This window comes from Leucoraja erinacea, unplaced genomic scaffold, assembly GCF_028641065.1.
Source record: "Leucoraja erinacea ecotype New England unplaced genomic scaffold, Leri_hhj_1 Leri_93S, whole genome shotgun sequence".
NCBI classification, from domain to species: Eukaryota; Metazoa; Chordata; class Chondrichthyes; order Rajiformes; family Rajidae; genus Leucoraja; species Leucoraja erinaceus.
This window is the reverse complement of record NW_026576883.1, coordinates 67,654-139,260: the sequence shown is the minus strand read 5'-3', so window position 1 is coordinate 139,260 and position 71,607 is coordinate 67,654. Positions and strand designations below refer to the sequence as shown.

At 46.5% G+C, this 71,607-nt stretch overlaps 3 protein-coding genes across 3 annotated transcripts in view; all 3 read right to left on the bottom strand.

The window, feature by feature from the left end:
• LOC129695094 (zinc-binding protein A33-like) overlaps nt 1-5,210 on the bottom strand; it is a 12,250-nt gene extending 7,040 nt beyond the window's left edge. Inside the window, exons 1-5 of the mRNA XM_055631844.1 lie at nt 4,514-5,210; nt 4,328-4,423; nt 3,783-4,016; nt 2,556-2,578; nt 1,113-1,231 (exon numbers count right to left, since the gene is read on the bottom strand). Coding sequence (XP_055487819.1) covers nt 1,113-1,231; nt 2,556-2,578; nt 3,783-4,016; nt 4,328-4,423; nt 4,514-4,924 — 883 coding nt within the window. The 5' untranslated portion in view covers nt 4,925-5,210. The remainder of the gene's footprint in view (nt 1-1,112; nt 1,232-2,555; nt 2,579-3,782; nt 4,017-4,327; nt 4,424-4,513) is intronic.
• An 11,896-nt stretch (nt 5,211-17,106) lies between these two features.
• LOC129695085 (uncharacterized) lies at nt 17,107-62,454 on the bottom strand. Its single transcript, XM_055631835.1, is given in 27 exon segments — nt 17,107-17,996; nt 22,666-22,784; nt 22,875-22,897; nt 24,641-24,874; nt 25,731-25,826; nt 25,918-26,189; nt 26,192-26,343; nt 37,159-37,375; nt 38,153-38,271; nt 38,361-38,383; nt 40,357-40,590; nt 40,792-40,887; nt 40,978-41,194; nt 43,562-43,696; nt 43,830-43,888; nt 45,981-46,501; nt 48,657-48,775; nt 49,425-49,447; nt 49,823-50,056; nt 50,682-50,777; nt 50,869-51,280; nt 53,986-54,514; nt 56,681-56,817; nt 56,910-56,932; nt 58,934-59,167; nt 61,736-61,831; nt 61,921-62,454. Coding segments are annotated over 27 exon segments (5,412 nt in total). The 5' UTR covers nt 62,332-62,454; the 3' UTR covers nt 17,107-17,415.
• Nucleotides 36,659-41,518, bottom strand: LOC129695087 (zinc-binding protein A33-like). The gene is made up of 6 exons (XM_055631836.1): nt 40,978-41,518; nt 40,792-40,887; nt 40,357-40,590; nt 38,361-38,383; nt 38,153-38,271; nt 36,659-37,375 (listed from the first exon to the last, which is right to left on the bottom strand). Exons 1-6 carry the CDS (start codon nt 41,386-41,388, stop codon nt 36,792-36,794), a joined length of 1,467 nt encoding a protein of 488 aa, XP_055487811.1. The 5' UTR covers nt 41,389-41,518; the 3' UTR covers nt 36,659-36,791.
• Nucleotides 62,455-71,607: the final 9,153 nt, after the last annotated feature.

Below are 71,607 nucleotides of genomic sequence, written 5' to 3'. Positions count from 1 at the left end.
CCTTTTTATTACTTGAGATATGAAAGTGAATTAGGTGTCAAATTAAACTTATTGTTATGCTTTATCTGATGGGATAAATTGCAGACTTGATTTTTTAAATCTCAAAATTTTGTAACATTGCTATGTAATGGAGATAGTTAGACATAGACATAGAAAATAGGTGTAGGAGGAGCCATTCAGCCCTTCGAGCCAGCACCGCCATTCATTGCGATCATGGCTAATCGTCCCCTATCAATAACCCGTGCCTGCCTTCTCCCCATATCCCTCGACTCCACTAGCCCCTAGAGTTCTATCTAACTCTCTCTTAAATCTATCCAGTGACTTGGCCTCCATTGCCCTCTGTGGCAGGGAATTCCATAAATTCATAACTCTCTGGGTTAAAAAGGTTTTTTCTCACCTCAGTCCTTTTAAAATTTTATATATTTCTATAAGAGCCCCCCTCGTCCTTCTAAACGCCAGTGAATACAAGCCTAGTCTTTTCAATTTTTCCTCATATGACAGTCCCGCCATCCCAGGTATCAATCTCGTGAACCTACGCTGCACTGCCTCAAACACAAGGATGTCCTTCCTCAAATTAGGAGACCAAAACTGTACGCAATACTTCAGATGTGGTCTCACCAGAGCCCTATACAACTGCAGAAGAACCTCTTTACACCTATACTGAGTTCGGGGATAGGGCCTTGGACTTGGAGGATTCAAAGGAGAACTTATTAAGAGTGAGAACCAGCTGAGTAGTGTTAGTAGAGGGAAATTGGATGATTTTGCGGTTGAGGACGAAATAGAGGGCTTTAAGTCCTTCTTGGTGGGAGATGGAGATGTAGCAACTGAACGCCCATAGTAAATATGATGAGGTGAGGGCTCTGAAAGCAAAGCCATTAAGGAGACGAAGGGCATGTGAGGTATCTTGGACATAGGTTGGTAAGGATTGGACCGGGGGAGGGGGAGATAGGATGGAGTCGAGGTATGTGGAAATCATTTCAGTGGGACAGGACAGTTGTGTTTTTGGATTTTTGGGAGAGGTCAAAACCAGGCTGTGCAGGAAATAATAAGGTGTCAGGTGTGAGGCTTAAAGATGTCCGAAACAGGAATAATGGAAAAGGTATAAGCGTTACCTTGCTTGAAGTCAACAGATATTTCTTTGAATGTCTTGTTCAACGAAACAGGGCAAAGAAACTTTTCAACCTGTAAGGCTTCATCTACCACCGACAGTGGTTTGGCTTCATCACGAATCCTGGAAATATTTAACAGCCGGTTTTAAACTGAGCATTAGAAATGTTTTGAGTGGTTCCACAAAAACTTACAATGTTTCCATCAGTACAATGTCCTGTTGAGGTTCATATCTTAAAGACAGACAACTTACAATGGGATAGGTAAACCAACTCAAGCTTTACAGATGTTTAAGAAGGAGCTGCAGATGCTGGCAAATCAAAGGTATCAAAAATGCTGGAGAAACTCAGCGGGTGAGGCAGCATCTAAGGAGCGAAGGAAATGGGTGACGTTTCGGGTCGAGACCCGTCTTCAGACTGATGTGGGGTTGGGGGGAGCGGGAAGAAGAAAGGAAGAGGCAGAGACAGTGGGCTGTGGGAAAAGGAGGGGAAAGAAGGAGAAAAGCTGGAAAAAGGAGGGGAAAGAAGGAGAAAGCAGGGACTACCTAAAATTGGAGAAGTCGATGTTCATACCGCTGGGGTGTAAACTACCCAAGCGAAATATGAGGTGCTGCTCCTCCAATTTACGGTGGGCCTCACTCTGCCCATGGAGGAGGCCCAGGACAGAAAGGACGGATTCAGAATGGGAGGAGAAGTTGAAGTGCTGAGCCACCGGGAGATCAGGTTGGTTATTGCAAACCTAGCGGAGGTGTTGGGCGAAGCGATCGCCAAGCCTGCGCTTGGTCTCACCGATGTAGAGCAGCTGACACCTAAAGCAGCGGGTGCAATAGATGAGTCTCACCAATGTAGAGCAGCTGAATTCCGATTCCAAATCCAACCTTTCTGTCCTGGGCCTAACTCCCTGAAACTCTCCTGAGCTATCACTCCCATACAGCAGTTTTTTTAATAGTATTTTGGAAATGTGGTCACATGTTTATACAGAGTTGCAGCAATGACATTTAACACAAATCAATCACAGGCTGTACCCATTCAAAGTATACTTGTCACTAATACAATACTTGCCATGCTGTTATATCAAATCACAAACTGTTGATCACAAAACTTCTAAACAACAGGAACTTAGGCAAATGCCCAACATTTGCCATTTCATCTTAAACATCATTACCAGTAACACCAAAGAAGTTACTGTTTACAGAGATTTCCAATTCCTCAGGAAACATATTCTCTCCCACTATCGTTAATGGTCTTTACCTTGGGCATAACAGGAAGCACTATCAGAAAAGATTGGTATGCAGGCCTCTAAATTTGTGATTCCCATAGTTCCTCTAATACGGCACAGAATTATAAAACTTCAGTTTATTCAGAATCCAAAAAAGTCAAGCTAATCTTTTACTTAATAAAATATTTTACACTTGAATTATTTCATAACCAGGATATTCTCAGTCCTACCTTCGCTTGCACCCAGTTTCCTCCTGAAAGAAATAAAACACAAATCTCAATTGACTGAGATGGATCGTCCTCATTCCGACAGCGGGAATTTCACCAAATTTCTGCAACCCTCTGATAATTCCAATCTCCCAACCCTTATCACCACTGCTGTGCAGTCAGAAAGCAGATATTGCCGCAGAGATGTAGAACGATGGAAAGCAGAAAAAAAGTTCATGAGAATGACGCCATAAATGAGAGAATGGAACTTAATGAAAAGACTGGGCAGGTCGTGGCATTTCATCTGGAGAAGATGTCAGGAATGATGAGAGGCAATTTAATATTATCGGTGGATTTAAATGGGCAGGGATGAAATAATATCTCAAATCGAAAGGGAGACCAATAAGTAAAGCTGAAATGTAACGTGGTCTTCAATAAATACCGAAAGGAATGTAGTCATGAGAACATGGACCTCACTCCACCGGAGGGACTGAAGCCAACAGCAGAGATAAATTTAAGTGCAAGCGGGATAAACACATTAGAGCTCCTGGGATTTAGGGTATTGTTACCGGGTGTGGAGAGTAGATGGGAGGGATGATGAGTGGAGCAGAAAACTTGACTGGATAGGATGGGCCAAATGGCCTGTCTGATGTAGAATGGGATGTCATTCTATGGTGAAACAAGATGGACAAAACAAACAGAGCAAATTCCCCCAAGGTGACCACCCACTGCTGATGCGAACCGGATATAGATGATCAATCTGATGTGTGCGCCACGTTCTAGATTTCAATGTTAATCCCCACTATGTGGTCATGGCTGATCTAGCCCAGGACTGAACTCCTCCTCTTTTCCCCATTCCTTTCGATTTTAATTGCCCAAATTTTCTAAAATGTATCTTCCTCGGGTTTAAATACGTCCAACATGTTAAACCTCTCAGAGACTCTAGGTTGGAGAATCCCAGAGATTCACTGCCCTCTGTCCCTTCGTGGTCCTTGGGATCAGATATAGGATCACCCGTCGTTGTTCCAAACGCTACAGAACACAAACACCTCTCTACATTCCGGCCAGGTATTCCTGAGATCCCATAGATTATACGGGAGGCCAATTAGTTTGGGAACAACAACAGCTGGAATAGAGGGAACATTTACCCAGTTCTCAATTACTGGTAAATGCAGCATTTATTTTGGAAATGTCACCTAACCATTTTGTGACTGCACTTTCACTTCACCAAACTGTAGTGTAACCCCTCACCTTCAGAAACACCACACTGTCTTTTTGATCTAAATGTTGCTGCAATGTAAAGAGATCCTGCTGAATAGATTTTAAATTCCCCTCAATCTCTCCAAGATTTTTCTCCATTGTATTGAGAATCTTCTTCTCTTTTTCTTGGATATCTGCCAGTACGCGCTGCTCTTTCTCAGTGAGAATCTGGTGCTGTTCAGCAAACTGGGATGTGATCTCGGACTGAAGGTTGTGTGATTGTTCCTGGGAAATGAAAGGTGAAGATCAATATAAAATGTCTCCGATTGTGTTTCCTCACAAACTTGACCGTAACATTTGTCCTGTGCATTTTTTTTATTTGCTTAGGCAATTCAATTCCAAATGTTTCTGAAATATCGTGACGGTAATCTTATAACCCATCAGTCGCCGATTGACCATTGAACCAGCGTGTATTGGGGTCGTGGAAGGAATGCGACACGGTCACAGGGAGAAGGCGTGAAGGCTGCCCTATTATTACACGCATCACAGGGATCAAATCTACACAAGTTCAGGAAATCAAAACTGGAAAGCCTCACCAGAACTCCAGAAATCTTCTGTTTCTGTTGCTGCTCCATTTGCTGGATCTCTGATTCCTTTTTTGTGAGAGACTGGAAGGAAGCTTTAACCTGATCCTGGGATTATGTTTGAAAATCAGAGAATAAAAGTGTTAGACAATAAAAATGGAATTAAACAATGATGCGATCAACATCGATTTGCTTTACCTTGTATAATTCAGCAGCTTCTGTTATCAACGTGAAGTTGTGAGCTTTGTGTTCCTGCCCGGCTGCACAAATCACACAGATTAGCTTCTTGTCTGTTTCACAAAACAGCTTCAGTTCTTCCTGATGATCCTCGCATTGAAGTTTTCTTGCCTTCTCTGTCCGAATGAGGCTCAATGTTCGAGCTTTCTCAGACAGTCTCGCCAAGGCCCGATTCACCCTGAGGGTGCGGTCTGTAAACTCCTCTTTACATTCCGGGCATGAGTTTCTCCTCTCCCTGTCCCAACTCTGTGTGATGCAGGAGCGGCAGAAGTTGTGCCCGCACTCCAGTGATACCGGATCGCTGAAGAAATTCAGGCAGATGGGACAAATTATCTCCGCGGTCCAACTCTCGACCTGGTCGTTCGCAGCCATTTTAACTCCTCCTCTTCCTGGTTCAAAAGAGGATTCCCTTTCCCTGAACTGCTGACCCCCCCGCCCCCTCCTGCAGTACCGCGCAATGATCCTAGAGGAGCGTACCCCGTGTGTTCACTGCTCACGCTGCCGTCTCGGGGAATGAATGTAATTCGGCTGCAAGTGTTCAGTGTGAAGATGCAGAAACGTGGAACTGCAGATGCTGCTTCACCACAAAAAGGCACAAAGTGCAGGATTAACTCAGCGGGTCAAGTAGCACCTCTGAAGAACGTGGACAGGTGATGTTTCGGGACTGGATCCTTCTTCAGTCTGATCGTAAGAGCGGTGGGTGGGAGATGGAAGAACGATGGAGGAATGGAGGAAGGTTGGCAGGACAAAGCCTGGCTGGTAATAGGTTGACACGCTTGAAGGAGGAGAGGGGGAGTTGATAGGCAGACGGTTTAGTTGTACAAAGCCCAGAGATGAAAATGCAGAAGATATGTGATACATTGATCGATGACTTGCGAATTGCGTCCTGATCGTGAGACACTCTTCTCCTCAGACGGCCAAATGTTGTGCGGGCACTGAAGGCGCTGGTGAATTTCACCATCAATTCAACCAGCCGGTCACAGGACCCGAGGTTCACCATCGTTACGACCAGTTTAAAGGAAGGAGACAAATCCACCCGCGGAAACTATGGAGGGTTCTTCCGCTCTATACCACAGGGACAGTGTTTCCTATCGTGAGTTGTTCATTATATTCGGCTGCACAATAATATTCGTTCTATAGCAAACACTGTTATTTTATTTAACAATCTCGTGTGCAAACTTGAATTCAACTCAATTCTTCAATTATACTCTATTGTCACGGATATCAAGGGACAGTGAAATTCTTTGTTTTTTCATACAATCCCGTAAAATACAGACATCACCCAGGCAGTACAGAGAGAATCGCCACGTTTCTCTTTACTCTTTAAGCTAAATTCTTTAGATTCTGGAGTAGTTCCTGAGGATTGGCGGGTAGCAAACGTAACCCCACTTTTTAAGAAGGGAGGGAGAGAGAAAACGGGGAATTACAGACCAGTTAGTCTAACATCGGTAGTGGGGAAACTGCTAGAGTCAGTTATTAAAGATGGGATAGCAGCACATTTGGAAAGTGGTGAAATCATTGGACAAAGTCAGCAGGGATTTACGAAAGGTAAATCATGTCTGACGAATCTTATAGAATTTTTCGAGGATGTAACTAGTAGCGTGGATAGGGGAGAACCAGTGGATGTGGTGTATCTGGACTTTCAGAAGGCTTTCGACAAGGTCCCACATAAGAGATTAGTATACAAACTAAAAGCACACGGCATTGGGGGTTCAGTATTGATGTGGATAGAGAACTGGCTGGCAAACAGGAAGCAAAGAGTAGGAGTAAACGGGTCCTTTTCACAATGGCAGGTAGTGACTAGTGGGGTACCGCAAGGCTCAGTGCTGGGACCCCAGCTATTTACAATATATAATGATCTGGATGAGGGAATTGAAGGCAATATCTCCAAGTTTGCGGATGACACTAAGCTGGGGGGCAGTGTTAGCTGTGAGGAGGATGCTAGGAAACTGCAAGGTGACTTGGATAGGCTGGGTGAGTGGGCAAATGTTTGGCAGATGCAGTATAATGTGGATAAATGTGAGGTTATCCATTTTTGGTGGCAAAAACGGGAAAGCAGACTATTATCTAAATGGTGGCCGATTGGGAAAGGGGGAGATGCAGCGAGACCTGGGTGTCATGGTACACCAGTCATTGAAGGTAGGCATGCAGGTGCAGCAGGCAGTAAAGAAAGCGAATGGTATGTTGGCTTTCATAACAAAAGGATTTGAGTATAGGAGCAGGGAGGTTGTACAGGGTCTTGGTGAGACCACACCTGGAGTATTGCGTACAGTTTTGGTCTCCAAATCTGAGGAAGGACATTATTGCCATAGAGGGAGTGCAGAGAAAGTTCACCAGACTGATTCCTGGGATGTCAGGACTGTCTTATGAAGAAAGACTAGACAGGCTTGGTTTATACTCTCTAAAATTTAGGAGATTGAGAGGGGATCTTATAGAAACTTACAAAATTCTTAAGGGGTTGGACAGGCTAGATGCAGGAAGATTGTTCCCGATGTTGGGGAAGTCCAGGACAAGGGGTCACAGCTTAAGGATAAGGGGGAAATCCTTTAAAACCGAGATGAGAAGAACTTTTTTTCACACAGAGAGTGGTGAATCTCTGAACTCTCTGCCACAGAGGGTAGTTGGGGCCAGTTCATTGGCTATATTGAAATGGGAGTTAGATGTGGCCCTTGTGGCTAAGGGGATCAGAGGGTATGGAGAGATGGCAGGTACGGGATACTGAGTTGGATGATCAGCCATGATCATATTGAATGGCGGTGCAGGCTCGAAGGGCCGAATGGCCTACTCCTGCACCTAATTTCTATGTTTCTGGCGACGACAACGTTGCGAGAAGTTCAGTGAATTAAGAGTTATTTCCTCTCTTTAATTATTTTTCCAATTTCAATCCCTGCTCAGTAAGACCTGTATGAATGAATGAAAACTTTATTGTCATTCAGATATACACCTAGACACAGTGCACCTTGAACGAAATATACTATCTTCATCCAACGGACTTTGCCCTGTGAAGGCGAAAGTGGAAGCAATAGTGAATGCTCCGAAACCCAACAATGTGTCAGAGCTACGATCATTCCTTGGGATGGTGCAGTTCTATGCACGATTCCTTCCAGATTTAGCAACTGTGCCTAAGCCACTACATCATCTGCTACAAAAAGATGCAAAATGGATGTGGGGAAAGGAACAGCAACGTGCATATGACATCTGCAAGGAAAACTTGACAAGTGACAAACTTCTTGTTGACTACAATACGACATGCGAGATGAAACTTGCTTGTCATGCTTCAAGTTATGGTGTAGGTGCAGTGATCTCCCACATAATGAATGACGGACAGGAAAAGCCTATTGCTTTTGCATCCCGCACCCTATCACCGAGTGAGCGTAATTATGCACAGATAGATAAAGGAAGCACTCAACATCGTGTTGGGAATCAAGATATTCCATCAGTTTCTTCTCAGCAGACCATTCACCCTAGTGACTGATCACAAGCCACTACTAGTGATACTTGGTCCCAAGTCAGCTATACCTTCCATGACGGCATCAAGGATGCAGCGCTGGGCAATTTTGCTGTCCCAGTATGACTACAAGGTTGAAGCTCCAAGTGCAACACAGTTGCAGATGTGTTGTCCCAGTTGCCCCATGAGAACTCTGACGTGGGAAGTGAGAACTCAATCTACACACTGCAAGTTGTAGATGAAGACTTTCCAGTGACTGCAACAGAAATTACAGCAGAAACAAAGAAAGATGCTGTGCTGAAGTGGGTCTATGAGCAGACATTGAACGGATGGACTGAAATCGATAGTGGATTGAACTCAGTTCTGAACTCAGAGCTGAAGCCTTTCCATAATCGACGCCATGAATTATCATGTGAACAGGGATGCATTAAGTGGAGTTACAGAGTGGTTGTACCAGAGTCTTTGAGAAACAAAATTATGAACAAACTTCATGCCAAACATCCTGGCATAGTATGCATGAAATTGGCCTAGTATTGACAGTGACACCAAGTCACTGGTGAGCAAATGTAGTGTCTGCCAAAATTGCTGGAGTAAACCACCAAAAACACCACTGCAACCTTGGTCATGGCCAAGTAGACCTTTTCAGAGAGTTCATGTAGATTTTTGTGAAAAGGATAATGATCACTTTCTGGTACTAGATAGTCATTGCAAATTAAATTGAAGTTAAGCCTATGGGGTCAAGCACTACTACTGAGTGTACCATAGATGAGTTGAGATCTGTTTTTGCATGCCATGGTTTACCGGAAGAACTTGTTTCTGATAACGGGCCTCAGTTTCTTTCAGAACGGTTCAGAGAGTTCATGCAGCGGAATGTTGTAAAACTTATTCCCCCATAACTTCCAGCCTCCAACAGGGCGGCGGAAAGGTCTGTTAGAATCAAAGATCTTAGAGCAGAGCAAGATTGGTTACTCTCACGCAAACGCGTAGTACGCTCATGGGCAGATTCATGGGTGATTCATGGACCCATTTTAGCAACCAGCCCCCGCCATCTTGCTTCCGGCCAATGATCGGATCTTTGTTTCCGCCTCCGCTCCCGTATCTTCGCTTTGGTCTTTGACTTGGGCGGGGAGAGGGAGTGTGCGGCCCGGGGGCAGCGGGAGAGGGGGTGAGCGGCCCGGGGCAGCGGGTAGAGGGAGTGTGGGGCCCGGGGCAGTGGGGAGAAGGAGTGTGGGGCCCAGGGCAGCGGGGAGAGGGAGTGTGGGGCCCGGGGCAGCGGGGAGAGGGAGTGTGGGGCGCAGGGCAGCTGGGGAGAGGGGGTGTGTGGCCCGGGGCAGCGGGGAGAGGGAGTGAGCGGCCCGGGGCAGCGGGGAGAGGGAGTGTGGGCCCGGGGCAGCGGGGAGAGGGAGTGTGGGGCCCGGGGGCAGCGGGGAGAGGGAGTGTGGGGCCCGGGGAGAGGCAGCGGGGGGAGGGGGGTGGGCGGCCCGGGGCAGCGGGGGTAGAGGGGGTGTGGGGCCCGGGGCAGCGGGGGGGTGTGGGGGGGGGGCAGGGGGAGAGGGAGGTGTGTGGGTGGTGGGGGCTGGGCAGCGGGGAGAGGGGAGTGTGAGGGCCCGGGGCAGCGGGGAGAGGCGAGGGATGGGGGGGGGGGGGAGAGGGAGGCCCGGGCCCGGGGCAGGGGAGAGGGAGTGTGCGGCCCGGGGAGTGGGAGAGGGAGTGCGCGGCCCGGGGAGAGGGAGTGTGCGGCCCGGGGAGAGGGAGTGAGTGGCCCGGGGCGCGGGGAGAGGCGAGGGGGGGGGGGGGGGGGGGGGGTGAGTTGAGGGGTGGGATAAAGCCTAGTGTGTGTGAAGTTGCTGCGGGGTTTACAATGTTTCTTATTTAATGTCCCTTGTCTAGTCTGAAATAAAGTTTATCATTGGATCAGAAGAAATATCATTGTGTGTGTTATATGATTATATACATTTATATCACATTCATGTATGTGTGTGCTTATAAACATTTTATTCTTTAACAAGAATTAACAGAATTATGAATCTAACCCTATATCACGCACAAAAACTTCCCCCGCAATGTTAATTACCCTGCGCGTCTGGTCGTGTCGGGTAGGTTCCGGTTACTACAAAATCATCTCAAACACTGCTTATGAGCCATTTAAAAAGAAATGATTTAAAAAACATTAAAAGAGACAATTACCAGAGTCAAATTTTATTCTCGACAAGAAGTATGAACTGACAGAATTATGAATCTAACCCTATAATCACACACACAAACTGTTGCCCCGCAACATTGATTACACAGCGAGTCAAGTCGGGTCGGGTAGGCTCCGGTTACTAAAATGGGCGGTGAAAAATGCCCAGGATCCCCTCCGTAGCGTAGTGCACGTCAGCCCATTGTATTTCGCAGGAGTGGCCTATCTTGCTCTGCTCTAAGATCTTTGGTTAGAATAGTCAAAGATGCTCTTAAGAAACAGGTTTTGCAGGGCAGTTCAAAGCACAGCATGAAACATCGTTTGGCTAGTTTCTTGCTGAAGTACAGAACCACACAACACACAACAACGGATTACTCACCTGCAGAACTGTTGATGAAGAGAAGGCTAAGAATACGCCTAAGTCTAGTTCAACCCAATTTGGCCTTGAGAGTTGAGCAAAAACAGTTAAGTCAAAAACGCCATTTTGACTCCCACAAAAAGGAGAGGTACTTCAAGCCAGATGAGCAGGTTCGGGTTCTCAGTTCTCCCAACAAGTCCAGTCGAGACAAATGGGTCGTTGGGAAATAGTGGAAGAGTGTGGAATAAAAAGATACTTAGTTGAAGTTGGAGATAGGATCAAACGTGTTCACGTTGATCAAATGATTCCAGCCAAAGATGAATAAAAAACTGAGCATGAAGTCCTTATCCCTGAGTTTGTATCTGAAAGTGAGTTGGAAGAGACCACTGTGATTGAAACACAAAATTCAGTTAGTACAAAGAAACAGATTCCTCTGGTCAAAGTCAGGGGACTAAAACAGAGCCAAACAAGCGTACAGTTGAGTCAACACCTAAACCTGTTACTGTTAGACGATCAGGCAGGATCCGTAAACCAGTAGTCAGATTAGGTTTGTAAGTTAAGTAACTCACTGTCTAGGTAAAATGAAAATGTGTAAATATGTAAAATATAGTATGTTTATCGTTTAAGATTTCATAAATATTGGTTTAAATCGAGTATCACAACAACAAAATTGTGACTGTATTTAGATTTAATACTTAAAAAAGGAGAGCAGTGTAATGTATTAATGCATATTCATGTATATGTTAATGAGTTGGTGTTGTGTATATAAGTAGGGAATGTTGGGTAATAAATCTCTCTCATGATCCAGGCAGCCTCCGGGTAAGTTGTTATTCATTCTGCCGTCCGGAATATAACAAACATTAACACCAATTCATTCACGCTGGTACAGCGGACTCGTAATTCTTCGAAGTTTGAGACATGCCAAACGTCTTCAGTTTTCTGAGGAAGTAGAGGTGTTTAGATGTAAAGGAGGCCACATCGAGAGAACCGAATGACATCTTGTCATGTGGTCCAATTTTTACAATAGCCCCGCATGTCTCAACCTGCCCGACCTCTTAACCAGTCCCAAGTGTAACGCGGCTTTTTAACCAGTCCCGGCAGACTCTGTAATCGAGACCCTTGTATCTCAACCCGGCAGACTCTCTAATCGAGACCCGTGTTCTCAACCCGGCAAACTCTCTGATTAAAAAAAAAACACAATTGGTCTTACCGTTGTCTAAGAACCTCGGCCAGGGAACCAGTTCAACTTCTAACGAAGGACTACAGATGTTCCCGGGAATTTCTACAGGAATCGGTCTTACAATGGGGCCGATAGAGCTCAGTTGTCTCCCTTCAAATCCCGGTAACATCTGCAACCTCTTGCACATTCAACTGTTGACAGTTTCCAGCGAGTTCTGCTGACAAAAGCCAATGAATCCTGCCGACTACGCCAATGAAAAAAGGTTAACTTATACTTAAACAAACAGGTTCACTTCTTAATTACAGACAAACTCACAATACGGTTGGTAGACCAGTTCAAAACTTTATTAATTATCGGCCGATGGGGAAGTGGCAAGGAAAACCCCAGCCAAGGGAGCAACACAGACCCTTGGCTGTCCTCTCTCCACTTCCCTGAACACAGAATTACATGGTATTATATCCTGTTCTTTTGTCACCTAAGCACATTCCAAAGACATTATGGTCAGAGGTACAGAGAATACACTGGATGCGTCTCGTCAATCATCAGTTGCATCAAAGGCATCTTGTCATGTGGTACAAGGATTTACATATCAAAAGCATCGGACATATGGTACAAGGTACTTGCATATCAAAGGCATCAGTCACTGCATACCTCAAAGGCATCGGACAATGTCTCCATACCCCTTACTGGGATTAATCTGGGCTTCCTCTCTCGTCAAATGGTAGACGCGTTTCAAAGTCATTGGTCATTCTCTCAATACACAGCAACCTGAGGCAAGCCTAGACTTGCCTTTCTGTATCAATCTACTGGAGAAAAGCATGCTTTGAGACTAAATATAAGTTATAAGCTGCCCCAGGAATCCATTTAATATTTTCTTATATTTTTAACATAATTCAGCCTTATCCGAACTGAGCCTCAATGTGTGGAAAGCAGACCTGTGGTTGCTCTGCTCAGAACACGGGCAGCTTGAGGCCCACGGCATTTTGCTGGGCGTCGGGGATGGCGGCGGCTTGCATGATGGACGTCCAATATTCCGTTGGACGCGTCGGGGTCACCAGTTTGGCGAGTCGAGACGGTGGGTAAGTAAAATTGTTTTATTTTGAGAACGAAAATAACAAAATTACCTGAGTCGCAAAAGACAGCTGATGTTGGTTCCACACTCGTGGACCTAGAATGAATCAATACAGTGAAAAGCCCGTGAATAAAACACCCGCGCTCATGTGACTTCTCCAGCCCATCGCGAGGGTTCGATTACACAGAGCCACCACCAGGTGTCGTCACAACACCTCTCGCTGCTCCCCCTCTGTGATCCCTAAACAGTCTGCAGAAAGTTCTCAACATCCCCCCTTCCTTCTCTCCATAGATGCTGTCTGTCCCATCACTCCAGCTTTTTGTGTCTATCCTCGGTTTAAACCAGCATCTGCATTTCCTTCCGACACACCTCACCTAGAGCAGTGAGGCGGCGGAGACAGAGGAACTGAGAGATGGGGATGGCATCCTCACAGGAGGCTGGGCTGGAGGAGGCACAGATTGGGTAGCTATTGGAGTCAGTACGTCTGTGGGCAATGTCCAGATGTCAAAGGAAAAATGGAGCCCACAATGGTCAATTGTTGACTGTTGGAAGAGATGATAATTATGGGACACGAATAGTAAAACTAGTGGGAAGGCTACGGTGGGTAGGGGGAGAAGGAGGGAGAGGGAATGAAAGGGTTACTTGAAATTGGAGACATCTATATTTATACCGCTGGGTTGCAAGCTGCCCAAGCAAGATATGAGGTGCTGTTCCTCCAATTTGCGTGTGGCCTCACTCTGACAGTGGTGGAGGCCCAGGGTAGAAATGTAAGTATGGGAATGGGAAGGGGAGTAAAATCGTTTGTCACCGTGAGATCGCGTAGGCCAAGGCGGACGATCGGTGCTCAGCGAAACGATCGCCCTGACTTGGTCTCGCCGATAGATAGGAGTCCAGTAGATGCAACACCTGTCCCTATACGGCCTCCCTAGACTCCATTCAGGGAAGCCGCCAGTCCTTTCACTTGCACCTCCTCCAACCACATGCACTGTATCCGTTGTTCTCGGCGTGGACTAAATTATTGTAAGGGTTGAACCCTGGTCTCTGGCCCCGTGAAGCAGCGGCTCTACCCGCTGCTCCACAATACCTCAGAAATATTAAGCCTTCCATTTCCAAATACTGTATACTGCCCGACCTACATGCCAAATGCTGCCAGCGTTTTCTGTCTGTATTTTTTGTTTGCTGTTTATGGTCAGACTCGCATTCCAATCGACCATTGAACTGCAAAAACTCAAAAAAAACCCGCAGATGCTGAAAATTTGAAAGAAAGACATAAGATCCAATAAATACTCAGCAGGTCGGTTAGCGGCTGTCGAGAAACAGAATTAATGACTCAGGTTGAACACCATTCATCATCAGTATTAGGTCTGAAATGTAAGGTCTTTTTCACCTTGCAGATGCTGCCTGACCTGCTGATTATTTGAGGGCAATTTCTGCTTTTATTCCACATTTTAAAGCCTCAACATTTTAGTCCATGCATTTAGTTTGAGGTGTGGTAATAAGTGATTTACTAAGATGGCCGCACCACGTGGCGTTGCTGCCATCTAGTGGCAGAACCAAGAAGTGACGAAGAAGGAACCCTCTCCAAGACATGCAGAAGACACAGAACCTTGAGAGCGCGTACTATCAGGAACAGCCTCCTCCCCTCTGTTATCAGGCTTCTGAACGGTCCTTCCATGAGCTAGACATTCTGGGTTGAAGGACCTGTTCCTGTGCTGCATTGATGACGATTGAAAAAATCTCTGGGATTGAAAAAATCTTTTAAGCGCTTGTGTCTCATAACTGCTCTTTAGCTCTGGCATTTTGTACGTGATTATATAGCTCGACAAACACCTCCACGACACCCCCACAACTTCCAAAGCATGATTTGGCACAGAATACATAAAGAACATTGCAATAGTCTAGGCGTGGTTCAGTCTGAGCCACAGCCCACTGTTCCAATGCACATTATAAGCAGATGGCAGTGTGCTAAATGTCGCAACTCTCCCTACACACAAAGAGCAATCTACAGAGGCTAATTAATTAACATGTCTTTTGGATGTGGGTGAAACCCGGAGCACCTGGAGGAAACCCTTGTGGTGATAATATCCTAGATAATAATGGAATACTTTATGTATTTTATTAAGTAAAGATTAATTTCGGTTTTGGGTTCTGAGTAAATGAAAGCTTTGAAATTGGGTTCTGTAGAAGGGCTGGGTAATCAGGAAATTGGAGGCCAGCATTCAAACCATCCAAGCTGCTTCCTGTTGTGCCCAAGCAAATTATATTGACAATGGTGAGAAGGTTCTGGCTTGCTTCTGTAAACACAAGCCTTGGGAGAAACTGAGAAATCTGTATTCTCTACTAGCAGAAACGTCTGTGGGCAACTGATAAGGATCCTTACATTGTTTAAGAAGGTACTGCAGATGATAGACCTTTGACTAACTTCCTGTTATTTGGGGTTTCATTACTAAACTAAGATCGATATAACCATAGCATGATTATATTGTATTAATGACAAGCATGCTTTGAATGGGTAGAGCTGTGATTGATATGTTAGACATCATTGCTGCCATTCTGTATGAACATGTGACTATGTTTCCACAAAACAGTATAAAAAGATGCTGTATGTCTTCATTCATTAGAGTGATGGCCTGGGAGGAGGTAAGCATATGCAATATGCTTGACTTTGTATCTCCTAGCACTCTCTAGCTAAATGATCATTAAAGCTTATATTGGTTTTACCCAACTTATTGTAAGTTGTCTGTTTTAAGAAAATGAACCTTAACAGTGGTCACATTTTAAGCCATGTATTTAGTTTGGGCCAAAACAGGTCAAAAAAGGCACATTAAATCAGATTCCCACTTATTAAATCAGCATCCATCATTGTTCCTGTTCCAAAGAAACCATTAATCTCCTGTTTAAATGACTACCGTCCTGTCGCACTGACATCCGTCATCATGAAGTGCTTCGAGCGGCTAGTCAAAACTCACAGCTGCTTCTCTCTCCCTGACACCGTGGACCCTCTTCAGTTTGCGTCTGGACCAAACAGGGCCACGGACGATGTATCGCCATGGCAACTCACATTGCGCTCACCCACCTGAACAAAGGGAATACATATGTGAGAACGCTCTTCATTGACTACAGCTCGGCATTCAACACTATCATTCCCCCAAAACTCGTCCGCAAGCTCCTTGATCTTGGACTGGAGACCTCCATCTGCGGCTGGATATTCGACTTCCTGACGGGCAGGCCCCAGTTGGTGAGAATTGGCAGCTACACCTCTTCCTCACTGATCCTCAACACAGGCGCACCACAGGGCTGTGTGCTCAGTCCTCTCCTGTACTCCCTGTTCACGCAAAATTGTAGTGCTAAGCACAGAACGACCATCCTGGGCCCCATCACAGACAATAATGAGACGGCCTATAGAGAGGAGGTAAAGGCACTAAACAGCTGGTGCCAGGAAAACAACCTCTCTCTCAATGTCAGCAAAACAAAAGAGATGATAGTGGACTACAGGAGACAGCAGGGGAATGGACACCTCCCCATCTACATCGGTGATGCTGAGGTTGAAAGGGTCAGCAGCGTCAAGTTCCTCGGTGTGACATCACTGAGGGCCTCTCCTGGACACTGCACACAGACACAATAACAAAGAAAGCCCGCCAGCGGCTCTTTTTCATGAGAAGACTGAGGAAGTTTGGCATGAACGCCAGCATCCTCACAAACCTCTACAGTTGCACCATCGAGAGTCTGCTGATGGGCTGCATCACAGTCTGGTACGGGAACTGTTCTGCCCACAGCCGCAAATCACTAGAGAGTGGTGAAGGCGGCACACAGCACATCACTGTCAACTGTCTCCTGGCCATTCAGGACATTTTCCACAGGCGGTGCCTGCGGAAGGCACACAGCATCATCTAGGACCACAGCAACCCAACACGCAGACTGTTCTCCTTGTTACCGTGAGGCAGGCGATACAGGAGCATGGCTGCACGTACCACCAGTCTTAAGAACAGTTTTTATCATCATGCCATCAGGCGTCTGAACTCATAAACGCATCATGGATGTTGATTATTTTATTTTTTTACCTTAATTTTATCCTTGTAATATCATTGCTGAAGTGACCCGTTGTCTTGTTAAACACATTTCATTGTACCATTGACCCTGTGTTAACCTACATATGACAAATAAAACAGAACTGTTTCTGCAATTGTCAAAGTTAATTCTCAAAGTTACAGCTGGTCTGTGGTCGCACCACGTGGCTTTGCTGCCATTTATTGGCGGAACTAAGAAGTAACGCGTTGAAATGAACGGATCGACAGACAGACAGACAGACAGCTCTGATTTCAGTTGCTGTTTATTTCACTCTTCCCACATTTACATTCCCCCTGGTTTTATTTCCACGCTCCCTGGGGTTTTACGACGCGGAATTTGGGGATTAAATGTGAGCCGTTCAGCGCCGACCTGTTGTCCACCGGGTTTCTGCCCCACAGGCGCTGAGCCCCGCTCCTGACGCTGGTCCCAGGACCCGACCCTCAGTAATTTGAACAACGTTGTAAAATTAATGGGGGATCATATTCTGTTTCCATACCAGATGCACAACCTTGTTATGGTAAACCTTGGTAAGCCAGGACTATTAATATATATTATCTAACCTAGAATATCAATATGACTCAGAAAAAAATGTACTGTGCTTAATATTTCACCTATTGGAACGGAACTGGAGCAGATTCTCAGCCAGTTTCCATCGCAGGTCTCGAAGAAAGGATAAAGTTTCTCCGTGAATCTATTCCCAGTGAAGGTGTGGAGATGGGACTTGGTGTCCGCGTCGTAAAATGAAATTATCCCGGACTCGTAACTGAAATAAACTCCCACTCTCCCGGGGATGGGACGGGCGGGGAGACAGGATGGAGGGGAGGTGAGTGCATCAAACTCGTCACCCCACTGCCTGATGCTCCAGATTCCAGTCTCCGGGGTCAGTGTGACCCCTCTCTTCCTCTCCACAAACTCTGCGGCGACTCCCAGACTCCAGCCCCGACTCCCCGCCACCTCCACCTCCCAGTAATGTCTCCCCGATGTGAATCCCTCCGATCCCAGCACACACAGCCTGCCTGTAAACCTCTTCCCGGTGTCAGGGAGACTCCTCTGGATCCCGGTAAATCTCACCATCTTCCGATCCTCAGACACCTCGAGGAGCGGACTCGCTGTTTCCACATCCAGGGTGACGGAGACTGGGGGGAGAAGCAGAGAATCAGAGAGTCCCCGGGGGTCGGGAGACACGGGCAGCGCGGCTTGGCCCCAGGCAAGGGCAGGCGGACATCAGATGGACCACAGCCATCTTCCCGGGAGTTTTTATCCAGGGATGGAGGGGGAATTCAGTGAGGTGGAGGAGGATGGACGGGGAAGACAAGGGAGTGCGGAGAGTGGGGAGGATTATGAGATTGCGGTGGAGATGGAGAAATGAAGGGGGCTATTCAAATATGGAGGCTTCTTCTTGCGTATGGCGTGCACAGCCTAAAGTTGTAGGACAACTTGTTCTATTTGATCTTATTAGATTGTGCACGACGGGATGATTGCATTTGTTGAAATAGGGCGGACCACGTGAAGGTTGCAATCTCCCGCCCCAGATATGGAGGCAGATCGGAGCCAGAGGATATTGAGGTGAGAGGTAATTTGAGGTTGTTAAAGAGGAGGTAGAGGTGTGGGGTGGAGTGGCCATGATCATAGTGAATGGGAGGGGGAGACATGAGGGGCCAGATGATCTGCTCCTGTTGCTTTGAGTGGAGGGTAAGAGAGAGGGAGGGGTGGCTTGGACCATGGAAGGAAGCAGAGGTTGAATGATCGGGTGTTAGACAGAAGGGGTGGGGACTTATGTTTTTAGGGTCACTTGAAGAGAGGCGATTCACGGGTGGGTTTGATGGGTGTGTACAACCAAGAATATTTATTATCTAAATGGTGTTATTATCTCAATGGTGTTATTATCTAAATGGTGTCAAGTTGGGGAAAGGGGAAGTAGAACGGGATCTGGGGGTCCTTGTTCACCAGTCAATGAAAGTAAGCATGCAGGTACAGCAGGCAGTGAAGAATGCGTATGGCATGTTGGCCTTCATAACAAAAGGAGTTGAGCATATAGGAGCAAAGAGGTCCTTCTGGAGTTGAATAGGGCCCTGGGGAGACCACACCGAGAGTATTGTGTGCAGTTTTGGTCCCTTAATTTGAGGAAGGACATTCTTGCTATTGAGGGAGTGCAGCGTAGGTTTACAAGGTTAATTCCCGGGAAGACGGGACTGTCATATGCTGAGAGAATGGAGCGACTGGCCTTGTACTCTCTGGAGTTTAGAAGGATGAGAGGCTATCTTATTGAAACATATAAGACTATTAAGGGTTTGGAAACGTTAGAGGCAGGAAACATGTTCCCGATGTTGGGGGAGTCCAGAACCAGGGGCCACAGTTTAAGAATAAGGGGTTAGCCATTTAGAACGTAGAGTTGTGAGTCTGTGGAATTCTCTGCCTCAGAGGGCAGTGAATGCCGGTTCTCTGGATACTTTCAAGAGAGAGCTAAATAGGGCTTTTAAAGATAGCAGTCGGGATATGCGGAGAAAGCAGGAACGGGATACTGATTGGGGATGATCAGCCATAATCACATTGAAGGGCGGTGCTGGCTCAAAGGGCCGAATGGCCTCCTCCTGCACCTATTGTCTAAAGCACAATGATCTAATTATGAACTAATATATGAACTTCACTGAGGGACATGACAATGTTGCGCATGTAAGGCTGGTCCAGAAAGTGAAGGCAGGTGGGATCCAAGTCGAGCTGGTGAAATGGATCCACAATTGCCTTGGTGGATGGAGGTAGAAGGTAGCAGTAGAAGGATGATTTTTCTGCTTGGAGGTCTGTGACTGGTGGAGTGCAGCAGAGATCGGTGCTGCAACCTTTGCTGTTTATGTTATATGTTCATGGCTTGGTTGTGAATGTAGAAGGTGTGATTAGTAAGTCTGTGGAGGATACAAAAATTGTGGATAGCGGGGAAGTCTGTCAAAGTCTGCAGCAGGATATCGGGTAGATTATCAAAACCTTTTCTGCATGTAGCAGGCACGTGCCATCAGGGTAGGCAAGGTAGGTACTGCCTACCCTGACTAAAATTATGAAATGGCAATTATTAAATATAAATAGTAAAGGCATGGGAAAATTATGCCTATCTAAGAGATCGCGGTGGCTCCGCGCCCGGAGTGCAGCGGCGAGTGAGTTACTGGCATGATCCCCGACCCCCTCCTTCACAACGCTCCTGCCCTCCCCACAACTTTAACCCCTGGCCAGACTCTCCACGCTGTGAACGGAACTCTTCCCCCCAATTGGTTCCTTGAATAAGTATCGTCATTCAATAAGATGACAACTGATTCAACGTCCTGGTGTGCTCCTGTTTTTCCCACCGTCACCCTCCACCCCTCCACCCATTCAGTAATTCAAAATGAAGGAGATTTGGAAGCCTTGGGCAAATTGAATTGTTACTTATTTTTATTTTTTATTTTTAGGGAGGAGAACAATCTGCGCATGCGTGGTTTAAGATTTTCTTTTTCAGTCAGGGTATGCCGACTGACTGCCTACCGTGACTAATTACTCACGGCAAGTGCCTGGTCCATCGATAGTCTATTTCCTATGATGGAGACTGTGGGATCAAGAAAGGGGAGGGTGGTGTCGGTGATGGTCCAATTAAATTTGATTGTATGATGAAAATTGGTGGTGAAGTTGATGAAGTCCATGAGTTCTGCATGGGTGCAGGAGGTAGCACTGATGCAGTCATCAATGTAATGGAGATAGAGTTTGGGGATAGGGCCTTGGACTTGGAGGAAGTGGGAGGATTCGAAGGGGGTTCTTAAGAGTGAGAACCACCTTTGAATTGAATGGATTAAAGGCCGATAAATCCCCAGGGCCAGATAGGCTGCATCCCAGAGTACTTAAGGAAGTAGCTCCAGAAATAGTGGATGCATTAGTAATAATCTTTCAAAACTCTTTAGATTCTGGAGTAGTTCCTGAGGATTGGCGGGTAGCAAACGTAACCCCACTTTTTAAGAAGGGAGGGAGAGAGAAAACAGGGAATTACAGACCAGTTAGTCTAACATCGGTAGTGGGGAAACTGCTAGAGTCAGTTATTAAGGATGGGATAGCAGCACATTTGGAAAGTGGTGAAATCATTGGACAAAGTCAGCATGGATTTACGAAAGGTAAATCATGTTTGACGAATCTTATAGAATTTTTCGAGGATGTAACTAGTAGCGTGGATAGGGGAGAACCAGTGGATGTGGTGTATCTGGACTTCCAGAAGGCTTTCGACAAGGTTCCACATAAGAGATAAGTATACAAACTTAAAGCACACGGCATTGGGGGTTCAGTATTGATGTGGATAGAGAACTGGCTGACAAACAGGAAGCAAAGAGTAGGAGTAAACGGGTCCTTTTCACAATGGCAGGCAGTGACTAGTGGGGTACCGCAAGGCTCAGTGCTGGGACCCCAGCTATTTACAACATATATTAATGATCTGGATGAGGGAATTGAAGGCAATATCTCCAAGTTTGCGGATGACACTAAGCTGGGGGGCAGTGTTAGCTGTGAGGAGGATGCTAGGAGACTGCAAAGTGACTTGGATAGGCTGGGTGAGTGGGCAAATGTTTGGCAGATGCAGTATAATGTGGATAAATGTGAGGTTATCCATTTTGGTGGCAAAAACGGGAAAGCAGACTATTATCTAAATGGTGGCCGATTGGGAAAGGGGGAGATGCAGCGAGACCTGGGTGTCATGGTACACCAGTCATTTAAGGTAGGCATGCAGGTGCAGCAGGCAGTAAAGAAAGCGAATGGTATGTTGGCTTTCATAGCAAGAGGATTTGAGTATAGGAGCAGGGAGGTTCTACTGCAGTTGTACAGGGTCTTGGTGAGACCACATCTGGAGTATTGCGTACAGTTTTGGTCTCCTAATCTGAGGAAGGACATTATTGCCATAGAGGGAGTGCAGAGAAGGTTCACCAGACTGATTGCTGGGATGTCAGGACTGTCTTATGAAGAAAGACTGGATAGACTTGGTTTATACTCTCTAGAATTTAGGAGATTGAGAGGGGATCTTATAGAAACTTACAAAATTCTTAAGGGGTTGGACAGGCTAGATGCAGGAAGATTGTTCCCGATGTTGGGGAAGTCCAGGACAAGAGGTCACAGCTTAAGGATAAGGGGGAAATCCTTTAAAACCGAGATGAGGAGAACTTTTTTCACACAGAGAGTGGTGAATCTCTGGAACTCTCTGCCACAGAGGGTAGTTGAGGCCAGTTCATTGGCTATATTTAAGAGGGAGTTAGATGTGGCCCTTGTGGCCAAGGGGATCAGAGGGTATGGAGAGAAGGCAGGTACGGGATACTGAGTTGGATGATCAGCCATGATCATATTGAATGGCGTTGCAGGCTCGAAGGGCCGAATGGCCTACTCCTGCACCTAATTTCTGTTTCTATGTTTCTAACCAGCTCGGCAAGGCTGAGTAGTGTTAGCAGAGGGAAATTGGATGGTTCTACGGTCGAGGAAGAAACGGAGGGCTTTAAGCTCTTCCTGGTGGGGGATGGAGGTGTAGAGTGACTGAACGTCCATGGTAAAGATGAGGGGGTGGGGGCTCTGAAAGCGGAAGTCTTTAAAGGGACAAAGGCATGCAAGGAATCTTGGACAAAGGTCGGAAGGGATTGGACCCAGGGGGGAGAGGATGGAGTTGAGGTACGTGGAAATCATTACAGTGGGACAGGACAGTTGTGTTTATGGATTTTGGGGAGAAGGTAAAACCGGGCTGTGTGAGGCTGGGGAATGATAAGGTGTACGGTTTAAAGGTGTCAGAAACAAGAATAATGGAAAAAGTATTATCTTTACCTTGCTTGAAGTCATCAGGTATTTCTTTGAATGCCGTGTTGAACAAAACAGGGCAATGAAACTTTTCAATCAGCAAGGCATCATCTGCCACCAACAGTGGTTTGGCTTCATCACGAACCCTACGAATTTTGAAGAACTGGTTATAAACTGAGCTTTAGAAATGTTTTGAATTGCTCCACAAAAATGTTTCCGTCAAGACAATGTCCTACCTTTGCTTGCGACCAGCTTCCTCCTGAAAAAAATAAAACACAAATCTCAATTGAGATGGACCGTCCTCATCCCGACAGCGGGAATGTCACCAAATTTCTGTAACCCTCTGAGAATTCCCATTTCCCAACTCTTATCGCCACTGTCATGCAGACAGAAAGCTGATATTGTCGCAGAGATGTAGAACGTTGGGGGAAAGCACAAGGAATGTTCATGAGAATTACGCCATAACTGAGGGAATGGAACAATGAAAAGACTGGGCAGGTCGTGGGATTTCATCTGGAGAAGATGTCAGGAATGATGAGAGGGAATTTAATATTATTGGTGGATTTAAATGGGTGGGGATGAAATAATATCTCAAGTCAAAAGGGAGACCAATAATCAAAGCTGAAATGTAACGTGATCTTCAATAAACAGGCATTAATGGTCCAACTCTATACGCCCATCGTCGAGTCTGTCCTCTCCTTCTCCATCATGGTCTGGTTTGTCTCAGCCATCAAGCATGACATCCGGAGGCTGCAGCGAATCATCTGATCAGCTGAGAAGGTTATTGACTGCAACCTTCCCCCCATTGACGGAACTGTACACTGCAAGGGCCAGGAAGTGAGCGGGTAAGATCATCTCTGACCCCTCTCACCCTGGCCACAAACTCTTTGAATCACTTCCCTCTGGTGGGCGACTCCAGACTGTCAAAGCTGCCACAGCCAGACATAAAAACAGCTTTTTTTTCCGCGAGTGGTAACTCTATTCAATAACCGCAAATCTGTAGCCTCGTTTTGCTCTGGTATTTTATTTAATTCATATGTTTAATCGATAATGTTTTATTATTAATGTTTTATGTGTCATTCCTAACTGTTACTGTATGTCACGTTGTCACATGCGGACAGAGCACCAAGGTAGTTTCTTTGTATGTGAATACTTGGCCAATAAACTTTTTCATTAACTCATAAATAAATACTGAAAGGAATACAGTCATGAGAACATGGACCTCACTTGCCTTGGAGGGACTGAAGCCAACAGCAGAGATAAATTTCAGTGCAAGCGGGATAAACACATTAGGGCTCCTGGAATTTGGGGTATTGTTACCGGGTGTGGAGAGTAGATGGGTGGATGATGAGTGGAGCAGAAATCTTGACTGGATATGATGGGCCAAATGGGCTATCTATGATGCAGAATGGGATGTCATTCTATGGTGAAACAAGATGGACAAAACAAACAGAGCAAATTCCCCCAAGGTGACCACCCACTGCTGATGGGAACCGGATATAGATGATCAATCTGATGTGTGCGTCACGTTCTAGATTTCAATGTTAATCCCCACAATATGGTCATGGCTGATCTAGCCCAGGACTGAACTCCTCCTCTTTTCCCCATTCCCTTTGATTTCAATTCCCCGAATTTTCAAAAATGTATCTTCCTCTGGTTTAAATACGTCTAACATGTAAAATCTCTCAGAGTCTCTAGGTTGGAGAATCCCAGATATTTACTGCCCTCTGTCCATTCGTGGTCCTTGGGATCAGATATAGGATCACCCGTCGTTGTTCGAAACGCTACAGAATACAAACACCTCTCTACATTCCGGCCAGGTATTCCTGAGATCCCATAGATTATACGGGAGGCCAATTAGTTTGGGAACAACAACAGCTGGAACAGAGGGAACATTTACCCAGTTCTCAATTACTGGTAAATGCAGCATTTATTTCGGAAATGTCACCCACTATTTTGTGACTGCAATTTCACTTCACCAAACTGTAGTGTAACCCCTCACCTTCAGAAACACCACACTGTCTTTTTGATCCATCTGTTGCTGCAACTTTAAGAGTTCCTCCTGAATAGATTTTAAATTCCCCTCAATCTCTCCAAGATTTTTCTCCATTGAATTTAGAATCTTCTTCTCTTCCTCCCGGATATCTGTCAGTACGCGCTGCTCTTTCTCAGTGAGAATCTGGTGCAGTTCAGCAAACTGCGAAGAGATCTTGGACTGAAGGTTGTGTGACTGTTCCTGGGAAATGAAAGGTGAAGAACAATATATGATGTCACTGATTGTGTTTCCTCACAAACATAGAAACATAGACAATAGGTGCAGGAGTAGGCCATTCGGCCCTTCGAGCCTGCACCGCCATTCAATATGATCATGGTTGATCTTCCAACTCAGTATCCTGTACCTGCCTTCTCTCCATACTCCCTGATCCCTTTAGCCACAAGGGCCACATCTAACGCCCTCTTAAATATAGCCAATGAACTGGCCTCAACTGCCTTCTGCGGCAGAGAATTCCAGAGATTCACCACTCTCTGTGTGAAAAAAGTTTTCCTCATCTCGGTCCTAAAAGATTTCCCCCTTATCCTTAATCTGTGACCCCTTGCTCTGGACTTCCCCAACATCGGGAACAATTTTCCTGCATCTAGCCTGTCCAACCCCTTAAGAATTTTGTAAGTTTCTATAAGATCCCCCCTCAATCTTCTAAATTCTAGCGAGTACAAACCGAGTCTATCCAGTCTTTCTTCATATGAAAGTCCTGACATCCCAGGAATCCGTCTGGTGAACCTTCTCTGTACTCTCTCTATGACAAACTTGACCGTAACATTTGTCCTGTGCATTTTTCATTTGCTTTGGCAATTCAATTCTTTGTCTAAATGCTTCTGAAATATCGTGACGGTAATCTTATAACCCATCAATCCTCTACCCGCAATGCAATTCCCTGCTGCCTATTCCTTTTCATGTGCTCTTTAATTCCTATTCATCCGCCCACCACCCACTTTGCCAGGGATAATTTAGTCACTGATTCAACCAGCATGTATTGGGGTCGTGGAAGGAATCCGACGCGGTCACAGGGAGAAGGCTCACTGGAAAGCCTCACCAGAACTCCAGAAATCTTCTGTTTCTGTTGCTGCTCCATTTGCTGGATCTCTGATTCCTTTTTTGTGAGAGACTGGATGGAAGCTTTAACCTGGTCCTGGGATTATGTTTGAAAATCAGAGAATAAAAGTGTTAGTTAACAAAAAAAGGAATTAAACAATGATGCGATCAACATCGATTTGCTTTACCTTGTAAATCTCTGCAGCTTTTGCTATCAGCGTGAAGTTGTGAAACTTGTGTTTCCGCCCAGTTGCACAAATCACACAGATCAGCTTCTTATCAGTTTCACAAAACAGCTCCAGTTCTTCCTGATGTTCCTCGCAGTGAAGTTTACTTTCCTTCTCTGTCCGATTCAGGCTCAGTGTTCGAGCTTTCTCAGACAGTCTCGCCAAGGCCCGATTCACCCTGAGGGTGCGGTCTGTAAACTCCTCTCTACATTCCGGGCAGGAGTTTCTCCCTCCCTGTCCCAACTCTGTGTGATACAGGAGCGGCAGAAGTTGTGCCCACACTCCAGTGACACCGGATCGCTGAAGAAATCCAGGCAGATGGGACAAATTATCTCCGCGGTCCAACTCTCGACCTGGTCGTTCGAAGCCATTTTAATCCGCCTCTTCCTGATTCAAAACGCATTCCCTTTCCCTGAACTGCTGCTGCCCTCCCCCCCCCACCCCCTGCAGTACCGCGTGTGTTCACTGCTCTCTGCTCTCGAGGAATGAATGTAATTCGGCTGCAAGTGTTCAGTGTGAAGATGCAGAAACATGGAACTGCAGATGCTGCTTCACAACAAAAAGGCACAAAGTGCTGGATTAACTCAGCGGGTCAAATAGCACCTCTGGAGAACATGGCCAGGTGATGTTTCGGGTCTGGATCCTTCTTCAGACTGATTGTAGGGGCGGTGGGTGGGAGATGGAAGAACGATGGAAGGAAGGGGGCAGGACAAAGCCTGGCTGGAAATAGGTTGACACAGTTGAGGGGGAGAGGGGGGAGTTGATCGGCAGACGGTTGGACAAAGTCCAGAGATGAAAGACAGAAAGTGTGTGACAAAATGATCAAGGACTTGCGAATTGTGGCCTGATCTTCAAACACTCTTCTCCTCAGACGGCCAAAGGTTGTGCAGGTGCACTGAAGGCGCTGGTGAATTTCACCATCAATGTCTGCCTTCCTCTGGGAAGAGGAGCGCCGGCCACAGGACCCGAGGGTCACCATCGTTACGACCATTTTAAAGGAAGGAGACAAATCCACCCTTCAATCGGAATCCTGAGGAACAATATTTTCACACAGAAGGTCGTGGGGAAATGGAACAAGCTGCCAGAGGAGGTCAGTGGGGCTGGACAACAACGTGTGGACGGGGTTTAGGACCCGGCGGAGCCCGGAGCTGTGGAACAATCAATGAAAGGGGCGGGGCCCGGCTGAGGGGAGGCGGAGCTCAGCCCCGTCAATCACAGCCCTGACCAGGAAGCCGATGTCATTTGTAATCAGCTTCGGGTAAATGTCATTCCCATAAACTAAATACATCCGTGTTTCCTATCGTGAATTGTTCATTATATTAGGCTGCACAATAATATTCGTTCTATAGCAAACACTGTTATTTTATTTAACAGTCTCATGTGCAAACTTGAATTCAACTCAATGATTCAATGATACTCTATTGTCACATGTACCAAGGGACGGTGACATTCGTTGTTTTTGCATGTAATCCGGTAAAATACAGACCTCACCCAGGCAGTACAGAGAGAGTCGCCACGTTTCGTGTAAGTGTTCGTCAAATACGTGTTCGGCCCAGACTTGTAGGGCCGAGATGGCCTGGTTCCGTGCTGTAATTGTTATATGGTTATATGGTTATATGGTTTCTGGCGCCGACAAAGTTGCGAGAGGTTCAGTGAATTCAGCGTTATTTTCCTCTCTTGAATTACTTTTTTCAATTTCATTCCCTGCTCCCATTTACACATCCTCAGTAAGATCTATACTGTCCTCGTCCGATCAACAGCAACACCAAATCATTCACTCTGGTACAGCGAACTCGTAATTCGTCAAAGATTCAGACATGCGTTTGCATGTAAAGGAGGCCACATCGAGAGAACCGAGTGCCATAGACGTGGATGGAGGAGATGCAAGTGAGTCTCTGCCTCCCATGAATGGGCTGTTTGTGTTCCTGAATTGTGGTGAGGGTCGAGGTGTGGGGACAGAGTGGTGCCTCCCCTGGTGGGTTGTAGGGGAAAGCGCCTGGGGATGGGATGATGGGGTGAAAGATGAAGACCAGGGATCTCTATGCTTATTCTCTGTCCAGATACTGTCCAAAGATACTGGAGGAGCTCCTCTGGTATATTTGCTGTATACTGCCCGACTTGGCGAATGCTGCCAGTTTTCTGTTGTTTTCTTGGCAGTTTATGGCTAGATTCTTGTAAACAGGTTCACCCGCTTAGAAGCTGTTGGGACAGAAGACGTGTTTACACTGAGCGCCGGACTGGCTTGCGATGCGAATAGGGCTGTTGAGCCAAAACCAAAAAGGCCTAAGGCCATTGTAGTGGGAGACTCCATTGTGAGAGGTACGGACAGGGGTTTCTGCGGCAACAGACGGGATGCAAGGATGGTGTTCTGCCTTCCCGGTGCCAGGATCCAGGATGTCACGGACAGAGTGCAGAAAATCCTCAAGGGCGAAGGTGAACATCCGGAAGTGGTAGTGCATGTCGGCACAAACGATGTCGGAAAGAAGGGGATGAATATTCAGCAGCGTGACTTTAGAGAGCTCGGAAAAATGTTGAAAAGCAGGACCTCCAGGGTTGTTATCTCCGGTTTGCTTCCAGTTCCCCGTGCTGGCGAGAGCAGGAAAAGGGAGATACGGGACCTGAACGTGTGGCTAAGGAACTGGTGCACGGGGCAGGGATTTAGATTCTTAGATCACTGGGATCTGTTTTGGGGTAAGGGGGAACTGTACAAAAGGGACGGATTGCATCTTAACAGGTGTGGGACCAGCATTCTGGCAGGCAGGTTTGCCACTGCTACACGGGTGGCTTTAAACTGAATAAGGGGGGTGGGGTGTCGAATGGGATAGTGGAGGATGGAGTTAAAGGGAAAGGGTTTCTTAAATGTGTGAGCGTAGAGACCGAGGGGTGTAAAATGAGGGTAGAAGCAATAGGTAGCAAGGTGAAAAGTAAAAGTGGCAGGCAGACAAAACCCGGGCAAAAATCAAAAAGGGCCACTTTTCAACATAATTGTATAAGGGGTAAGAGTGTTGTAAAAACAAGCCTGAAGGCTTTGTGTCTCAATGCAAGGAGCATTCGTAATAAGGTGGATGAGTTGAATGTGCAGATAGCTATTAATGACTATGATATAGTTGGGATCACGGAGACATGGCTCCAGGGTGACCAAGGCGGGGAGCTGAACATCCAGGGATATTCAATATTCAGGAGGGATAGAGAGAAAGGAAAAGGAGGTGGGGTAGCGTTACTGATTAGAGAGGAGATTAATGCAATGGAAAGGAAGGACATTAGTTTGGAGGATGTGGAATCGGTATGGGTAGAGCTGCGAAACACTAAGGGGCAGAAAACGCTGGTGGGTGTTGTGTACAGGCTACCTAACAATAGTAGTGAAGTTGGAGATGGTATCAAACAGGAAATTAGAAATGCGTGCGACAAAGGCAAAACAGTTATAATGGGTGACTTCAATCTACATATAGATTGGGTGAATCAAATTGGCAGGGGTGCTGAGGAAGAGGATTTCTTGGAATGTATGCGGGATAGTTATCTAAATCAACATGTAGAGGAACCAACGAGAGAGCAGGCGATTTTAGACTGGGTATTGAGTAATGAGGAAGGGTTAGTTAGCAGTCTTGTTGTGCGTGCCCCTTGGGCAAGAGTGACCATAATATGGTTGAGTTCTTCATTAGGATGGAGAGTGACATTGTTAATTCAGAAACAATGGTTCTGAACTTAAAGAAAGGTAACTTTGAGGGTATGAGACGTAAATTGGCCAAGATTGACTGGCAATTAATTCTAAAAGGGTTGACGGTGGATATGCAATGGAAGACATTTAAAGACTGCATGGATGAACTACAAAAATTGTTCATCCCAGTTTGGCAAAAGAATAAATCAGGGAAGGTAGTACATCCGTGGATAACAAGGGAAATCAGGGATAGTATCAAAGCGAAGGATGATGCGTACAAATTAGCCAGAAAAAGCAGCATACCAGAGGACTGGGAGAAATTCAGAGCAGCAGAGGAGGACAAAGGACTTAATTAGGAAAGGAAAAATAGATTATGAAAGAAAACTGGCAGGGAACATAAAAACTGACTGCAAAAGTTTTTATAGATATGTGAAAAGAAAGAGATTAGTTAAAGCATATGTAGGTCCCTTGCAGTCAGAAACAGGTGAGTTGATCATGGGGAACAGGATATGGCGGACCAATTGAATAACTAATTTGGTTCTGTCTTCACTAAGGAAGACATAAATAATTTGCCGGAAATAGCAGGGGACCGCGGGTCAAAGGAGTTGGAGGAATTGAGTGAAATCCAGGTTAGCTGGGAAGTGGTGTTGGGTAAATTGAATGGATTAAAGGCCAATAAATCCCCAGGGCCAGATAGGCTGCATCCCAGAGTACTTAAGGAAGCAGCTCCAGAAATAGTGGACGCATTAGTAATAATCTTTCAAAATCATTGGACAAAGTCAACATGGATTTACAAAAGGTAAATCATGTCTGACGAATCTTATAGAATTTTTCGAGGATGTAACTAGTAGCGTGGATAGGGGAGAACCAGTGGATGTGGTGTATCTGGACTTCCAGAAGGCTTTCGACAAGGTCCCACATAAGAGATTAGTATACAAACTTAAAGTACACGGCATTGGGGGTTCAGTATTGATGTGGATAGAAAACTGGCTGGCAAACAGGAAGCAAAGAGTAGGAGTAAACGGGTCCTTTTCACAATGGCAGGCAGTGACTAGTGGGGTACCGCAAGGCTCAGTGCTGGGACCCCAGCTATTTACAATATAAATTAATGATCTGGATGAGGGAATTGAAGGCAATATCTCCAAGTTTGCGGATGACACTAAACTGGGGGGCAGTGTTAGCTGTGAGGAGGATGCTAGTAGACTGCAAGGTGACTTGGATAGGCTGGGTGAGTGGGCAAATGTTTGGCAGATGCAGTATAATGTGGATAAATGTGAGGTTATCCATTTTGGTGGCTAAAACAGGAAAGCAGACTATTATCTAAATGGTGGCCGACTAGGAAAGGGGGAGATGCAGCGAGACCTGGGTGTCATCGTACACCAGTCATTGAAAGTAGGCATGCAGGTGCAGCAGGCAGTGAAGGAAGCGAATGGTATGTTAGCTTTCATAGCAAAAGGATTTGAGTATAGGAGCAGGGAGGTTCTACTGCAGTTGTACAGGGTCTTGGTGAGACCACACCTGGAGTATTGCGTACAGTTTTGGTCTCCAAATCTGAGGAAGGACATTATTGCCATAGAGGGAGTGCAGAGACGGTTCACCAGACTGATTCCTGGGATGTCAGGACTGTCTTATGAAGAAAAACTGGATAGACTTGGTTTATACTCTCTAGAATTTAGGAGATTGAGGGGATCTTATAGAAACTTACAAAATTCTTAAGGGGTTGGACAGGCTAGATGCAGGAAGATTGCTCCCGATGTTGGGGAAGTCCAGGACAAGGGGTCACAGCTTAAGGATAAGGGGGAAATCCTTTAAAACCGAGATGAGAAGAACTTTTCTCACACAGAGAGTGGTGAATCTCTGGAACTCTTTGCCGCAGAGGGTAGTCGAGGCCAGTTCATTGGCTATATTTAAGAGGGAGTTAGATGTGGCCCTTGTGGCTAAGGGGATCAGAGGGTATGGAGAGAAGGCAGGTACGGGATACTGAGTTGGATGATCAGCCATGATCATATTGCATGGCTCGAAGTGCAGGCTCGAAGGGCCGAATGGCCTACTCCTGCACCTAATTTCTATGTTTCTATTCACATTCCAATCTACCGTTGAACTGGGACAAAAAAAAAATCCTCGCAGTTGCTGTAGATTAGTGTGTCTCTACTATGTAAATATTATCACACAGATTATGCATGCTGCACATTTCTTATGAAATCAAGTCCGGATCTTCATCCCTACCGCTGCCCAAAAGCCTGCGTTTGGTACTCTCTCTCTCTCTCTCTTAGATTAGCTGTATGCTACGGGGACAAAAGCACAAGGGGTGGGGACAGAGTGGGACGGTTGATGGGCGCAGGCAATTGAGAGGGTGAAGTCGGGCGGGCGGGAGTGTCAACAGCTGGAAGCGGTGAGCGAACGAGCGTCGATAGTTGGGTGGGCGGGAGGTTAACTGGCGTCAGGGGCGGAAAACCCGGGGGGGCCAGAGGGGACACGTCCCCCCCATGGGCTGGAGATTTGGGGAGGCGCGAGGGGAGCGACGACAGCTGGCGCCGGACAGGCTGGAGGTTAACGGGTGTGGGGAGGGGTAATGTCGACAGGGAGGGGGTAGAGTTTTAACTTACCATCGCCCGGTGGGGTATCGCCTCAGCGAAGAGGGAGAAGAGGAGGGAAGAGACAGTAACGCTAAGATTTTTGCCTCCATCACAGTGAGGAGGTGCCTGGAAAATTCACTGTGGTGGACGTTAATTTATGTTTATTGTGTGTTTTGTTGTTTATTATTACATGTATGGCTGCAGGCAATGACATTTTGTTCAGACCTAAAGGTCTGAATGATAAATAAAGGATCTAAGTCTAAGTCTAAGACTTACCTGTTTATAATAAACCTAGAAAATAGGTGCAGGAGTAGGCCATTCGGCCCTTCGAGCCTGCACCGCCATTCAATATGATCATGGCTGATCATCCAACTCAGTATCCTGTACCTGCCTTCTCTCCATACCCCCTGATCCCTTTAGCCACTAGGGCCACATCTAACTCCCTCCTAAATATAGCCAATGAACTGGCCTGAACTACCTTCTACGGCAGAGAATTCCAGAAATTCACCACTCTCTGTGTGAAAAAAGTTTTCCTCATCTCGGTCCTAAAAGATTTCCCCCTTATCCTTAAACTGTGACCCCTTGTTCTGGATTTCCCCAACATCGGGAACAATCTTCCTGCATCTAGCCTGTCCAACCCCTTAAGAATTTTGTAAGTGTCTATAAGATCCCCCCTCAATCTTCTAAATTCTAGCGAGTACAAACCGAGTCTATCCAGTCTTTCTTCATATGAAAGTCCTGACATCCCAGGAATCAGTCTGGTGAACCTTCTCTGTACTTGGACAGGCTAGATGCAGGAAGATTGATCCCGATGTTGGGGAAGAGAGTGGTGAATCTCTGGAACTCTCTGCCGCAGAGGGTAGTCGAGGCCAGTTCATTGGCTATATTTAAGACGGAGTTAGATGTGGCCCTTGTGGCTAAGGGGATCAGAGGGTATGGAGAGAAGGCAGGTACGGGATACTGAGTTGGATGATCAGCCATGATCATATTGAATGGCGGTGCAGGTTCGAAGGGCCGAATGGCCTACTCCTGCACCTAATTTCTATGTTTCTATTCACATTCCAATCTACCGTTGAACTGGGACAAAAAAAAAAAAATCCTCGCAGTTGCTGTAGATCAGTGTGTCTCTACTATGTAAATATTATCACACAGATTATGCATGCTGCACATTTCTTATGAAATCAAGTCCGGATCTTCATCCCTACCGCTGCCCAAAAGCCTGCGTTTGGTACTCTCTCTCTCTCTCTCAGATTAGCTGTATGCTACAGGGCCAAAAGCACAAGGGGTGGGGACAGAGTGGGACGGTTGATGGGCGCAGGCAATTGAGAGGGTGAAGTCGGGCGGGCGGGAGTGTCAACAGCTGGAAGCGATGAGCGAACGAGCGTCGATAGTTGGGTGGGCGGGAGGTTAACTGGCGTCAGGGGTGGAAAACCCGGGGGGGCCAGAGGGGACACGTCCCCCCCATGGGCTGGAGATTTGGGGAGGCGCGGGGGGAGCGACGACAGCTGGCGTCGGACAGGCTGGAGGTTAACGGGTGCGGGGAGGGGTAACGACGACAGGGAGGGGGTAGAGTTTTAACTTACCATCGCCCGGTGGGGTATCGCCTCAGCGAAGAGGGAGAAGAGGAGGGAAGAGACAGTAACGCTAAGATTTTTGCCTCCATCACAGTGAGGAGGTGCCTGGAAAATTCACTGTGGTGAACGTTAATTTATGTTTATTGTGTGTTTTGTTGTTTATTATTACATGTATGGCTGCAGGCAATGACATTTCGTTCAGACCTAAAGGTCTGAATGACAAATAAAGGATCTAAGTCTAAGTCTAAGACTTACATGTTTATAATAAACCTAGAAAATAGGTGCAGGAGTAGGCCATTCGGCCCTTCGAGCCTGCACCGCCATTCAATATGATCATGGCTGATCATCCAACTCAGTATCCTGTACCTGCCTTCTCTCCATACCCCCTGATCCCTTTAGCCACTAGGGCCACATCTAACTCCCTCTTATATATAGCCAATGAACTGGCCTCAACTACCTTCTGCGGCAGAGAATTCCAGAAATTCACCACTCTCTGTGTGAAAAAAGTTTTCCTCATCTCGGTCCTAAAAGATTTCCCCCTTATCCTTAAACTGTGACCCCTAGTCCTGGACTTCCCCAACATCGGGAACAATCTTCCTGCATCAAGCCTGTCCAACCCCTTAAGAATTTTGTAAGTTTCTATAAGATCCCCCCTCAATCTTCTAAATTCTAGCGAGTACAAACCGAGTCTATCCAGTCTTTCTTCATATGAAAGTCCTGCCATCCCAGGAATCAGTCTGGTGAACCTTCTCTGTACTCCCTCTATGGCAAGAATGTCTTTCCTCAGATTAGATTATCCCTGAGTTTAGGTGCGGGTCGTGGGTGGAGATCGCAACGGCCGTTATGTTGATGGTGTGACCACGCGCTGGGGGCGGGGCTCGAGCAAAGGCATATGCAACTGAGATCGATTGCGATTGGCCATCTGTGAGGGATGGCATTGTGACATCACACAATGGAACGTGCTGCATCATCAGGCGGGGCTGGAGTAAAGGCTCATGCAAATGAGATTCATTGCGATTGGCCATCTGTGAGGGATGGCATTGTGACATCACACAGTGGAACGTGCCTCGACATGGGGGGGGGGGGGGGGGGGGGGGGGGGGGGGGGGGCGGGGCTGGAGCAAAGGCATAAGTAAATGAGATCCTCTGCGATTGGACATCTGTGAGCATTGGGCATTGTGATATCACACGATGGAACGTTGGTCAACGTTCTATGGGTGAGAAGCAGTTTGATTTTTTCAACATTTTGAAATTTGTTATGTTTGTCACCGAAAAAGCAGGGAAAGGATGAACCAAGTTTTCTAATTTCACAAATATTAAGAGGAGGAGGGAACCCCATATGTAAAAATGGTTCCGTTTTTCAAATTTCGGAGGAGATCCACAAACGCCTAAAACGAATATTCACGAAATAGAATCTGTAGGAACCAACAGAGTTTTAAATATATACTAGACCAAGTGCGGACCCATTGTGTGTTTCCCCAAAGCGCGGTTGTGGTGGGGGGGTGCCTGCGGCGTCACACACACACACGAACCACCCCCCAAACAGGGTATAGAAGAGACCTTGGTAAGAGCATCTATGGTAGAGGAGAGGAACGCCGTTCCCTGAAGAATGAGGACATCTCCGATGCCCTGGTGTGGAACACCTCATCCTGTGTGCAGATGCGGCGAAGACAGAGGAATTGGGAATAGGGGATGGAGTCCTTATAGGAAGCATGGTGAGAAGTGTAGTTCAGATAGTCATGGGAGTCAGTGAGTTTATATACGTAGATCATTGTATATGTACACAACCCCCTCTCCAGGCACTTTCCCTCGCAACCGCAAGAAATGCTAGACTTGTCGCTTTATCTCCCTCCTTGACTCCATTCAAGAAGCCAAGCAGTCTTTCCAGGTGCGGTGGAGGTTCACCTGCACCCCCTCCAACCTCATCTATTGCATCCGCTGATCTAGATGTCAGCTGCTCTACATCGCCGAACACCTCCGCACGGTTCGCAATAACCAACCTGATCTCCTGGTGGCTCAGCACTACAACTCCCCCTCACATTTCTGTCCTCGGCCTCTTCCATGGCCAGAGTGAGGACCACCGTGAATTGGAGGAGCAGCACCTCATATTTCGCTTGGGCAGTTTGCACCCCAGCGGTATGAAGATTGACTTCTCTAATTTCAGGCAGTCCTTACTTTCTCCTCCCCTTCTCAGCTCTCCCTCAGCCCATTGGCTCCACCTCTTCCTTTATTCCTCCCCCCCCCCCCCCCACACACATTAATCTGAAGAAAGGTTTCGGCCTGAAACAATGCCTATTTCCTTCGTACCATTGATGCTGCCTCGCCCACTGAGTTGCTCCAGCACTTTTGTCTACCCACTTACAATATTGTAGGTTTGTAGATTAATACAACATATACATTTAGTACCCGCTTGTTGAAGTTTGATTATTCGCTAGACCAGTAACATTCATAAGAACCGAATAGAAAGATTGTGTTTATTTGAATTATGTGCTTGCTGCTTCTAATACTGCAAATGAAATGAACCTAAATCTCTTTGCACTGTATAGCTTGCTTTTAAACTCTTTTGTGATCTGGCGGCGACTGAAGCAAGGAATGATCTACGTCTCCTGAAGAGAGACAGGCACAACGGGCTCCCACCAGGAACAGGGAATTCGGTTTGAACTCATTCTTCCAAAGATCCGTTCCGAAGAAAACAAATCTGTGGTGTGGAGAGCAAATGCTGCAAACACGCTATAAATGTTCAAGGTCTGCGGACTTTAGGACCCGGGGGAGCGCGGAGCTCAGGACCCACCGCTCGCGGCTGCTGCTGAACCTGCGTGAAGGGTGATTGCTTAAATATTTATATTTTCCATTGCCAGACGCGGTTAACGCGTTAAAATGAACGGATCGACAGACAGCTCTGATTCCAGTTGCTGTTTATTTCACTGTTCCCATATTTTCATTCCCCCTGATTTTATTTCCACGCTCACTGGGGTTTCACAACGCGGAATTTGGGGATTAAATGTTCAGCGCCGACCTGTTGTCCACTGGGTTACTGCCCCACAGCCCCTGAAGCCCGCTCCTGATGCCGGTCTCGGGACCCGACCCGTTTACACACCGGAGTGGAACCGGAGCAGATTCTCAGCCACTGATTTTCATCCCAAGTTGCAAAGTAAGGATAAAGCTTCTCCGTGAATTTATTCCCAGCGAAGGTGTGGAGATGGGACTTGGTGACCGCGTCGTAAAATGAAACCGTCCCGGACTCGTAACTGAGATAAACTCCCACCCTCCCGGGGATGGGACGGGCGGGGAGATGGTATGGAGAGGAGGTGAATGCATGAAACCCATCACCCTTCCGCCCGATGCTCCAAACTCCAGTCTCCGGGGACAGTTTGACCCATCTCTTCCTCTCTGCAGACTCTGCGGCGACTCCCAGACTCCAGCCCCGATTCCCTGTCACCTCCCAGTAATGTCTCCCTGATGTGAATCCGTCCGATCCGAGCACACACGGACTGCCTGTAAACCTCTTCTCGGTGTCGGGGAGACTTCTCTGGATCTGGGTACATCTCACCCTCTTCCGATCCTTGGACACCTCGAGCCACGGACCAGCTGTTTCCGCATCCAGTGTGACGGAGACTGGGGGGAGAAGCAGAGAATCAGAGAGTTACCGGGGGTCATGGGGAGACTCGGGCAGCTCGGCCCCGGGACCGGGGTTATCGGAAGCTGGGATTGTGGGCGGGGAAAACAAATGAGGAAAGTGAGGATGAACAAGAGATTACGCGTGTAGATGGAGAAATAAGGCAGGTACAAGGCCAGTAGATGGCGAAGGAGGGACAGATTGGAAGATTAAGAGACGGAGGTGAGTGGTAATTAAAGAGGATGTAGAGATGTGGGGTGGAATTGCTGTGATCACACTGAACAGGAGTGCGATGGGCCAAAGGGCCTTACTCTGTAATGTACAATCATGGCTCCCTGACTCCAAGAGCACTGAATGACTGATTAGACACAGTCACCGGTGCAGGGAATTCCAAAGGTTGCCCAGACCCTGCGTGCAGTAATGTCTCCTTGTCTGTCCTAAATGGTCCAGCCCACATTCTGAGAAGGTTTCAGCTAACTCCAGACCCCTCAGACAGGGGAAACATCCTCCCTGCATCCAGCCCACTGAGCCCTGTAAGTACTATGTGTTTAATTGAGATCTCCTCTAATACACCTGAACTCTCGAGTGCACTGGCTTAATCTACGCAATTTCACCCAGCACAGCAAACACATTCTCCCAGGGGCAAGGATTTGTTCAAGTGGAAACAAACTTCACTCTGTCTCTGTGATACGTCCCCCAGAGTCCATTAATCTTCACATATAAGTATTGCGTAAAGATGTCTTAAAAAAGAACAATGGAAAAGGTATTAGTTTTACCTCGTTTGATGATATCAGATCTTTCCTTCAATGCCATGTTAAAGAATAAGGTGCGATAATACTTTTCAATGGGCAACGCGCCATGTACCACCAACATTGGTTTGGTTTCATCACTAACCCTGCAAATATTTAATAGCTAGTTAGCATTAGCTGTTTTTTGAGCTGTACTATATAAACGTACATTGTTTCAGTCAAAAGCATGTCCTACCTGCACTTGCGACCAGCTTCCTCCTAAAATAAATAAAACAAATCTCAATAGACTGAGATGGATCGTCATGATCCCGACGGCGGGTATTTCACCAAATTGCTACAAAAAAAACCCTGTAATAAATCCCATTTCTCAACTCTTTGCCGTTGTCACACAGACAGAAAATGGAGTTGGTCGAAGAGACATCGAACACGGGGAAAAGCATTAGGAATGTTGATGAAAATAACTGCGAGTATGCAACTTACGAGTATGACCGGGCAGGTCGTGGGATTTTATCTGGAGAAGATGTCAGAGATAATGGGATGGAACATTTTAAGATCAGTGGCAGATTTAAATGGATGGGGGTTAGAAATATTATCAGTCCTTGTGGGGAGAAGAAAAATAAAACCTGTAATGAAAGATGACCTTTAATAAATTCCACAAGAAATGCAGTAAAAAGAACATGGATCTTACAGGGCAACCTGAAGGCAATATAGGGGGTTGCACGTAAGGTCACCGGGTCACAGGGCGTGACGCACAGAGCCGCTCAATCCATCTGGAGGACATCGCAGTTTCTGGTATATGCTGTTAATACACAAAACGCGTACTTTCCTACCTGTTAAAAACCACTAAAATTGTGAATTTTTGCGCTGTAAATAATTGTGGAAGTCGGGGTAACCGTGAGAGATCTATCCTACTTCAGAATTCCAAAAGTGAAGAGAAATGAAGGTAAAGAGAAGCGAGAGCTGAAGGGACAACAACAGCTAAAGTGCTTGGCGAACATTGGCCGTGCTGATTTCGAGATTGAAAATATTGGGAATTATCATGTTTGCTCGCTGCATTTCATCAACAGTAAGTCATTAATTGTGTTTTTTCGTGATTCCTTTGGTATCATTAAATTTTGCTTCAGAGGCGTTTTCATTTTGCATGTAAAAACCCACTTGAGAACCATGGGCGATTTAAAAATTTTACAGCCAGATTTATCACTTCTAAAACTTTTTAGTTGCCAAAGAAATCAAGAAAAAAACACAAATAATGCCTTGCTGTTGATGAAATGCAGTGAGCAAACACTATAATTCCCAATATTTTCTATCTCGATATCTGCACGGCCAATGTTCGCCAAGCACTTTGGCTGCTGTCGTCCCTTCAGCTCTCGCTTCTGTCTACCGTCATTTCTCCTCACTTTTGGAATTCTGAAGTAGGATAAATGTCTCTCACGCTTATCCCGATTTCCATAATTATTTAGAGGAAAAATTGACCATTTCGGCAGGTTTTAACTGGCCCGCTACACTGGAAACAATGGTCAGTGCTCACCTGCAGTTCATCGCGTGTACTCCAGTTAGCATAGCGTAGCAACAGTACGGGTCACGGGTCGTGACCCGACTGCCGTGCAACCTCCCAATTGCAGATAAATTTAAGGTGAAATTTAAGCGATAATTACATGAGGATTCCTGGAATTTGGGGCATTATTGTCGAATGTGGTGAGTAGATGGAACATTGACCCAGTACTGAATTACTGGTAAATGCTGGTAAATCTCACATCCTGTTTCCTGAGTTTGAGTGGCTCCCCTCAGGACGCAGACTCCGCTGTCCGGGTTGCCGGACACAGAGGAGGAAGGCAACCTTCATCCCCAGGGCTGTCGAGCTTTTTAATGCTGATCACTGACACATGAACATATGAAATGAAATAACCTTCTATATGCACTTTTTAATTGAAGCACTTAGGAAGCAGTTTAAAAACTATTACTACGTGTTGAATGTTGATGTGCGGTTGTGTGATTGTGCAGTGTGTCTGTGGAATGCGTGTGCTGGTTGATTGTGCAGTATGTGTGTTGCTTATGTTTGTTGATTGTGTCCCTTTTTAAAAAGCTACTGTAATGCGCCCTTTTAAATTGCCCCTCGGGGACGAATAAAGTGCTTTGAATTGAATTGAAATGCAGCATTTATTTCAGAAATTTAACCCACCATTTTGCGACTGTGCACTTTCATTTTGCCAAACTGTAGTGTATCCCCTCACCTTCAGAAATATAACACCGTTCTTGTGGTCTGTCTGTTCCTGTAACTTTGAGAGTTCCTCCTGAATGGAATTTAAATTCTCTTGTATCTCTTGAAGATTTTTTTCCATTCTTTTTACAATCTTCTTCTCTTTTTTCCGGACATTTCCGAGTAAGCGCTGCTCTTTCACAGTGAGAATCTGGTGCAGTTCAGCAAACTGGGATATGAGCATTGACTGAAGGTTGTGTGACTGTTTCTGCCAGATGAAAAATGAGAATATATATATTATGTCACTCTTCAGACTGCTGCGCTCCAGGGAAAAAAGTCCTTGGCTGCTCAACCTCTCCCAACAGTTCTGGCCCTCGACTACTGAGCTCTATAGAGGTGCCAAATTATTACACACATCACAGGGATGAAATATACACAAAAACATTAAATCGATAGTACAAAGCCTCACCTGAACTCCAGAAATGCTCTCTTTCTGTTCCTGCTCGTTTTTCTGGATCTCCGATTCCTTTTCTGTGAGAGATTCGAATGAAGATTTCACCTGTTCCTGTGGTTGGGTTTCAGATCAGAGAATAAAAATGTCAGACAATAAAGAAAAGATTAGACAAAGATGTGATCAGAAGTGATTTGGTTTTACCTTGTAGAATTCAATTGCTTCTTCTATCAACATTAAGCTGTGAGACTCGTGTTCCCCCGCAGTTGTGCAAATAAAGCAGATCAGTTTCTTGTCAGTTTCACAAAACAGCTTCAGATCTTCCTGATGTTCCTCGCACTGAAGTTTACTTTTCTTCGCGTTGAGATTCAGGCTCAGTGTTCGAGCTTTCTCAGACAGTCTAACCAGGGCCCGATTCACCCTGAGGGTGCGGTTTGCAGATTCCTCTCTACATTCCGGGCAGGAGTTTCTCCCCTCCCTGTCCCAACTCTGTGTGATGCAGGAGCTGCAGAAGTTGTGCCCACAATCCAGCGCCACCGGATCGGTGAAGAAATCCTGGCAGATGGGACAAACTACCTCCTCGGTCCAATTCTCGACCTGGCGTTTCGCAGCCATTTTATTATCTCCCGCACTTTCTGGTTCAATGTGTTTTAATTCGCGTGGAGTTGCAGAACCCCTGCAGCGCGTGGGTCCACTGCGCTCGCTGCCGTCCCGGGCAATGAATGTTGACCTAGATCACGAAGGCCCGCCCACTGCAGGTGATTGGTCGGCACAGATCACGAAGGCCCGCCCACTGAGAAGTGATTGGTGGGCACAGATCACGATGGCCTCGCCCACCGACATGTGATTGGTCGGCACAGATCAAGATGGCCGGCCCACTGGCCGCGTGATTGGTCGATTCAGATCACGATTACCCGCCCACTGACGAGTAATTGGTCGGCCCAGATCATATTGGCCCGCTCACTGACGTGTGATTGGCCGGCCCAGATCAAGAAGGCCTCGCCCACTGACCTGTGATTGGTCGATTCAGATCACGATGGCCCGCCTACTGATCTGTGATTGGTCGTCCTAGATCATATTGGCCCGCCCGCTGACCTGTGATTGGTCGTCCTAGATCATATTGGCCCGCCCGCTGACGTGTGATTGGTCGGCCCAGATCACGATGACCACAAAGGCAGATCGTCCATTCGACGAAAAAGCCGGAGGAGGGTCATGAGGGTTATTTCCGTAACAGTGTGATCCAATGAATTACAGAGTGCAAGTTTAATACAAACATCAACTCAAACACAGCACATGAGCCATTTAATAAGAGATTTAAAAAGAAACACTTAAAAAAAAGTACATTAAAAAAAACATTAAAAAAAGAAAATTAACAGAATTATAAATTATTAACATTTTAATAATTAACAAAAAAATAGCAGAATTATGAATTAACAGAATTATGAATAATTGGTCTAACACTATATCACACACACAAACTGTTCCCCCGCAACGCTGATTACACTGCGAAAGGAATATATCACATTCAATTTCAGATTCAATTTTAATTGTCATTGTCAGTGTACAGTACAGTGACAACGAAATGCATTATACACTGCGAGAGGCTGAAAAAAAATCATCGGGACTTCTCTTCCTTCAATCCAAAACATTGCGAGCAAACGTTGCTTGTCCAAGGCCAGCAGCAAAGATCTTAGCTCTAAGATCTTTGGCCAACAGCATTATAAAAGACCCCACACATCTCCATCATGGACTGTTCACTCTGTTGCCCACAGGTAAAAGGTATCGCAGTATAAGGAGCAGAACGGCCAGGTTTTGCAACAGCTCCTTCCCCCGAGCCGTCAGACTCTTGAATTCCATTCAATGTGCACCACTATTATCTATTTTATCTTTTAACTATTTTATCCTTTTGTTATTTTATGTTGCACGGTGAGCCAGATGCAACGAAATTTCGTTCAGACTTGCATTTATTGGTGTATTTTTGAATGACAATAACGTCTTTGATTGATTGATTGATTGATTGATTGATTGAGAGGGATATACAAAGTCGGGTCGGGTTTACTGAAATGGGTGATGAAAAAAAAGGCTGACGTTCCGCTCGACGTGTAGGTTTTAGCAAGAGTGCACCAAAGATCTTATAGCAGAGCTCTAAGATCTTTGGAGTGCACTATCTTGCTTGCTATAGCATCTTTGCCAAAGATCCCATAGCAGAGCAAAGATACTCGTGCGGAGACGGAAGCCAGTTACGGAAACATCCTCGTAAAAAATCAAACATCTTTGGTAAAAATCTTCTCCTCATTTTCTTTCTGCCTCTCTGCCTCACAATAAAAAGCATAAAGATGCTATCAAATATCCTATAGCAGATCTTTGTTGCGTATATTCCTTCCACAGCGTGTGGGAAGTCTGGCCCAGATCAGCACGGGAAGGTTTGCAATGTATGTTTATGAAATGTTGTCCCTTGTCTGGGCCTTGAATCCGAAATAAAGTTCATCATTATTTATAAAAATCTGGAGAAATATATAAGTGTGTGTTATATGATTATATACATCCATATCACATTCATATATGTGTGTATGTGTGTTCTTGCCTAAACAATCTAATCAGTTGTATGATCGCTGAATAAAATCAACCTTAAGTTATACATCATTTGTTAATCTTGCTCAAAACAAATTTTATTTTTGTTAAATACTTCATTTAGATAACTCGACCATTACAGACAGATCTCATCCACCCTCTGGCTATTGGGAAGACCAGACCAATTGTTGCCCTTTATGACATGTAATGTTGTTACCAGCCGGTTCGCATGGCAACAAGGTAGCGCCGACGTCCATTGGCCGCGGCGTAGTCACCACGTTCTGGTGAATGTGACACCTCGGCAGCAATTGACACAACTGCATCTATTCGGTGGGAAAATCCTGGCATGGCGCTGGAATGCACAGTGTGAGCGTCTAGTGAGGACGGGCGACAACGGGAGAGGGATCATCTGGGAAAGCGGTACCACCCCCGCTCGGCGAATGAGAAAGGAAAAGATAGTCGGCATCGACCTGGGCACCACCTACTCCTGTGTCGGTGCCTTCCAGCATGGCAAGGTGGAGATCATCGCCAACGACCAGGAGAACTGCACAAGAAATAAACTCCTGGTAGAATTACAAGGATAAAGAAGCATTTGTGGCTAATAAGAGTCTTGGGTCAGGACCCAGAATAGGGACGAAATGATGCAGGATTGCAGATTCCAGCATCTGCAGACTTTCATGTCTCTGTGAATTCGGGACTTCAGCAAGATCAATAACAGAAAATGTTTTAATGTGCAGCAGGACTGACAGCGTCAGGGCAAATTCCCACCCGAGATATAGAATGCCAATTCAGGCCCTCTCTCTGCAGATCCTGCCCGATCTCAGATCTCAGCTTTGTCCACCGACACAACAGAGGTCTGGAGCCAGGCAAAAACGTCTGAGTCTGAGATTTTGTCTCCCACTTTGTTGGGAGTTGGGAATACTGATTAAAAATCTGGAAGATTACGGACATGGGGGATGGAATTGCAACATTCCTTGAGTGAAGAGCGAGGATTATTTGCTAACATTGGAGTCAGGAAGAGAAGTTTTGTGGTCCGCAGTTTAGCGAGGGAAACCCATGAGTTATATAGATGCAAGCTCAGGTTAAGGACAAGAAATAATTTCATTACTCTGCCTCCGTACATATAACAATTAAAATCTCATAACTATTTCTCTCTCTTGGGTTGGGGGGTGATTAAAGTTTCATCTGATGGATTGGGTAAAAGAGGGGAAGAAACAGAGGCAGATAATCAGAGATGTAAAAATGTAAAGGGACTGGTTCATTGAACCCACTTACAATATTGTAGGTCAGTAGATTAATACAACAGATACATTTTATAGGTTACACAGAAAAGCTGGAGAAACTCAGCGGGTGCAGCAGCATCTATGGAGCGAAGGAAATAGGCAACGTTTCGGGCCGAAACCCTTCTTCAGACCCTGGTGTTGAAGTTGGATAATTCACACGACCAGTAACATTCACAAGAACCAAATAGAAAGATTGTGTTTATTCAAATTACGTGCTTAGTGCCTCTAATATGCCCCTAAAGCACTTTTGGGTTTCATAGAAACATAGAAAATAGGTGCAGGAATAGGCCATTCGGCACTTTGAGCCTGCACCGCCATTCAATATGATCATGGCTGATCATCCAACTCAGTATCCTGTACCTGCCTTCTCTCCATACCCCCTGATCCCTTTAGCCACAAGGGCCACATCTAACTCCCTCTTAAATATAGCCAATGAACTGTGGCCTCAACTACCTTCTGTGGCAGAGAATTCCACAGATTCACCACTCTCTGTGTAAAAAATGTTTTTCTCATCTCAGTCCTAAAAGATTTCCCCTTTATCCTTAAACTGTGACCCCTTGTTCTGGACTTCCCCAACATCGGGAACAATCTTCCTGCATCTAGCCTGTCTCCTAAAGGAAATGCAAGGATATTGTGTAAATGTAAACAGAGACGGCGAGAGAGCAAAGGGAAGAGTCGGGGCTCGAGCAGAGGAAAGTGGGAGCTGGTTGGAAACTGGCAGTGAGGGAGATGAAGCGTTAAAGCGGTGAATGAGAGCAGGAAGCAGCAGCGATACAGACATGATGTACCTGGGAGAAAGGTGAGGGAGGGGTCTGGCGGCGATTAAAAAAAAGAATAATCTACGTATCCTACAGAGAGACAGGCAGAGCCTGAGCACAACGTTCTTCCGAAGATCCGTTCTGAAGAAAACAAATATGTTGTGTGGAGAGCAAATGCTGCAAACACGCTATGAATTATCCGAGTCGGTGGACTTTAGGACCCGGGGGAGCCCGGAGCTCAGGACCCGCCGCCCGCGGCTGCTGCTGAACCCGCAGGAAGGGCGATTGTTTCAATATTTATATTTTCACGAAAGTAATTTCTGTTCCGTTGCTGGACACGGTTAACGCGTTGAAATGAACGGATCGACAGACAGACAGACAGCTCTGATTTCAAATGCTGTTTATTTCACTCTTCCCACATTTACATTCCCCCTGGTTTTATTTCCGCGCTCACTGGGGTTTCACGACGCGGAATTTGGGGATTAAATGGGAGCCATTCGTTCAGCGCCGACCTGTTGTCCACCGGGTTTCTGCCCCACAGCCCGAGCCCCGCTCCTGACGCCGGTCCCGGGACCCGACCCTTTTACACACCCGGAGCGGAACCGGGGCAGATTCTCAGCCACTGGTTGTTATGCCAAGTCGCGAAGAGAGGATAAAGTTTCTCCGTGAATTTATTCCCAGTGACTGTATGGAGATGGGACTTCTTGTCCGCGTCGTAAAATGAAACTGTCCCAGACTCGTAACTAAGATAAACTCCCACCCTCCCGGGGATGGGACGGGCGGGGAGACGGGATGGAGGGGAAGTGAATGCATCAAAATCGTCACCCCACCGCCTGATGCTCCAGACTCCAGTCATCGGGGTCAGTGTGACCTGTCTCTTCCTTTCCACAGACTCTGCGGCGACTCCCACACACCAGCCCCGATTCCCCACCACCTCCACCTCCCAGTAATGTCTCCCCGATGTGAATCCCTGCGATCCCAGCACACGCGGATTGTCTGTAAACCTCTTCCCGGTGTCAGGCAGAATCCTCCGGGTCTGGGTGCATCTCACCCTCTTCCGATCCTCAGACACCTCGAGCCGCGGATGCGCTGTTTCCACATCCAGGGTGACGGAAACTGGTGGGAGAAGCAGAGAATCAGAGAATCCCCGGGGGTCGGGGGGAGACTCGGGCACAGGCGGGCGGACAACTGACACCTTACCCACGGTTTCACCCACAACAACATCCGGTGGAGAACAGACGGGTATTCAAGTCAAGAAGTCAAGTATCCTTTATTCTCATTCAGACTTTTCAGTCCGAACAAAATTTCGTGCCTTGCAGTCATAACATAGAATAAAATAATAAAACACACACTTAACACAGATTTAACTTCCACCAAAGTGAGTCTACCAGGCACCTCCTCACTGTGATGGAAGGCAAAAGTCTTAAAGTACTTGTCTCTTCCCTCCTTGTTCTCCCTCTGCGCTGAGGCGATCCAGGCCTCCAATGTTGTGACCCCGCCGGGTGATGGTGAGCAAGTCCCGCGGCTGAATCCGAGCTCCGCGAACGGGCCAATTCAAACTCTGCAGCCCGGGGCGGTCGAAGCTGCCGCCCTCCAGTCCAGTGGACGAAGCTGTTGTTGCGGGAGCTCCGGTTAAACAGGTCACCAACCTGGGACCTGCGAGCTCCCGACGATGTCGCCCACTGGGCCCGCGGCCGAGCCTCCGAGGCTCCGAAGTCGGGTTGCCGCCACCGCAACGCCACCACAGCCCCGAAGTCGTCCAGCCTCGCGTTGGTAAGTCCTGGCTGGTTCTGCCTCCGGAGCCTCGAGGTCAGTCCCAGTTGGAGGCCGCCAGCTCCGCCATTAGGCCTCAGCACAGACGGAGATGGAGTCGGGGGATACGACAAGAAAAGGTCGTACCCCCTCGAAGGAAGAGACTAAAAACATGTTTCTCCCACCCCCCTACACATACGCAAACTAAAACAGGATAAAAGAAAACAAACAAAAACAAAATAAAAGAATGCAGAGGAGCCGCCGCTGCTAGGGCAGCGTCGCCAAATATCTTGCCAGTACATGGCGAGGGAGAGGCAGATCGGAAGATGAGGAGATGGATGTGAGTGGTAATTAGAGGTGGTTAAAGAGGATGTAGGGATGTGGGGTGGACTTGCCGTGATCATACTGAACGGGAGTGGACTGGACGGGCGAGGCAATCTGCTACTGTTTACTTGCCTTATTTAGTGGAAGGTGGATTTGATGCGTCTGTACAACCAAGAACACCCTGATCTCATGGTGAAGCAATATATGAACTTCACTGAGGGACTTGACAATATTTTGCATGTCAGGCTGGTCCAGAAATCAAAGGCAGGTGGGATCCAAGACGAGTTGGTAAAATGGACCAACAGTTGACTTGGTGGTTGGAGGTAGAAGGTGCTGCAACCTTTGCTGTTTATTTTATGTTTTCATGGCTTGGATGTGAATGTAGGAGGTGTGACTACTGAGTTTGTGGAGAATGTTGTGGATATCAAGGAAGTCTGTCAAAGTCTGCAGCAAGGATATAGGCTATATCAGCTAAACCGTATTGCCATGCTGGGATATCAATACTGGAGGATGCAGTTTTCTTCACAAAAAAAGAGCTGTTAATACCTGGAATATTTTGCCAGAGGAGGTGGTGGAATCAGATGTAATCACTACATGTAAGAGGCATTGTGATTTAGGAAACGAGGTGCAGAATAATACGGTTCTAATGTGGGTAAAAGGAATTTGTGTGGCTGGGAAAAAAGGTGGACATGGATGCGATGGGCCGAAGGGCCCGACTCTGTAATGTACAACCATGGCTCTCTTACTCCAAGAGCACTGAATGACTGATTTTCCACAGCCACCGCTGCAGGGAATTCCAAAGGTTGCCCAGTCTCTGCGTGCAGTAATGTCTCCTTGTCTCTGTCCTAAATGGTCCAGCCCACATTCTGAGAGGGTTCCCGCTGGCTCCAGACCCCTCAGACAGGGGAAACATTCTCCCTGCATCCAGCCCACTGAGCCCTGTAAGGACTTTGTGTTTCACTGAGATCTGCTCTAATACTCCTGAACTCTCGAATACACAGGCCTAGTCTACGCAATTTCACCCAGCACAGCAAACCCATTCTCCCAGGAGCAAGGATTTGTTCAAGTGCAAACAAACTTTGCTCTCTGTCTCTGTGATGCTTCCCCCAGAGTCCATTAATACCATTAACCTTCACATATAAGTATTGCATAAAGATGTCTTAAAAAGGAACAATGGAAATAGTATTAGTTTTACCTCGCTTTATGTTATCAGATGTTTCTCTCAATGCCATGTTGTAGAAAAAGGTGCGATCAAACTTTTCAATGGGCAACGTGCCATCTACCACCGACATTGTTTTGGTTTCATCAATAACCCTGCAAATATTTAACAGCTGGTTAGAAACTGAGCATTAGCTGTTTTTTTGAGCTGTACTATAAAAACAAACATTGTTTGTCATGGTGTACAATTTTGGTCGCCTAATTATAGGAAGGATGTCAACAAAATAGAGAGAGTACAGAGGAGATTTACTAGAATGTTGCCTGGGTTTCAGCAACTAAGTTACAGAGAAAGGTTGAACAAGTTAGGGCTTTATTCTTTGGAGCGCAGAAGGTTAAGGGGGGACTTGATAGAGGTTTTTAAAATGATGAGATGGATAGACAGAGTTGACGTGGAAAAGCTTTTCCCACTGAGAGTAGGGAAGATTCAAACAAGGGGACATGACTTGAGAATTAAGGGACTGAAGTTTAGGGGTAACATGAGGGGGAACTTCTTTACTCAGAGAGTGGTGGCTGTGTGGAATGAGCTTCCAGTGAAGGTGGTGGAGGCAGGTTCGTTTTTAATCATTTAAAAATAAATTGGATAGTTATATGGACGGGAAGGGAATGGAAGGTTATGGTCTGAGCACAGGTATATGGGACTAGGGGAGAATATGTGTTCGGCACGGACTAGAAGGGTCGAGATGGCCTGTTTCCGTGCTGTAAATTGTTATATGGTTATATGGTTTCAGTCAAAAGCATGTCCTACCTGCTCTCGTGACCAGCTTCCTCCTGAAATAAATAAAACACAAATCTCAATAGACTGAGATGGATCGTCATGATCCCGACGGCGGGTATTTCACCAAATTGCTACAAAAAAACCCTCTGCTAATTCCCATTTCCCAACTCTTTGCCGCTGTCACCCAGACAGAAAGTGGATATTGTCGTAGAGACATCGAACACGGGGGAAAGCATTAGGAATGTCGATGAAAATAACTGCGAGCATGCAACATATGAGTAAGACCGGGCAGGTCGTGGGATTTTATCTGGAGATGTCAGAGATAATGGGACTGAATTACTGGTCAATGCAGCATTTATTTCAGAAATTGAACCCACCATTTTGTGACTGTGCACTTTCACTTTGCCAACTGTAGTGTAACCCCTCACCTTCAGAAATATCACACCGTCCTTGTGGTCTATCTGTCCCTGTAATTTTGAGAGTTCCTCCTGAATGGAATTTAAATTCTCTTGAATCTCTTGAAGATTTTTCTCCATTGTTTTTACAATCTTCTCCTCTTCTTCCCGGACATCTCCGAGTAACCGCTGCTCTTTCTCAGTGAGAATCTGGTGCAGTTCAGCAAACTGGGATGTGATCAGTGACTGAAGGTTGTGTGACTCTTCCTGTCAGATGAACGATGAGAATCAATATATTATGTCACTCTTGAATGCAGAATTATGCCATTCGGCCCAACATGTCCATGCTGGGCTCTGTACGTATCTATACTAATCCCATTTACATGTATATAACCATAGCTTTGGCAATTCAAGATTCATACAGCAAGGGATGTTAGATACCAACCAAGCCGACCCATCTGCGCTATTTCCACTTGTCCACATTTGGCTAAGACAGTTCTAAAACTTTTCACTTTTATATATTTTTTAAGTTGTTACACTACCTGACTCAACTACCTCATCTGACAGCTCGTTCCATGTACTAAAGTTGTCCTTCATGTTCATTTTAAATCTTTTCCCACTCACCTAAAACATATACCCTCACATTCTCGACCCCCCTACTGAGGGTAAAAGACTGACCATCCAATGTATCATTTTGTTTCATGATATTATACACGTGCCACAGACCATTTTTCAGACTGCTGCGCTCCAGGGAGTAAAGTCCTTGGCTGCTCAACCTCCCCCAACAGTTCTGGCCCTCGACTACTGAGCTCTATAGAGGTGCCAAACTATTGCACACATCACAGGGATTAAATCTACACAAGAACATTAAATCCACAGTACAAAGCCTCACCTGAACTCCAGAAATGCACTGTTTCTGTTCCTGCTCCATTTTCTGGATCTCTGATTCCTTTTCTGTGAGAGATTCGAAGGAAGATTTCACCTGTTCCTGGGGTTGGGTTTGAGATCAGAGAATAAAAAATGTCAGGCAATGAAGAAAAGATTAGACAATAATGAGATCAAAAATGATCTGGTTTTACCTTGTAGAATTCAATTGCTTCTTCTATCAGCATTAAGCTGTGAGACTTGTGTTCCCGCACAGTTGCACAATTCAAACAGATCAGTTTCTTGTCAGTTTTACAAAACAGTTTCAGTTCTTCCTGATGTTCCTCGCACTGAAGTTTACTTTTCTTCGCGTTGGGATTCAGGCTCAGTGTTCGAGCTTTCTCAGACAGTCTCGCCAAGGCCCGATTCACCCTGAGGGTGCGTTCTGCAGATTCCTCTCTACATTCCGGGCAGGAGTTTCTCCCCTCCCTGTCCCAACTCTGTGTGATGCATGAGCGGCAGAAGTTGTGCCCGCACTCCAGTGATACCGGATCGGTGAAGAAATCCAGGCAGATGGGACAAATTATCTCCTCGGTCCAACTCTCCACCTGGTCGTTCGCAGCCATTTATACTCCGGAACTTCCTGCGAGGTTCAAAATGCTTTCACTGACGTCGAGCTGCTGACCCCCTGCACCAATCTTTGTGCATTACCGCCAGTGTTCTGCATTACCGCCAGTGGCCACTTCATTACCGCGAGTTCCCGCTGCACACGCTGCCAAAGATCCGCTATAGGATGTTTGCACGCTGCCATCCCGGTCTATTGGGCTGCAAGTGTTCAGTATTCAGTGTCCTGGCCACTCCCAACTAATCTCACACGAGGGAGGGGTCAGCTAGACATTAAACCGGCCTGAAGTGAGCCGAAAGCGGACAGATTGCCCTGGGATTGTCTAATGCAGGACAGAAAGGGACAGGGACCAGCGCTAAACAAAGATCCTATAGGATCTTTGGTGTAACTGAGAAGGCGTTGCCCCTGAGAAGGCGGGCAGTGGAACCCGCAGCCCGCATCTCCGTTCACAGCCCGGGATCAGCATGGAAGTAAACATTTTTTAATCCACATCAGTGCACTCGTCTCTCACGCTCCAGGCTTCAGATGCATCTATATTTGGAGAAACCGTGCATCATGTCATATTAAGGATGGTCAGTTTGGAGTAACATGTTCAGTATTGTTCATTTTTCTCCCCTCACCCCCCACCCCCACAAATAGACTTTATTCAGGTACATACAATATATACAATACATAGAAACAACAGGCAATAGGTGCAGGAGGAGGCCAGTCGGCCCTTCGAGCCAGCACCCCCATTCAATGTGATCAATAACCCGTGCCCGCCTTCTCCCCATATCCCTTGACTCCATTAGCCCCTAGAGCTCTATCTAACTCTCTCTTAAATCCATCCAGTGACTTGGCCTCCACTGCCCGCTGTGGCAGGGAATTCCATAAATTCACAACTCTCTGGGTGAAAAAGTTTTTTCTCATCTCAGTCTTTATTCTAAGACTCGCCCAACGTTGGGAACATTTTTCCTGCATCTAGCTTGTCCAGTCCTTTTATAATTTTATATGTTTCTATAAGATCCCCCCTCATCCTTTTAAACTCCAGTGAATACAAGCCTAGTCTTTTCAATCTTTCCTCATATGACAGTCCCGCCATCCCAGGGATCAATCCCGTGAACCTATGCTGCACTGCCTCAATCACAAGGATGTCCTTACTCAAATTAGGAGTCTTGGAATAGATTTAGAACGGTGGATCAGGGATTAAAGTGGCAGCGTGTAGACAGGAACTACAGTGTCGTATTGGAGGACACTGCCCAGTCCATCACAGGTACTGACCTCCCCACGATCAAAGGGATCTACAGGACGCGTTGTGTCAAATAGGCAGCCAGCATCATCAGAGACCCACATCACCCTGGCCACGCTCTCATCTCGCTGCTACCACTGGGAAGAAGTACAGGAGCCAGAAAACTGCACCGGCCACACATCCATCAGGCTAGTAAACGCTCCAACCTCCAAATACACTCCAAACTATATAAATAGGGGAGATTTATTTATTTATTTTGCACTGCCATTTTCTATTCATTTATGTGTGTTTGTTTTTATATACACAGCAAATATTTCATTATTTTTTTTTTGGGACATATTGCAATAATGACACTAATAATTAGTGCAGACAAAGAAAGGAGGGATTAAACTTTTTCGCCTTCCATCACAGTGAGGAACGTGAAGGAGTCACTGTGGTGGATGTTTATGTTAAAATGTATTTTGTGTGTTCTGTTCTGTTTTAATTGTATGACTGTATGGTAATCAAATTCGTCGTATGTTGCAAAACAGACTTGGCTAATAAAGTATGATTATGATGATGAGAAACAGGCCCTTCGGCCCACCGAGCCCGTGCTGACCAGCGATCCCCGCACATCTGCACTATCTTACACACACACTAGGGACAATTTACATTTACGTCAAGGCTAAATTAACCTACAAACCTGTACGTCAAGGGTCAAGAGTGTTTTATTGTCATATGTCCCAGATAGAACAATGAAATTCTTACTTGCTGCAGCACAACAGAATATAACCGAAGATCTCGGAGAAAAACCATGCAGGTCACGGGGAGAACGTACAAATTCTGTACAGACAGCACCTGTAGTCGGGATCGAACCCGGGTCTCTGGCGCAGTGAGGCAGCAACTCTACCGCTGTCCCACCTTCCACCGACTGTTGTATTACAACCGCCCTTTAAATCATTAAAAAATGATGTTAATGTCGTGGGCAGCTGGAAAGCACTCGCTCATTGGCTGTCAGGGCAAAGTTTACACCAATTTCCTCCCTCCTTGGGTTTGAACCCATTCTTTCAAAGATCCGTTCCGAAGAAAACAAATCTGTTGTGTGGAGAGCAAATGCACACTTTAAATTTCAGACATGGCGGATGTTAAGACCCGAGGGAGCCCGGAGCTCAGGACCCGCCGCCTGCGGCTGCTGCTGAACCCGCGGGAAGGGAGATTGTTTCAATCTTTATATTTTCACAAAAGCAATTTCTGTTCCGTTGCCGGACGCGGTTAACGCGTTAAAATAAACGGATCAGACAGACAGACAGACAGCTCTGATTTCAGTTGCTGTTTATTTCACTCTTCCCACATTTACATTCCCCTTGGGGTTTCACAACGCGGAATTTGGGGATTAAATGGGAGCCGTTCGTTCAGCGCCGACCTGTTTTCCACCGGGTTTCTGCCTCACTGCCCCTGAGCCCCGCTCCTGACACCGGTCCTGGGACCCGACCCTTTTACACACCCGGAGCGGAACCGGAGCAGATTCTCAGCCACTGGTTTTCATCCCAAGTCACGAAGAAAGGATAAATTTTCTCCGTGAATTTATTCCCAGTGAAGGTGTGGAGATGGGACTTGGTGTCCACGTCGTAAAATGAAACTGTCCCGGACTCGTAACTGAGATAAACTCCCACCCTCCCGGGGATGGGACGGGCGGGGAGAGGGGATGGAGGGGAGGTGAATGCATGAAACTCGTCACCCTGCCGCCTGATCCTCCAGACTCCAGTCTCCGGGGTCAGTGTGACCTGTCTCTTCCTCTCCACAGACTCTGCGGCAACTCCCAGACTCCAGACCCGACTCCCCGCCACCTCCACCTCCCAGTAATGTCTCCCCGATGTGAATCCCTCCGATCCCAGCACACACGCCCGGGCTGTAAACCTCTTCCCGGTGTCAGGGAGACTCCTCTGGGTCCGGGTCCATCTCACCCTCTTCCGATCTTCAGACACCTCGAGCTCCGGATGCATTGTTTCCACATCCAGAGTGACGGAGACTGGGGGGAGAAGCAGAGAATCAGAGAGTCCCCGGGGGTCGTGGGGAGGGAAGACTCGGGCAGCGCGGCCCCGAGACCTGGATTTCAAAAGGGGGTGGACGAGAGACTGTGGTTGTCATTGACAAATGAGAAGGTATATTCACAAGTTCGGGACCCTTCTTCAAAAAGAGGAATTCCGATATCTTGCTGGTAGTTGTTGGTGCGGGGGGAGGGGAGGTGTAGATTATTGGAAGAGAAGATTGTTGAGTCACAGTTTAAGGATAAAGGGGAAATCTTTTAGGATCGAGATGAGAAAAACATTTTTCAACTTACAAAATACTTAAGGGGTTGGACAGGCTAGATGCACGAAGATTGTTCCCGATGTTGGGGAAGTCCAGAACTAGGGGTCACAGTTTAAGGATAAGGGGGTAGTCTTTTAGGACCGAGATGAGAAAAAAAAATTCACACAGAGAGTGGTGAATCTGTGGAATTCTCTGCCACAGAAGGTAGTTGAGGCCACAGTTCATTGGCTATATTTAAGAGGGATTTAGATGTGGCCCTTGTGGCTAAAGGGATCAGGGAGTATGGAGAGAAGGCAGGTACAGGATACTGAGTTGGATGATCAGGGAGGAGTTAAAGGGACAGGCTCGAAGTGCCGAATGGCCTACTCCTGCACCTATTTTCTATGATTCTAAGAATGACGCGAGTGGTGATTAGAGGTGGTTAAAGGGGAAGTAGATTTGTGGTGGAGTCGCCATGATCATAGTGAACGAGGGCGGAGATGAGGGGCCAGGTGACGTGCTCCTGTTTTCTTGCGAGGCGGTGAGACAGAGACAGGGAGAGGTGTGACTGTCGGTTGTGTTCAGGGATCTCACATCTACAGCTGCCTGTGTGACAGTGAACCTTCCCAGCAGCGGCATTTGCTACTGGAATAAAACGACAATTCCCCCTCAGCCCATAGTTACACACTAGCTCTCCATCCACACGTTACTCAGATAAATGAAGAGAAATTAATCTGTCAGCTTGATGTAACAGAATCTCTGCAGAGAAAAGGAATGGGTGGCTTTCGGGTCGAGACCCCTCTTCAAACCAAAGTCAGGGGAGAGGGAGATACAGAGATAAATAAATGCAAGGTGTGAAAACGAGACAAAGGGCATGGTGATCAAAGGAAATGTAGAACCGATCGCTGTTGGCTGGGAGAGGGTAACAAAGCAAACAGAGATAAAATGCAATCGGAGACAGTCAAACTGGTCGGAGAGCTGCGAAGGGAAGTGATCGAAGGGCCGAATGGTCTACTCCTGCACCTATTGTCTATGGTTCTATGAAGGGAGAGTGAAAGAAAGTGTTACTTGAAGTTAGGGAGGTCAATATTCATCGCACTGGGGTATAAGCTGCCCAAATGAAACCTGTGGCGCTGTTCCTCCAATTTGCACTTGGCTTCACTCTGATATTGGAGGAGGCCCAGGACAGAAAGGTCAGATTGGGAATGGGAGAGTTAAAATGCTGAGTAACCGGGAGATCTGGTAAGTTTAGGCGGACTGAGTGGAGGTGTTCAGCGAAACGATCCCTGAACCTACACTTAGTCTCGCCGATGTACAGGAGTCCACACCTGATACAGTGCATACAGTAGATGAGGTTGGAGGAGGTGCAGGTGAACCTCTGCCTCAACTGAAAAGAATGTTGGGGTCTTTGGATGGAGTTGGAGGGAGGAGTTAAAGGGGCAGGTGTTGCATCTCCTGTGGTTGCAGGGGGAGTAGCTGGAGAGGGGGTGGTTTGGATGGGGAGGGGACGAGTCAAACAGGGAGGTGCCGAGAGAACAGTCTGCGGAAAGCGGAAAGGGGTGGGGATGGGAAGTTGTGGCTAGTGGTGGGATTCCATCTCCACCCAACACAAGTGAGAGGCGGATACCAGCGAGAGGATTTTTTTTGATAGGCCAATGGTTGGATGAATGCCAGGGATGAAAAGACAAAGGGTGTGAGATAAGGATGGAAGGGGTGAGAATCATGAAGACAGAGGTAGAGATGTCCGTGGAGGTTGTGGTGGAGGGGAGAAATGGATATGAGTGCAGGTGAGGTACAGGGAAAAGATGATGGGGATGGGGTGGGGGAGGGAGGGAGAAGGTGTGTGTGTGTGAGGGTGAGGGGGAGATTATGTAAGTTAACAAAACAGAGAATGCTATATTCATACCGTCAGGTTGTAATCTGCTCCGCTGAATGGCATCAGATATTTCTCTTAACATTGTGCTAAATACAAAGGGGTGATAGAATGTTTCAAAGGCCGGGGCAGCATCTGTCACTGACAACGACACGGTATCAACATTCGCACTGCAAATAGTAAACACATGGTTATAAATTCAGCATGTAATTTTTGTTGCAATACACATCCACACAGAGTTTCATTCAAGAACATGTCCTACCTGCTCTTCCGACCAGCTTCATCCTGAAATAAATAAAACACAAATCGAAATTAATCGACTTGCAAGAAACACCAACTCTTACTCATCCCCCCAGATCGCTTCCTCCTCCAATCCTCCATCTGGCTTAACATGTCACTGCATTTTTCTTAGGTAGACAAAAATGCTGGAGAAACTCAGCGGGTGCAGCAGCATCTATGGAGCGAAGGAAATAGGCAACGTTTCGGGCCGAAACCCATCAGTCTGAAGAAGGGTTTCGGCCCGAAACGTCGCCTATTTCCTTCGCTCCATAGATGCTGCTGCACCTGCTGAGTTTCTCCAGTATTTTTGTGTCCCTTCGATTTTCCAGCATCTGCAGTTCCTTCTTAAACACTGCATTTTTCTCAACTGAGGTCCTCCAAGGTGACCCCCTTATCTATGCTTTTCCTCTCTGACCTATGTCCACCCAACCTCCCTCATCTGTATCCTTTGCCAGTCATGAGGATTTGTCGAACTCCATCGGTTTTCCAGCTCCCCAGTCCTCCCAACGACAATCAGAAGAAGGGTCCCGACCCGAAACGTCACCCATCCAAATCCCCCACAGATGTTGCCTAACGCACTGAGATTCAGATTCAGATTCAAATTTTATTGTCATTGTGCAGTGTACAGTACAGAGACATCGAAATGCAGTTAGCATCTCCCTAGAAGAGCGACATAGAATATGAGCAATAAATAAATATATTTACATGCATACAGTCATAGTAATGCAATTATTATTGTAGTGTTGAGTAATGTAACAGCCGCAGGGAAGAAGCTGTTCCTGGACCTGCTGGTCCAGCAACGGAGAGACCTGTAGCGCCTCCCGGATGGTAGGAGGGGTAAGAGCAGTCCTTGACGATGCTGAGCGCCCTCTGCAGACAACGCTTGCTCTGGACAGACTCAATGGAGGGGAGCGAGGAACCGGTGATGCGTTGGGCAATTTTCACCACCCTCTGCAGTGCTTTCTGGTCGGAGACAGAGCAGTTGCCATACCATACTGTGATACAGTTGGTAAGGATGCTCTCAATGGTGCAGCGGTAGAAGTTCACCAGGATCTGAGGAGACAGGTGGACCTTCTTGACTTACTCCAGCACTAGATTTTTTCATTCTGAATTCATTGGGACTGATGGTTCACATCACAACAGAAACGATTCCATAGAACTTTAGGAACTGCTGAAAATTCCCGTTTCCCAACTCTGACCCCTGCTAGCACGGATTGAGGATATTATATGAATGAACAAAAAACCCAGGGAGAATGTGCAACGAATGTTAGTGAAAAATCTGCCGTTAATCTGAGGATCAAACTTACCGAAAAGACTGCACACTTTGTGAGTTTTTGGGGCTAATTAAAGGGAAATTAATGGAATTTAATACAATCTTGATTAGTATGGGTGTCAGGGGTATGGGGAGAAGGCAGGAGAATGAGGTTCGGACAGGTAGATCAGCCACGATTGAATGGCGGAGTAGACTTGATGGGCTAATTCTGCTCCTATCACTTCTGAACTTAAGTACGTATTATTGTCACGTGTACCGAGGTACAGCGAAAAGCGTTTGTTTGCATGCTATCCTGTCAAAGAAAAGACTGTACACAGTGTGGAGATAAAGGATAAAGGGTACAACATTTACTGCAAGATTAAACATTGAAATATCAGATCATGATAAGAAAGTGAATTGAAGATAAAATCTCAGGTGGTCTTTCAAAAATTCCACTAGAGATTCAGTCAAGATAATATCCTCGACCACCACAGGAGGTGGATGAAGGTGGATATAAACACGAGAGATGTGGCAACTGTGGGCACTGCTGGTGGGTGTTGTGAGTAGGTGGGGAGAGTCTTGGGGGTAGCAGGAAAACTGACAGCAGTGGATGGGCCGAATGTCCGTGATGTAGAGAGGGGCGGAATTCTATGTTGATCACAGATGCACAAAAAGCTGGGTTATTTCAGAACAAAGTCCCAACGTTTTGTTGCTGTGCGTTTTCCTTTAAACTAAGCTGTAATGTGGCGCCTCACCTTCAGAAATCGCACGCTGTCTTTTTGATCCATTCTGGTCTGTAACTCCACGAGCTCCCGCTGAACGTCATTTAAATGGTTTTGAATCCCCGTCAGATTTATCTTCATCTCATTTACAATCTTCCTCCTTTCTTCCTCGAGATCTCTGAGTAAGCGGTTTTCTTTCTCGGAGAGGATCTGGTGCAGCGTAACAAACCAGGCTTTGAAGTCAGACTGAAGGTTGTGTGACTCTTCCTGTCAAATGAAAGATGAAGATTAATATATCACGTTGTGGAATTGGCTTGCCTTAAGACATGGAAGGCGAACATTTCACTCAGCGATTTCATGGAGCATTGAAATAGGGCTTTGGTCAACCATGTCCAGGTTGGCCTTTGTACATATCTGTTTTGGTCCATTTCACCTGCATTTTATGCATGGTATGTTAGCATTCATAGCAAAAGGATTTGAGTATAGGAGCAGGGTGGTTCTACTGCAGTTGCACAGGGCCTTGGTGAGACCACACCTGGAGTATTGCGTACAGTTTTGGTCTCCTAATCTGAGGAAAGACATAGAAACATAGACATAGAAACATAGAAAATAGGTGCAGGAGTAGGCCATTCAGCCCTTCGAGCCTGCACCGCCATTCAATATGATCACGGCTGATCAACCAACTCAGTATTCTGTACCTGCCTTCTCTCCATACCCCCTGATCACTTTAGCCACAAGGGCCACATCTAACTCCCTCTTAAATATAGCAAATGAACTGTGGCCTCAACTACCTTCTGTGGCAGAGAATTCCACAGATTGTGTGAAAAAAATGTTTTCCTCATCTCGGTCCTAAAAGATTTCCCCCTTATCCTTAAACTGTGACCCCTTGTTCTGGACATTCTTGCCATAGAAGAAGAAGGTTCTCCAGACCGATTCCTGGGATGTCAGGACTTTCATATGAAGAAAGACTGGATAGACCCGGCTTGTACTCGCTGGAATTTAGAAGATTGAGGGGGGATCTTATTGAAACTTACAATATTCTTAAGGGGTTGGACAGGCCAGATGCAGGAAGATTATTCCCAATATTGGGGAAGTCCAGAACAAGGCGTCACAGTTTAAGGATAAGGGGAAAGTATTTTAGGACCGAGATGAGAATTTGTTTTTCACAAAGAGAGTGGTGAAACTGTGGAATTCTCTGCCACAGAAGGTAGTTGAGGCCAGTTCATTGGATATATTTAAGAGGGAGTTAGATGTGGCCCTTGTGGCTAAAGGGATCAGGGGGTATGGAGAGAAGGCAGGTACAGGATACCGAGTTGGATGATCAGCCATGATCATGTTGAATGGCGGTGCAGGCTCGAAGGGCCGAATGGCCAACTCCTGCACCTATTTTCTATGTTTCTATGTTTACTTTGCACGTTGTTACCGTGGCAATTGAAGAGCTTGTCCAGGTGGTTTCTTATTTGTTTGGAGGGGAATGTGTCGTGTCTTTGCGATATGGCAGGAATTTGACGGGGTCACAGGGAGAATGCGTGAACTGCACAGTGAGAACCCGATATCAGGATAGTCAGGTCAACAAAACCAGGAAACAGACGCACTACCTCGTGTCACGGAGTTATACGCCACAGAAGCAGGCCATTCGGCCCAGCATGCTACTGCCGACCAACATGCCGCATGTAAATATTACCACGTGGCCCAGAGCCCCCCAAACCTTGCCTGAACAGGTATCTGTCCTAATGTCTTTTAATTATTGCTCTGGTATCAAACTCAACTATCTCCTCTGGCAGCTCCTTCCATATACCCAGTATACCCTGTAGACCTTCTACAGGGGCACCATCGAGAGCATACTGACCTACGGCATCACTTCCTGGTTTGAGAGCTGCAAGGCTTATGAACAAAAACAACTTAACAGGATAGTGAAGACAGCCAGCAGGATCATTGGTGCCCCACTCCCTTTCCTGTTGGAGATCTATCAGAAGCGGAGCATCAGCAGAGCCATCTGCATTATTAAGGACCCATATCATCCATCACACCACATCTTCTCCATTCTGCCATCTGGAAAGAGATGCAGGAGCATCAGCTGCAGAACCAGCAGGATGCTCCACAGCTTCTTCCCACAGGCAATAAGACTGGTTAACGGACTTTGTCCCCTCCCCATATATCACACCCTCCCCAACACGTCTAACCCGGCCCATACTTAGACAGCTAGGCACCTGTCAAAGCAAAGCCTCTGTTCGGTCTGAATGTATGTTTTTATTTCAATGTTTAGGCCTATTTTAGATATGTTAATTTTAATTTTAAATCTGTATGTATTTATTCTGTTTTTATTAACTGCACTGACGGGAACTGATTGAGAAACAATGTTCTCGTTTCTTCTGTGTATGTAAGTACTCAGTTGAAATGACATTAAAGTAAATACTAAATACTGCGTGAAAATGTTGGCCTCGGGTTCATATTTAGTCTTTCCTCGTCACCTTTAACCTGCCCGAGATGTCAACTGGGTTTATAAGGGTAATAGATTCTGTGCCTTGGCCATAACTATTCCCCTCACGACCACAATATCGTAACATCGCTAAAATCTCCCTGCACCCCAAGTAGTAAAGTTATTGGTACACAAAAAAGCTGGAGAAACTCAGCGGGTGCAGCAGCATCTATGGAGCGAAGGAAATGGGCAACGTTTCAGGCCGAACCCCTTCTTCAGACCAAAGTTATTGGCTGCCCAATCTCGCTCTGTAGCTCAGGTTCTCGACTGTGCTATAGAGGCCTGGCCTATTGTTATTCGCGTCACAGGTAATGAATGTACACAAGATCAGGAAATGGAAACTGGAAAAGCCTCACCCGAACTCCAGATATCTTTAGTTTCTGTTGCTGCTCCATTTGCTCGATCTCTGATTCCTTTTTCGTGAGAGATTCGGAGGAAGATTTCACCTGATTCTGGGATTTGGGTTTAGATCAGGGAATAAAATGTCAGACAATAAACAAGGAATTGAACGATGATGCGATCAAAATGGGGTTTCTTTTACCTTATAGATTTCTGCAGCTTCTGCTATCAGCGTGAAGCTGTGAGATTTGTGTTCCCGCCCGGCTGCACAAATCACACAGATCAGCTTCTTGTCAGTTTCACAAAACAGCTTCAGATCTTCCTGATGTTCCTCGCACTGACGTTTACGTTCCTTCTCTGTCCGATACAGGTTGTGATTTCGTGCTTTATCAGCCAGTCTCGTCAAGGCCCAACTAACCCTGAGGGTGCGCTCTTCTAACTCCTCCCTACATTCCGGGCAGATGTTTTTCTCCTCTCTGTCCCAAAACCGTGTGATACAGGAGCGGCAGAAATTGTGCCCACACTCCAGTATAACCGGGTCGGTGAAGAAATCCAGGCAGATGGGACAAACTGCCTCCTCGGTCCAACTCTCGACTTGGTTTTTCGAAGCCATTTTCACTTCCTGGTTCAAAATGTTTTCACTGACGCGGAGCTGCTGAATATGGGCGGTCGCGGCGACGCAGCGTTAGAGTTGCTGTCTTTCAGCGAATGCAGCGCCGGAGACACGGGTTCGATGCTGATCTGTACGGGTGCTGTCTGTACGGAGTTTGTGTGTTCTCCTCGTGGGCAGGGCCGGCCTTAAGCCGATTTGACCGATTGCTCCCAATTGGGCCCCGCGCCTAATGGGGGCCCCGCACCAATGTCCCGTATTTCGTACGGAAATACGAATTCTCTTTGTTAAATAAAGGTTTTTTTTTTAATTCGCCCGTCGGATTTTTTTTAAACGAACATGTATAACACCCGCTGCACGGCCATCAGACACAAACGATTTGTTAACTCGTACTGTTAGCACTTCATAACATGAAATAGATCACAAGTTGTTATATAATGTCATCAATCTGCATCCATCCACATTCCTCAGGAAATGTTATTGTGTTTTGAATGAGTATTAATGACGCCGTGTTCTTTGAATAAAATTCACGCGGCGTCAATAATACTTGTTTAAAACACAATTACATTTACTGAGGAATGTAGATCGATGACACATTGAGAATTTCTTTAAACTCACCATCATGAGTGAGGGCCCCGGACCGCGAGAAGGGGCTAATTCTTGGTTTGCAGGTTAGTCAATCACCTACCGACCCACGTTGTGTCTCTCTATGTTTTGCTCTCTCTCTCCCTCCCTCTCTCTCGCGCGCTCTCTCCCCATCTCGTCTCTCTCTAGCTCTCCCACTCCCTCTCTATCACCCTGTTGCCTCAGCATTTCCGGAATCATTGACGTTTAGCGGTAGACAAAAATGCTGGAGAAACCCAGCGGGTGAGGCAGCCGCCTTTCCCGCTGAGTTCCACCAGCACTCTGTGTTTTTTGTTTGGCTCTGAAGTTGAAGGTGGCTCAGCGGGACGGGCATGGGCTCTGGGGAGAGGGTTGCGTTTCTGGTCGAGACCCTTCTTCAGACAATCACAAGTACTCTCACTGACGAGAGTTCAATTCAGTCTGAAGAAGGGTCTTCTCTCCAGAGTCGCTGCGCTGCCTGGCCTGCTGAGTTACTCCAGCTTTATATCTATCTTCAATTTCAGAGGAATACAATTTCTCACTGGTGGCTTTAAAACCCCTCTGGGACCTTATGAATACCTCTAAACCCCCTCAATCCCCCCCTATTTCCCTCTATAACACTTCTGAACACTTCTAACCCCATCTGAAGCCCTCTAAACATCTCTAAACCGTTTAAACCTCTCTAAACTAGGAGGCTACAAGGTGACTTGGATAGGCTGGGTGAGTGAGCAAATGCATGGCAGATGCAGTATAATGTGGATAAATGTGAGGTTACCCACTTTAGTGGCAAAAACAGGAAAGTAGACTATTATCTGAATGGTGGCCAATTAGGAAAAGGGGAGATGCAACGAGACCTGGGTGTCATGGTACACCAGTCATTGAAAGTAGGCACGCAGGTGCAGCAGGCCGTGAAGAAAGCATTCATAGCAAAAGGATTTGAGTATAGGAGCAGGGAGGTTCTACTGTAGTTGTATAGGGTCTTGGTGAGACTACACCTGGAGTATTGCGTACAGTTTTGGGCTCCTAATCTGAGGAAGGACATTCTTGCCATAGAGGGAGTACAGAGAAGGTTCACCAGACTGATTCCTGGGATGTCAGGACTTTCATATGAAGAAAGACTGGATAGACTCGGCTTGTACTCGCTAAAATTTAGAAGATTGAGGGGGGAATCTTATGGTTTGTTAGATATGAACTGTTTTGGGAGAGAAAAATACTCACGGCAGACCAAACGTGTTAAACAGAAATTGGTCAGATATGGAGCTTCACACAGTGAGAAATCATGTGAAATAATCACTGAATTTAATTTTAAATGAATGTACCTGCATGTTATACTGTTTAGTTTGGAGATACAACCAGTTAGTCCACTGTACCTGTATGTTATACTGTTTAGTTTGGAGATACAACCAGACAGTCCACTGTACCTGCATGTTATACTGTTTAGTTTGGAGATACAACCAGACAGTCCACTGTACCTGCATGTTATACTGTTTAGTTTGGAGATACAACCAGACAGTCCACTGTACCTGCATGTTATACTGTTTAGTTTGGAGATACAACCAGACAGTCCACTGTACCTGCAGGTTATACTGTTTAGTTTGGAGATACAACCAGACAGTCCACTGTACCTGCATGTTACTGTACCTGCATGTTATACCGTTTAGTTTGGAGATACAACCAGACAGTCCACTGTACCTGCATGTTATACTGTTTAGTTTGGAGATACAACCAGACAGTCCACTGTACCTGTATGTTATACTGTTTAGTTTGGAGATACAACCAGTTGTCCACTGAGTTCGCACCGAGCAGCGATCTTTGTTTTCCTATTTGATAATTTTATTTGGCGGCCAATCAAACGCTGTCTCTAAGGGGGTTGTATCCAATCACCAACCAGCTTGCCTTAAAATTCCCGTACAATCAGCAAATAGGTCTCCACCCGTCCAATCAGCCGCTGTCTCCAAGGGCATTGTGTCCAATCACATAATGCAGTTTAATGTAAATTAGCAGCTACGGTAAAGGTTGGAAGCCGCGGAGCTACTGACAGTCAAACGGGAGGGAGCAGGTGAGATTCACACAGTGTAGAATCCATAGCACCTAGTGTACAATTTCATAATATAAACTAAATAACTGGGCTGACAGACCTTGGCTGGGAATCTGGGGTTCACCAAAATTGTTCCCAATTGGGCCCCGGCACCCCCTAAGGCCGGCCCTGCTCGTGGGGGTTTCTCCGAGATTCTTCGATTGTGGGTTAAATGGCTATGTAAATGTAAAATATGTCCTCAGTGGGTGTAGGACAGTGTTAATGTGCGGGGACCGCTGTATCTCTAAACTCATCTAAACTAACTAACCCCCGACACTATCGCGACAGTCCCGGGCAATGAATGCCTTGGTCACTTCCAACTAACTTCCTCCACCACAAAGGGAGGCATTAAACCGTCCTGAATATAGACGAAAGCTGCGAAAGTGGTTTGGGAAACGCCTCAGGTGTAACATAGAAACGTAGAAATTAGGTGCAGGAGTAGGCCATTCGGCCCTTCGAGCCTGCACCGCCATTCAATATGATCATGGCTGATCATCCAACTCAGTATCCCGTACCTGCCTTCTCTCCATACCCTCTGATCCCCTTAGCCACAAGGGCCACATCTAACTCCCTCTTGGTGTAGAGCAGGGGGCTCAGTACGCAGCCCTGTGGAGAGCCGGTACTGAGGCTGAGGGCCGTGGATGTGGCCGAGGGCAGAGAGTTCCAGAGATTCACCACTCTCAGTGTGAAAAAAGTTCTTCTCATCTCGGGTTTTTAAAGGATTTCCCCCTTATCCTTAAGCTGTGACCCCTTGTCCTGGACTTCCCCAACATCGGGAGCAATCTTCCTGCATCTAGCCTGTCCAACCCCTTAAGAATTTTGTAAGTTTCTATAAGATCCCCTCTCAATCTCCTAAATTCTAGAGAGTATAAACCAAGTCTATCCAGTCTTTCTTCATAAGACAGTCCTGACATCCCAGGAATCAGTCTGGTGAACTTTCTCTGCACTTCCTCTATGGCAATAATGTCCTTCCTCAGATTTGGAGACCAAAACTGTACGCAATACTCCAGGTGCCGTCTCACCAAGACCCTGTACAACTGCAGTAGAACCTCCCTGCTCCTATACTCAAATCCTTTTGCAATGAAAGCTAACATACCATTCGCTTACTTCACTGCCTGCTGCACCTGCATACCTACTTTCAATGACTGGTGTACCATGACACCCAGGTCTCGCTGCATCTCTCCTTTTCCTAGTCGGCCACCATTTAGATAATAGTCTGCTTTCCTGTTTTTGCCCCCAAAATGGATAACCTCACATTTATCCACATTATACTGCATCTGCCAAACATTTGCCCATTCACCCAGCCTATCCAAATCACCTTGCAATCTCCTAGCATCTTCCTCACAGCTAACACTGCCCCCCAGCTTAGTGTCATCCGCAAACTTGGAGATATTGCCTTCAATTCCCTCATCCAGATCATTAATATATATTGTAAATAGCTAGGGTCCCAGCACTGAGCCTTGCGGTACCCCACTAGTCACTACCTGCCATTGTGAAAAGGACCCGTTTACTCCTACTCTTTGCTTCCTGTTTGCCAGCCAGTTCTCTATCCACATCAATACTGAACACCCAATGGCGTGTGCTTTAAGTTTGTATACTAATCTCTTATGTGGGACCTTGTCGAAAGCCTTCTGGAAGTCCAGATACACCACATCCACTGGTTCTCCCCTATCCACGCTACTAGTTACATCCTCGAAAAATTCTATAAGATTCGTCAGACATGATTTACCTTTCGTAAATCCATGCTGACTTTGTCCAATGATTTCCCCACTTTCCAAATGTGCTGCTATCCCATCTTTAATAACTGACTCTAGCAGTTTCCCACTACCAATGTTAGACTAACTGGTCTGTAATTCCCCGTTTTCTCTCTCCCTCCCTTCTTAAAAAGTGGGGTTACGTTTGCTACCCGCCAATCTTCAGGAACTACTCCAGAATCTAAAGAGTTTTGAAAGATTATTACTAATGCATCCACTAATGGAACCTGAGGAGGCGTTGCACCCTTTGGGCAGCGGAACCCACCGATCACAGCCCGGGATCAGGATGGATGGAGACCTCCCTCCAGCCTTATCTTAACCCACAACAGCGCACCTGTCTCTCATGCAACAGTCCTGTTTATTGTTTAAATGACATTATATGACCATTTAACATTTATTGCAGTTTGCAAAGGTTCACTTAATTTAGTGTGGAGATTTAGTGAATTTTATTAATTTAGCGCAACACCAGGCCACCCAGACCAGCAACATTTATTACACAAACACCTGTAAATTGCTCGAGTGTAATAATGTATTGTCTTTCAACTGACTGGATTTCACTGTTCCTCGATACACGTGACAATAAACTAAATTGAAAAGCCTTATTCCCCTTTCCATAGGCTCAAAATGCTGGAGTAACTCAGCGGGCCGGACAGGCTGCATCAGGAGGAATGGGTGACGGTTCGAGTCGAGACCCTACTTCAGACAGTCTCGACCCGAAATGTCACCCATTCCTTCTCTCCAGAGAGGCTGCCTGTCCCGCTGAGTTACTCCAGCTTTTTGTGACTATGTCCTGATGTTGTACTCTGGGCCTTCATTGATGAGGTTCTGGATTCCAGATGCCATTACTGGCTGCACTTCAATGTGATTTACGCAGGTAAAGCACTCTGTGGTCTCAGAAAAGAGATTCGAGGACATTGTATAAATGTTAGCGGGTTGTGACTATGCAATGCTGAGAACTATATGCAACGCAATATTCCACCTATCCACCAATTCCAATGTTGCTGACCAATGGGGGCTTTCTGGAGCGCTAGCATGGTGTTGTGGGCTGAAGGGACTGGTTTCCAGAGGGATAGTGTGGACATTGTGGGCCGAATGGATTCTTGGGCTGGCAGCTCAGTCACTGAGGCCTGGCAGCTCAGTCACTGAGGCCTGGCAGCTCAGTCACTGAGGCCTGGCAGCTCAGTCACTCAGACCTGGCAGGCTGGCAGCTCAGAAACTGCCAGAAATGCCACCCAAAACAGATGACAGACTCTGTGAGACAGAAGGGGGAGAGGGTGGAGAACCAATTTAAGACATTTTCATCTTTTTTTACAGATCACAGCAATGAAGGAGGAAAGTCTATCCTTGCGTGGATCTCTGGAGTGCTAGTATGGGCGTTCTGGGCTGGAGGGACTGGTTTCCAGAGGGCTAGTATGGACTTTGTGGGCTGAATGGATTCTTGGACTTGCAGTTCAGTGAGTCATGCCTGATGGGCTGGCACTTCAGTCACTTACAGCTGGTCGGCTGGCAGTTCACTTACTCATGGCTGGTGCACTTGCAGTCCTGTCACTCACGGCTGGTGTGGTGGCAGTGGTGTGGTGGCAGTTCACTCAGTCACCCCTCCTCCCTTCACCCCCCCCCACTCTGCTCCTTGCCATTGCCCTCCCCCTCCCCCATGCATTCAGTCCATCTCTCCGCAACCTGCCCCCCTTATCCACTCTTAGTGGCTCTCCATTCCTGCCTATTAGGTTCCCATTGTGATGAAGAACACCCAGGCAAGTGGAAAAATAATGTATTAACGTTTAACATGTGAATGACTTAAAATATAAACATTTAAATTTTAAAGATTAGATTTATTAAGTTCAGTTCTTTCTTATTGTGTCTCTTGTTGTGTTCTGCTGCTCACTGCCTCTTGATGGCTGTTTACTGTTGATAAAAAAGAGACAAGTTTTAATATAGAGAGATTGAGCAGTAACAAAGAACATCTGAGAATTTACCTCAAAAGTCATAATTCAGTGCAGGCCAGCAAAGCCAATCTCACAGCACTTCAAGCAGAGTTCAGGGCAGGCAATAAATCCAATCTCACAGCACTTCAAACAGAGTGCAGGCCAGGCAACAAATCCAATCTCACAGCACTTCAAGCAGAGTGCAGGCCAGGCAGCAAATCCAATCTCACAGCACTTCAAGCAGAATGTAGGCCAGGCAGGAAATCCAACCTGACAGCACTAAAAGCAGTGTGCAGGCCAGGCAGTAAATCTGACCTGTCAATACTTCACGCAGAGTGCAGGCCAGGCAGCAACTCCAATTTCACAGCACTTCAAGCAGAGTGCAAGGCCAGGCAGCAAATCCAATCTCACTGCACCTCAAGCGGAGTGTAGGCCAGCAAATCCAATTTCACAGCATTTCAAGCAGAGCACAGGCCAGCAAATTCACACACACACACTCACACACCCTCCACCTCACACACACATACACTCTCTCTATCACACACTCACACACACACATACACATGACAGTAAACTTTCTTGAATCAACGTCAGCGGGACTACTGCAATTTGCGTGACCTCTGCACTTAAAGGAAATTACGCAAGCAGCGGGACCTCTGCACTCTCCGTAAATTACACATTCAGCGCGCCCTGTCCAATACGCGGAAGTCACAGAATGAGCAGGACTTTTGGACCGAATAAAACATTAATTCCTTTGAAACACAGTCGGACCTAATAAAGCAATTATTCCTTCCAAACACGGCTGGACCTATTAAAGTATTGCAGTTTCAAGCACAAGCAGGGCAGCAGGCTAAACAATTCTTGGCATTGTCATTAAGGTCCAACAAATCATTTATTGCAAGTACATTGCAGACTCACAGTTCAGTTGATTCACAGCTGAGAATGACAGTCGTGGCCTCTCCATGGCGTTGTTGCAGAATGACTGACTCACGTCCAGGCATCCAGTGTTTCATAGTCCTGCCCCCCGGAAGGGGCGTTACCTTCATCACAGTGATTGACAGGCGTGAGGACCAATCAGCTGATCTCAAGGTTTTTTAAACACTCATAACTTTTTTTATTTTTCATCGATGAGAAAAATCCTCGGGGCTGGCTCAGCACAGGACTGTGAGTAAGATGGCCAACTATCACAGCGATACAGGGTAGAGTTTTTTTCTAAAATCAATAAACAGCGCAGACAGGAAGTGGTCAAGATGACACTTTTAATTTTATAGATTATCTACTTTGACTGGACAGTATGCAAAACAAAACCTTTGTATGTGTCAAAATAATGAACCTCGGCCTAAACCAGTTTGGCACTGGAGACACTGCTGTAGGTGGGGGCGGGTGGTGTGGGTGAGTGCTGGGGTGGGAGGGGGACGGGTTGGGAAGGGCGGGGGTTTTGTCCCCCGTGTTGCTGTGATCCCAGTACTGATGGTGGCCTCATGCGCAAAGACTTTGGATATTCTGCAAAGAAAACATACCACCATGGGGCGCCGGGGCGATGGCTGCCCTGCCGGCAGTCTGTTCGTTGTTTCATTCTTTTTGTTACTTTTTAGTGTGTTAAAAATTTGTTTCAACGTTCTTCGGTTTGTTTTATGTGGGGGAGGGGGAAGGCGATAGGGGGAAACTTTTATTCAAGTCCTTACCTTGCCGGAGATGTGATGAATTTTCGGATCACATTCTCCGGGCGCTCTGCGGAGGTCTCTTCGAACGGTCTTTGAGCCCTATAGGGTGTGGGTGCGGACTTAACATCGGAGCTGATCCCTTGCCTGGGATCGCTCCCACCGCAGACATTACCATCAAGCTCGCATTCGGGAAAGGCTAGTGGGGAAGCTCCAACATAGCGGAAGATTCGACCAACCCCGAAGCGAGGTTTGATCGCCAGGCGTGGGGAAGCCGACATTCCCCCCCGATGCGGGAGCTGATCGCCTTGATGCGGAGGGCCCAAACGCCACCGGTTACGGGAGTCAAGATCGTCCCATCAACGGAGGCTCGTGGCCCCCAACCGAAGAAAAATTAAGGGAAGAACTAAGGAAGAACTAAGAAAAACCTGAACTTTATTTTGCCTTCCATCACAGTGAGGAATGTGTAGGAGTCACTGTGGTGGATGTTCATGTTAAAATGTGTTTTTGAGTGATCTGTTGCTTTTAATTGAATGACTGACCTGGCCAATGAAGAATAAAGCCCCGGAGGCCGGATGTGAGTCAGTCACCCCGGATGATAATGAGTGAGAGTTGAGTCCAGAATTGTGAGTTACGCCGTGAGTGAACAGACCTGTGAGTTTCCATGCGGTTCCTGGAGGGTTTTGTCAGTCTACCTACCTGCTTCCAATACCTGCAACCTCCGGCAACCACCTCTGGGAACCGCACGGAAACCTTGGGTGGGGTGCAAAGTCTCCAGCGGTTTCCGTTCAGGTTTCCTAAGTGGGACAGGGGCATTACTGTACGCACTCGATCTTGGAGGGAATATTCCATTTCTGATGCGCAAACTAGGGTAGTGGATGGACGAAGCAGCTGATGGCGTCCGCGGGCTTGGAATGGACTTTGGTCACTCGTGGTGTCTCTGAAATGGAGATAGAAATGGCGAGAAAGCAAAGGAAAGAGTCGGGGCTCGAGCAGAGGAAAGTGGGAGCTGGTTGGAGACTGGCAGAGAGGGAGATGAAGCATTAAATCGGTGAAGGAGAGCAGGAAGCAGCAACAATACAGACATGATGTACCTGAGGGAGAGGTGTGGGAGGGGTCTGGTGGCGACTGAGACAAGGAATGATCTACGTATTCTACAGAGAGACAGGCAGAACGGGCTCCCACCTGGAAGCGGGAATTTGGTTTGAACCCATTTTTCCAAAGATCCGTTCCGAAGAAAACAAATCTGTTGTGTGGAG

Excerpts from the sequence above, each read along its gene's own strand:
- LOC129695087 (XM_055631836.1), bottom strand. The coding sequence starts at position 41,388 with ATGGCTGCGAAACGCCAGGTCGAGAATTGGACCGAGGAGGTAGTTTGT. Across the intron at positions 40,591-40,791 it reads AGAGCATTTCTGGAGTTCAG|AAACAGTCACACAACCTTCA; the intron begins GTGAGGCTTTGT and ends TTCATCTGGCAG. Across the intron at positions 38,384-40,356 it reads ACGGTGTTATATTTCTGAAG|GAGGAAGCTGGTCGCAAGTG; the intron begins GTGAGGGGATAC and ends TATTTATTTTAG.